Raw genomic sequence first — 72089 nt, forward strand, 5'->3', positions numbered from 1 at the left:
AAATGGTAGTAAAAATCCTCCTCGTAATTTTTTTTCAAAACTGTTTTTTCGTTTGATTCGTTTGATTCGTCTTTTACGTGATATTTTTTTACGCATTAGATAATTAATTGACAAGAGTTTGTACAAGTTTTCGAACAATAAATTTTTGCACAAACAGAGGGAGAGAACCTCCGCGTATTTTCTTTTTAAACTGTCTTTTGTAAAGTTTTCTTTTCCTCATTGTAAAAAAAAAATCAAATGTTAATTTATTATCGAGGCAATATAGACGATAATAAAGTCGGCGCCAACATAGCAGCTAAAATTGGAAGAAATTTACCGCGCATTCTTCTTTTTAAACGTCTTCTACCGGCACCTTTTAGTGGGGGTAAATAAACTCTTCCTCGTCCTCTTCTAACCATTTCTTCGTTTTTGTAGGTAATCTAAAGCGTAACCTCCAATATCAGATTTTAAAAATCGTTTGGCTGAGTTTCTAACTTTTGTTAAAAATCCTTTCCCTCTTGTTCTTTTATGTCTTCGACCTCCTTTTCTCGTTCGACAACGTCTACAAGTCATTTTTATAAAGTAAAAAAAAAATACGAATATTGTTTTTTTATTAATATTATATATACATGAATAATTTAAATACAAGGTCATTTTAATTAAAGTAAAAATGTTTGAATTGAAATTTATGACGATTTAAATTTAGCGGGCGCATAGCTATAATTTTCATTTTGCTGAACTCCAGTTTGAACAATGGCAGATTCGTATTGCAGGTACAAAGTAAGAACTCCTTTAAATGTGTCTATAAATTGAAAATGAATCTGAAACGCGTTGTTTCCTGCGATTGTTGCTGGAGGTTTGTCGTTTGCATATCCAAAATCGCTTGTGCAGTCAATGACTAAAGGCTCTGTTAAATTTGCAGTTCTACTATAATAGTCGCTTGGTAATTTAATAAACGTGTCGTCGTCTTTCGTGTAAAAATCTGCAAAATAATTGAGATTTAAAGTAGAAGCTGAATTTCCTTTGCACCAAGCAACATAGCTTCTATAACAAAATTGTTGATCTTCTAATTTGTTGCCCAAATCAATTTCAACAGTGTCACCTGGTGAATTGACAAAAGTTCTTCTATAATTGTTTAGAGTAATTTTTTTAATATAAGTGCAAGCCATTTCTACAGGTGTAAGGCACGCTTTACTTAAATGATCATTTTCTTTTTTTGACATTAATGAAACAATGATAGCGTGAGGTACCAAGTCAGAAGTTTTTATGTTGCCCAAGTTAATTGTAATTTCAGTCGTTCCTTCTACGTTTGTAATAACTTGTTCAAAATGTGGCATTCTGACAACCGTGTAAGGTGTGTCGGGTTTGCTATTTAAATATAAAGCCTTTTCCAAGGGAATGCTTGGTTTAATTCGATAAGTATTGACCCAAATAACTGGATTTCTTATTGCGACTCCAACTCCTGCTAATGCGGTGGCGTCGGCATCTGTATAGGGTCTTACTAGTTCTAACAATTGATTCATGTCGTTTTCAATAAAAAATTCAAGCTTAAATTCTTTAGCTTTTCCAAAATATTCTTTAATTTGAAAAAAAGGGTCCAAAAGTTGAAGAGGGACTCGAAATCTGTAACCTTTATCACTTGTCATTAAAGCATTATAAGCTTTTAGCTCGGTTTGGTAACCTGCGGCTGCTCCATTATTGGCTCTAATAATGGCGGCTGCGTCAGCAGCTTGACATAATGTTTTTGTTTTGGCCCAAGTTGCAAAACCCTCCATATTTTCTGTTAATAATGTTATCTCTGAAATTTTTCAAATAGTTTTTTTTTACCAACATTGCTTTAAATCTGTCAAACGAACGGTTATAATTGACATTATTAGCAGGCACAGAATTGTTCATTTGCAAATTGGGATACAATCTCATTGTTTTAATCAAGTAGGATATAAAATTTTGCGTTATACAAATTTTGTCGAGTAAAGCTTTTTCTTCGTTGGTTGTTCCAAATTTAGTCAGTGTGCTCAAATTTTTATATAAAAAACAATCAAATTCCAACCAGTAGTCTTGCGGAATAGTCCATTCGTTAAGTTTTAAAATAAATGTTATTAAAGTACTGAAATCAGAAGACATATCAAAAGAAAACTTTTGATATCCGACAGAGATTACTTCGTCTTGAGCTTCTCCTCTTTTAAAACCGGGATATTTTTGACTGAGTTGCTGTTTAAGTTCGGCGCTTATATTGCCATTGGTAGCTTCTTGAAGCAATTTATTTTCATTTTCAGCTTTTGCTAAAACGTCTTCAAGAGTAATTTGTCCGTCCACATTGGGAGTATATCGATTTCCCTCGCCTCCTCTTTGGTATTTTGCTGTTGAAGACATTTTTTTTTTTGAAAAATGAAAGAAGGATATTTTTAATATATTTATTCTTCGTCGGAATCTGTTGCGTCTTTTTTAAATGGCAGTTTTTTATTTTTAACATCCTTCAAAGCGCGAGTATAACCGAGCTCAATTAAACTCTTTTTGTTCAATTTCTTTTTTTTTTTATCGTTGTTGTTTTGCAAAAGTGGACTGGATAGTATAGCTCGTTGTTGGATTATACAATTTTTACACAAACCGTATATTTTGTCAACTGCGGTAACTTCTTGATAACATTGAGAACAAACGTGACTGGGGAAACCAGTTTTATATAAAGTGTTTGTTTTATTTTTTTTGCTATTGTGTTCAGTGTCGCTATCAGACGAATTGCTATTTTCAGAAACTTCTTCAATTTTTCTTTTCCGATAAATTTTTTTGTTTTTTTTTGGTTCAGAAGGTATTGAGTGATCGGATTGCTTTATTTGATCGTTCGATTCTGAATTATTTTGTTTATTTAATATTTTGCATTTTTCATTAAGTTCCAATTTTACATTTTCAACGTCGGTTTTTGTTGGATATTGTAAGAGTTGATTTTGCAAACGCGCGATATGATTTTTCAATTGATTAATTTGATCGTTTGGATTAATCGACAGTTCAATATCGCAGTCGATCAAATTTTTGTTATAACGTGTTCCAAGAGTTTTAAACGGCATGATGTTTGATTAAATTTTAGTTGTAAATTGGTACCATTTGTATTTTTAAAGTCGGATTGAAATAAACTGTGCTACTTATATTGGAAAAGGTAAGCGGTTCCTTTTTGAATTTAAAAAAGACCACTTTGTTTGTTTCCAATCGCCGATATCGACAATGTCAAATGTCGCTATTTGTCCTTGAATTTCGGTTTTGCGATTTTTTGTAAAATCGATATTAACTGTTACTTGTGTAGAGTTGTTATAGTCTGCAAAATTAAAAAAAGAGACAATATTTGAATCAAATTTTCTGTTTAAATACATGCCGCAGTTGGTTGCATGATCACATTTGATAAAAATATAATTATCTGCGCTATTCGGAAAGTTTGAAACAGTGTTATTAAAGTTGCTTATTTGTGTTAATGCGCACCTTAAAAAAGAGAATTTTCTTTTTGGAATTTTAAAATCTTGATTCATAGAGTCGACCATACTTTGATCGACCGACATTGTAAACGGGTTAATCTCGTTGGTGAAGCTATATTGATCTCTTTGTAATAAGAGTGTGTAAGGAATCGCGTTGTTTGCAAGCGGTTGATACATTTTTAAAATGATATTTTTCAACGGTAAACTGTTTGCCCAAGACGATATGATCGCGTTACTCGAATTTTTTTGATAAATAAACTGACCGTTGAGCGATGAGCTATAAAACGTCAATTCTTTTGCGTTTTTAACGTTTAATATGACTTTTGATCCGTTTAACCATGTTTTGTAACTGGGTGTAGTAGTTCTTTCAAAAGAAGCCGTAGTTAAAAGTGGTACTTTGATCGAAGGAGAGTAAATGGGTTTTGTTTGTTCGCAATAGAGTAAAACTTCGATAAAAGTTTCTGCGTTATATTTTGCAATTAAAGATAAATCAGCTGTGACAATATTATACACATCTAAAGGTAAGTTTGATGGTAAAACTTGAAACGGTGTGGCAGACAGATCGGGTGTTCCCAATGGTAAATTATTTTGATTTAAAATATGGTAAGGTGAATACGAATTCGATTTCAATTCAACTGTTCTTTCAGCGTGGGCATTTAAGAGTGACAAACTTATTTTTTTTGGCGATAATAACCGTCTTTCAAATGAAGGTTGACACCAAAAGGAATAAAAGTTGTTAAATTTGTCAGCAGGAATGCAAGAGCGATTTTTTAAAATATCATAACCTCGTAATAAAATTTGATTGCTTTTAGGATCAGTTCCTTCGTAAACAAAATCTTTGAATGCAATATTGTTTAAATTTAAATTGAGTAAATTATTAGGTAAACTATAATTTAGAGCAGCTGTAAAAATATCCATCATTTTTAGTTCCCGTTCAGGCCATATAATTTGTTCAACGTTAAAAAAAGGTATTGGTAAAGAAGAAAGCGGTATATCTTGCAAACTAAATCGATAATATTTTCGCTCGTTTGTTTTGGGAAAAAAAATTTGATAAAAACTTGCTAATAGCTCTGTAGGTTCAAATCCTGTCGCTGAGGAGCTTATGTAAAGATACTTTGTCGATATAGATATAAAAGCTGCTTTAAGGAAAACTGCAAAATCTATTACAGACTGTTTTTCATTTGTATCAGTGTTTACATGATTGTTCCAAATTTTCCACAACGCGTTAATAGAAATAGGTACAGAAGTAAGTTCTGTTTCGATATTGAATACGTTGCCAACAGTTTTAATAGTGTTTGTATTTGTTATTATTTTTAATAAAAAAAATGCAATTTGCCAAGGAACAATGTGTTTCATTTTGGACGATTTAACGCTTTCTGACCTGCCTAATAAATTATTAACATAAACATCCAAGTCTACACTTAAAATATTCGAATCACTCGTGTCGGGTACCATTACATTTAACGCATCTTTAGTAACAGCTCCCCCATATTTAGGCGTAATCATAATATGTATAAAAGGGCGAACAAAAGTTTCTTCTGTTTTTTTCTAAAATGACATCTTTTTCAGGTGAAAGTTTGTTTATATCTCCTGCAGTCACATTGGGATGTTTAACATAGATTAAAAAGTTTTTGCTATTTTGCGTTGATAAAGAAAAATTATACAAATTGTCATATCTTGATTTAGTGACATTGTAATCGTATTGTAACAAATTTGTAAAGTCTTCTATTGCAAATTGAGCATTTGTTGTTCTGTTTGAAAAAAAACCAAAATAACTTAATCCGCGTTCCCAGGATTTGGATGGATCGACGGTCGAACGGATAGGATACAGTCCGGAAGGATTATTTTCATTTATTTTCTTTTTAAAATACCATAAAAAATTATAGTTGGGAACGTTGATGAAAGAGTAACTTTGTAATAACAAATTAACATTGTCTTTATCCAAACTAAATTTTGAAATAATTGTGTTTTCGCTATTATTTACATAACGCAGATGCGTGTTAGAATCAAACAAGTATTTTAAGTTTAAATATTTTGAAATTGCAAGTTTTTCATTTTTGTTGTGATAATTTGAGAAAAAGTCCGATAATGTAAGCCTTCTGTTTAAAGACGTATTGAAAAGTTCAAGTCGTCTTATGAAAAAAGCATCTTGATAAGGACTTACTGTTAACGAACCGTAGAGTTTAATGTCAGGTATGACGGAATTAAGTTCATTAAGATGTTTATAGGTACATCTAATATGTCGTAACAAGGGAAAGTATCGCCAGGCAAAGTCGAATGATTGACATACAAGACAATCTTTTTTGTTAAAAGATAAAACGGAATTTTTCGAGTTGGATTTGAAATCATATCATTTTGCACGTCTATTAACCATTGTTTAATAGTCGAATTGGATTCCATACTTGAACCAAAATTATTTTCTGATATCGACAAATTTTCGTCTATACGAGTTAGATTTGTAGGAACGTCCATTGACATTAAATGAACAACTGTGTTATTTTTAAAATTAGGTTCATCTAAATCGTTAGCTGATAAAGGTAGAGTAAAATCATTCAAAACATTATAATGCGTACTTTGTTCGTTTTTATTTTTAATTTCGTTAAAATAAAAAGTACTACAATTATATTTATTCAAATCCAAAACATCATCAAAAGTCAAGTTGTTCATTTTATTTTGAGTTTTTTATGTAAAGATTTTTTCAACGGTTTGTAAAATGTGTTTATATATTCGTCAAAGTTTTTATAATAAATGTCTTTATCGTTTTCGTCAATCGGAAACAAATCTTCTCTTTTTACTTTACAAGTCGTATTTAAATCGTTTACTCGTCCTACTTTATATATATAAACCGGTAAGTAACCGTCTACTGACGGGTTGGCGCGTTTGGATACTTTTAAAATGATAACTTTTTTAGAGTCCCAATAACTCCAATCGCGAGTTGAAGATTTGCTAAACGTGTCTTGTGGATCTTTTTTATATTTTCTTAAATAACATTCTGTTCCGACCGTCAACGGCTTTAAAATTTTTAATTTTGGTTTTTGTATTCTTTTTCAACTCTGTTTAACATGTTCGATTTAAATGCGTATTGCCGTCTTTTGTCGAAAGCGTATTGATCTATCATGCGTAACGCTTTACCGTTTGCGTCATTAACATCCAATTCCTCAGGGCTAATGCCCGTGGTTACTTTTTCTTGACTGTTTAATTTTTGTTCCATTTGTTCAAGAAATTTACTCCAATTGTGTTTTTTTAGTTGGCCTAATTTTGCCAATTTTTGATACAGCAATTTTAATCTTCCGATAGCTGCTTCGGCCAAATAAGCTTTGCCATAATTTTTAGAATGGAAATGATGTATATTTTCTTTTTCGCACCAATTGTTCATTTTGTTGTTAAAAAACTCTGTTCCTTGGTCAGTTTGCAAATATATAAAATTTTTATTGTCGGGTCTGTCAATATCTTTAAATATAACTTTAAAACTGTTCAACACTTTTTCAGCGCTTTTATTTTTGGTCGCTCTTTAATAAACTTTTCGAGATACTCCGTCTACAACAACCAAACAAAATTCAGGTCGATGGGGACTAAAATTTAAATTAAAACTGTTCATGTCGGCCAAATCAGCTTGAAAATATTCGTGCGCATTTTCGTACGAATAACGGTGAGTTTCATAAACATATGGTTTTCTTGGAGCTTGTATTTTTAAAAACGCGTTTGCTGTTTTTTTAAATAATAATGTTTGATGGGACCATGCGGTAATCATGCCTTCCCATTTTGCAAAAATAGAATTGGCGAGTAATTGATTCAGTTCTTCATATAATTTCAAATCTGTGCCGTTTTTTTTTATAGAGTCGAATTGCGTCAAAACCTTTTTAACTTGACTTGTAATTGTTAATCCAAATAAACGACTTGACAAGTTTGTAATTTGTTTTGTTACTAAATGGTCAATTTTGTCTCGCAAATTTTCGTTCATTTTTTCAGTTTTTTATCTCTCAACTTGTATTTTGGTTCCGATTTAACTTTTTTAATTTGAGTTGCTTTGTGTTTTTCGCTAGAAGTTGATTTTGGTGTGTAAGTCAATTGAGCTGCCAGTTCTTCAAAGGGTTCTCCTTTTTATAATTCTGAAAATAAAAGCGAATCTGATGGAAACGTTTGCGGAAGAACAGACTTGGGATAAATGTACAAGTTTAAATTTTTTGGCAACGCCGTGTCTTGTTTTAACATGGATATAAATATTTCAACACTATCATCGTAAAGTGATATATCAAAGCAATTTTTATAAGCGATTAATAAGGGTTTTAAACGTGCAAGATTAGAATTGTACAATGTACCCATTATTATCATCATTTCTAATAATGATTTTTGTTTCATGTTGGGTTCGACGTCATAAAATTGATTTGAATTTTTGATCATTTCGTTCAAAAACATTTCATAATCTTGCACGTGTTGAAATACATTTTCTTTAAGCAGTACAACTTCGTCAGTTTCTCGAAACGGTAAAGAAGGAACATCGGAAAAGAAAGTTTTAAATGTTAAATATAACATATTTTCTCCAATGGGCGTGATACTAACAGCGTTTTCATTATAGTTGGATATCAAAAGTTCGTATATGTTTTGATTTTGTAACAAATAATGATTTTTACGAATATATTCTTTTAAAATATCATATTCATCGCCTCTAAACATTTCAGCGTATTTTACAAGCCACGAGTTGACCAAAGATTTTGATTTTGACAATATATTAAATGCTTTTTCGGCTGAATAACTTTGAGTGTTTATCGAATCAGATTCTAAAAAAGCTGACGTTAGTACAGTATAAGGTTCACTTTCTAATGAAGCTTTGTATGAAACTTCCAAAGTTAATTTTTTTTCGTTGCGAAATGGCAAGTTGTATTTTTGAATAAAATTCCACAGTTTAGCAAAGGTAAGATGTTTAATTTGATAATAGTCAGCAACAAATCTCAATTTTCCAATAGTATTTGGAGATGTTAACAAGTTTAAAAATTCGTTTGAATAAAACGAATACTGTTTAGGATCGTTTATTTTTTCAAAAGTGGTATTTGTTAGATTTTGTATAATGTTTGCCAACGATTCGTCTACGTCTACAACTTTCGATAAATATATAATGTAAATTTTTAAATTATTCAAAGTAGCTTTTTCTGTTCTAGGTTTGTACACTTTTAAAGTTATTTGATGAGATCCGTATTGATAATTTATTTGATTTTGACACATATCTATCAAGTGATCAATGATATTATACTTTTGGAGTTCTTGCTGTTTCAAATCTTGATTGTTTGCTAATAATGTAACAACTTCAGACTTTTTCGGTATATCGTTTGCAAATAAAAATTTATCCAACGGTGTCAAGACGTAAATTTTTGAGCGAGTTTGTTCAATATTTTTGGTGAGAGCAGAGTGAGGAAGTCGGTTTAAACTGTTTTGAACCAAAGAGTGTTTTTGTTGTGACTCGATCGGGTTGTTGTTATCGGAAAAATTGGAAAATTTTTGCGAATTTCTCATCAACCGTAAAGTCTCGCTTATATTTTTTTGATCGACTTGCGAATTAAATTCGTTTTGTCTATTTTGGGATAAAATTTGACTAAAAGCATAAGGATCTTGTCCAACGTTTATATAGAGTTCCATTTTTCTTGATCTGCTAGTATTCCGCTCGCTACGTCACCATTAAGTAAATTTTCCACAGGTAAAATTTTATTCATATTTTGCTGAAATCGAATTTCGCCATGGAGCCTATTTTCTAAATCTATATTGTCGGCATAATTATAAGATTGAGACAAATCGTAAAAATTCAATGTCGAAGAAATATTCGGATCATTTTCGCCTTGCGGTTCACTTGTTGCGTTATCCGATGTGTTATTTTCTAGATGTTCTTCTAAAGCTCTATTTTTTTTATAAATGTCGGTATGAAAAGCATTTTGAGATAAAATTTTACGGAGAGTAAGTAAAGGAGACGAAAAATCGTAAGGTTTATATCTACTCATAATGTAAAAAATATAAATTATCTTTAGTATAATAAAGTTCTTTATTGTAATCCGAATCAAATTGTTGTCTTAACAAATCGATAACAGTTTTTGTAGGTTGTATGTTATCAAATGATATTAATTTATTAGAGTAATAATTTATGATTTCGTGAAAACGTTTGAAACGAGTAGAGTTGAAATAATCTTTTAATACGTTATAATTATCAGAAACAAAATCAGATATCGCTTGATTTCTTTCCTTCATTTTTTCTTTTTTCACAACCAATTTCCCGTTTTCGTTAAATTTTGGGTACGGATATAACGACTCTTTCACAAAAAGTTTAATTTCAAGACAGACGTTATCTTGAAAAGCGTTTTTGATTTGTAATCTTTCATTGTCAGATAATAACTCGCACTTGAGCATTTTTACGGCGTTAAATCGAGTTAAAATTTCTTTTATCCATATTTTCATTTCGTTTTCATCAATATCTTTTCGACTTGTCATTTTTGGAATAAAAATTTTACCGCGTACAGCTAATTTTTTTCGCATGTCTTGTCGTTTTGTTGTTTTTTTCTTTTTTATGACGTTACATTGTTCGTAATCGCTTTGTAATAGTTTGAAAAATTCATCGCTGTCCCATTCAATTGTCTGAATTTCATTCTGATTCAGAAGAATCTCGTTCTGATTCTGAAGATTCTCGTTCTGAAGATTCGTCTGAAGAGTCGTAAATTCCATAACGTTTTCTTCTTTTAATTTCTTTTAAAATATACGCTGCTTTCTCGCTTTCACTCCATTTCCTTCTTTTTATCAATTGTTCGATATTTATATTTTTTTTCACTTCTTCGTCTGGTTTTTGCACTTCTTCGCGAGGTTTTTCAATTTCTTCTTTGTTTTCTCCACCTTGAAAAGTATTTTGATAAGATTTTAAATAATAATAATTTTTAAAATTTGGAGTTTTTGCATACGTAAACGATTGAAAACTTATAATTTTTTTATTGACACTCATTCCGTTATAGTCAAAATCTAATTGACCCTGAATATCGACCGGAATAAATACTTTTTGTTCTTTAATGTTAGTAATATTAGTTCTCAATCTTGCAAAAGAGCAATTTTTTTTAAATAAAGCCAAATGACCGAGAGGTTTGGATGTTTCTTTATTTAATAAATCACTTATTGCGTGATTCATTTTTCCACACGATGGAAAATCGTTTTTAAATATTTTTTCAATTTCATTGTTGTTATCAAAGGTGATGATGCATTTATAATGCGATAATAAATTATTCCAAGACGAACTTTGTTTAAAAGGAACCGAATGAAAAATTGTTATCGTTCCAACACCGTGATGTGATCCGCTTGTGCACGCGCTTACATATTGTTGACTCTTTAAACAAAAAGTGCTAATATCGTCAAAAAATAATATTGTTTTTAATAAACGGTAGTCACTATTTTGAATTCCAAATTTGTCTTTGGAAAAACCGATAACGCGTTGAACAATTTCGTCTAACTTTTCAGGACCGTCGACTGTTAAAATAACATAGGCTTGTAAATTATTTTTTGGGGAATTTGCAATGTTTTGCCATATTTTGTGCTGTGCTTCGCTCGGTTCTCTCATTTGAATTAGAAATACCATTTCTGCATCAGGATATTTTCCTAAGTGAATTAAATCGCAACCCATGGTCGATTTTCCGCTATTAGTCGGTCCAGTTATAATTGTATTTTCAGGATAAACATCTTTGCATGGTTTAAAAATGTTAAACTTTGGAGCTTCATTTGGACAATTTGGCTCTTTGGATTTTCCTCTAATTTGAAAACTGTCAAAATCTTTTTCTTTCAAAATTTCTGTTAACGTTTTCGAACCTTGATTTAGAGTGTCTTATATTTTAGTTTCTGTCTCCTTGTCTATTTTTTTTGTTAAACAAAAAAAAAAACTTTTTTTTTCAATCATTTTTATTTCAAGTCAATTTATAATATAGTACAAAAAAAGTTAATAGTATCGAGTTAAAATTGAATTTTTTAAATCGTTTCTTCCCATGGCAACCAAAGCTGACATGATCATATCTATATTGCTGTGTTTTCGCATATATCTTTGGAGCATGCCGTAAGCTTTGTCCGTTACTCGATTATGACCATTGTCAATCATTTCAATTTCGTGTTCGCTTACATTTAAATAACTGGCACATCTTTTCCATTCGCTCGCTATACCTCGTGAAATGTCTGTTAACATTTGTTGCATTTTTGCTCGTACTGTTAAGCAGTAAAATGCTGTCGAGTTCATAATATTATTTATTTTTTCTAAAAAAAAAAAAAGTTAAAAAAAATCAAGTATTTATATTCAAACAATATTTATTTTTAAACTTTTTTTTTTTTAACAAAACTCAAAAGAATACTGTAAACACTAAGAATAATTTCCAAATAAAAGTTTTTTTTGTTCTCCAATTTAATATCGTCGTTAACGTCTTTTTTTCTAAAACTGGCATTCACCATTATTTCCAATCCGTTTCTTATTTGTTCGACAGTGCTCGCAATTATACGAATAACGTTGTTTTTGCTGTCAAAGATGTCACTTTCTTGACTTACAATACCATCGTTGACAAGATGTAGTGCAAGTAAACTATTACCGAGAGCATTATTGAGATGCGACAATTCTCTTTTTAAAGGTTGTATTTGCCGTTCAAATTTTATTCGTTTTGCACTATAGTTTGAAATTAAAACAACGGTTTTTGATGTCGACACACACATTTGTGCATGGGTTTCACATAATCTATTTTTATTTACAATTTTCTCGTGAATACTTTTCCAAAAGGTAACAAAAGTCAATAATTTGGAGTCTTCCAATATATTTTCTAATATTTTTTTTAAAATTTTATAATTTGTTTCTCCTTTGCGAGATCTCTATTAATTTGCAGATTTGAAATGTGTGCCAATTTTTCAGTAATATCACAGAGAGCACACTCCATTTTTAATAATAACAAAAAATTTTTAAATGTCCGATTTTAAATTATATAATATTGGAATTAAAATATTTTTATTAAACGTTGTCATTGTACTATAACGCTCGGTTTGTTTAATTATATTTTTTTCAATGTTTAGCAAATGTTGAATATGTTCATCACTACAAAATTTTTCAATGTCGGGTAAAACTTTGAGATTTGCATCAACAATGGGATAGAGGGTATGACAGTCTCGAATTTCGGTAAGTATACCATCATCAAAAACGTAGTTTTTTTGAGTAAATTTTTTTAGAAAACCAATGGTGTGTTGATTTATACTAATGTTTTTAAAATTGACAGACATTCTATTTTGTTGAATAGGTTGAATTTCGTTATCAAGTTGATCTGGTAAATTTCTAAAATATTTTTCTACTCGATATGTATTGTACGCGTTTATATAATTAGATGGCACTAATTTATAATTTGGCACTCCTTTTGCACGGTTTTTATGCTCATTTTCCATATTTTCGTTAACAGAATGAACACTGTAGCATTTTGGCCCTAAAGCAAATGTTTGAACTATAAACTGTGGTGGCGGAATTTCGTTTTGAAAATGATCGCTTTCTTTTGCATATTCTATCGAATAATAGGGGTGGTCTTTTGGATAATTTGAATAGTCCATCCATTTTTGTCCAATTTTCGAGTTGTTTAACCATTCTTCGACTTTGTGTCGAAAAAAAGTTTTTTCTTCTTCGTCTTTTTTTTGAGTAATAAAAAAGCAGCCAGAGTCTGTATCTGTTATAACTAAATGTTTTTCTGCTCCGTGTTTCCGCAAAGCTTCTCCAAGATCCCAGCTAAAACGACCGACATTGAGTTTGGCAAAAGATAAAATTTGTGAAGCGACAATTCTTAATGATTTGTTTTTCATGTTGCATTTATCTGACGATTTTATAATTAGAGATGATTTTATCGAATCATCGTCAGATTTTAATAGATCGAATAAATCTCCCATTTCTCCGTTGTTATTTAACATCAAGATGCTTTTGGTGTTGTAATTTGTGCTTGAAATGATTAACAAATCTCTAAAATAATTGTCATAAGTAAAATCTTCAGTTTCGTATCGGTCAATTATAATTTTTTTTTTTAAAATATCCAGTTTATAACGATTTGATTCTATATTGTTAAAATTTTCCTCATTATATAATAAATTTTGAATATGAAGAGGCATAAACTTTTAATAGCTTGATCTGAAAATCCTTTAACTAATAAAACTTTTCTAATTTCATGTATATTATTTATTAAATCTTGTAAAACTTTTTCTTCGTGAACTAAAAAATCCACATTTAATTTGGTTATTATTTGTTTTGACAAAGTACCATAGTGGCCATTTGTCATTAATTTTGAAATGGCGTCTTTGACTTTATCATTATTTTTAACAGCTTCTTTTCTTTGTTCTATATTTTGCCTTACCATGTCTCGAGCAAGAGGATATCTCCATAGAGGTAAAACTTTATAAATTTCTAAAATTTTGCAACCGCAAGATTTTGTTAACCATATTAAGGTGTCTAAAAATTCGCATGTTTCGTGCGGACCTAATTTCATTAATAATTTAAAAGTTTTGTCTTTTTCGATGCCGTAACACCCGTTTGCTTTCAAGTAACGTTTTGCCATTATTTCTGTCGGAGAATAATTTTCCAACGGAATACAATCTTTTTCAACCATGGGAGAAAAACCTCCTACTTTTTCTTGATATGCAGGGTCCATCGCAATTTTGCAATGTACCAACGCGCCAGTAGAAAAACCGTTCGGGTTTTTACGATAATATTTTTTTATTACATTGCCTAGTGTACGACACTCATAATCGTGCGAATACTTCATCTGAAAAGGTAAAGATTTTAATTGAGCTCCTCCATATTGTCCGTTTTCGTCCATAAATAATAAACAACCTCTTATGTTATTATTTAAATTCAATTCTTTTATTTTCGAATCAAAATAATCAGTGTCTAAAGCGTATCGTTGTGCTCCGTTGTTAGACATTCCTCCTCGAACACTATTTTCAATCATTTGTTGATGTTGAGCCGTTGGAGGGTATTGTATTTGAATTAAACTCTTTGTAGAGTTTAATTTACTTGTAAAACTAAACATGCTTAGATGAGGCAATATACGAAAATCCGTATTTTTAAAAGTTCTTTCATTAAAATCAATCATAACAGAAGCAAGCGCGACAGTATCCAAAACTGTATATATTTGAAATAACGATTTTAAATTTTTTATTTCTAAAAAACTCCATAATTTTGAAACTGTCGTGTATGAATCTTTAATTTTTTTTATTTCCTCTTCCAAATTTTTAGATTTCATTAGATCGTTTTGGGCGAAAAGTTCTATTGGAGGCACACTTTTGTATTCAATGTTTAACAGTTCGTCATTAATTTGTGAATAGGGAAACAGAGTTTTTTTTATAAAACAATTTGTAAATTCATCATCGAAAATTAAATTTTGAATTTATGGATAAAACGGTTCTAAATAACGTGTCATTGTATTTATAATTTCACGCTGAGCTTTTTTGGAAATCATACTACTAGCTTGATCTAACGAACAATTGAGCAATCTTAACGTATCGACAAATTTTATATGTTTTCCTATACATATTATATTCAGTTTGCTTGTGTTTTTTGCAATAACAAATACGTTTTCCATGTTGCTATATTTTAATAATGCGTCGAAAGATTCTGTTTCAGAATCAGCGCAATGATTATATAAAGGAATGTCGAGTATTTTTTTTAACCCTTCCATAATCATTATCCGGTTATCAAAGGAAGCGTTATGGGCAAAAATGGGACAAGCTAAATAATTATCAGTTCTGCCCAAGTTCTTGTTACAAAAATCATGCGCGAGTCCGTAAATTTCACCAGTAAAATGATCGTGATCAATAACGGCGTAGTCTTCAAAAGTAGAAAGTAACAAATTACAACGAGCAAATAGTGTTTCTCGCGACTCTTTTATTCGAACTAAGTTGTCAAATACAATTTCGGTTTCATACTTGTTTTCAATATCGACTATGCATTGAAACCACAATTGTGAATATGAAAAATTTAGTTTTGAAATAAAATATAAAAATGTGACAGGATCAATTTCGTTATTCTGTAAATATATCGATGGGACAGAAAATTCAGACACACATTTTTGAAAGAGATTGTTTAAAAAATAAGGTTGATTATGAATAATATCAACTTCGTCACCTTCAAACCATATTTTTATTTTTTCTTCATCCATTATGAGCGTACATAAAAGTTTAAGATGAGATATAATATCATAAGCTGTTATTCGGACCGACTGACTTAATAATCCGTTTTTTACTCTGTAAGAACGAAAGCAAGTCCACCATTTGCAACATATATAAAAACATAAAGATATTTGATAGAGATCAGTTTTAATTTTTTCAGCTTTGTTCGATATCTAGTAATTTTGAACTTTTTTAGGAGTCATAAACAATTCTAACTTGGATATTTTTTTAAATATAAAATTGACAACTCGAATACGGTGATCAGAAAAAATTTTAATATTGTTATGGTTTTGCATTTCAAATTCTTGAAGAGTCAGCGGTTTGTTATATATATCTATATATGATATTTTATCTATCGGGAGTCGACAGATACTGCACAACTGATTTTCTTTTTCCCATATTAAATTTCTATCTTCCTTTGAAATATTTAAAAATTCAAAGCGAGGTTTCAAAATTTGATATGAAAATCTCACCAAAGTATCTGCTAAAATAATAATATCAAAGACTCGCAACTCTAATTTTAACTGTTCTATATTTTCACAAGTATCTCTTGTGTTATTTAATTTTTCCCACAAATTGTCTCTATGAGTCTTTTGTAAAATCGAGATGGCATTTTCAAAACAAAGAGGCAATTCGTTTAAAGGATTTTTTTGAAGACTGTCTATTGTGTTTTCGTAATAAAACACCCACTGTGTGATAATATTTCCAAAAATATCCAAGCCAAAACATTCTCTTGCTAAACTTTCATTTACACACTGAATAACAACGCTGTGGCAATAATAACTTAATTCTGATAACGGCGTTATTGTATCTGAGGCAATGTTATTACTTTGTAAAATAGCCGTTTCACAATCATAAGTAATGAAAAACGGAAAACAGTTTCGACTTTCTCTAATAAATTGATCTTATGGCTCGTAATAAGTCCTTTTGTCATTATAAATAAACTTGTCAGGAACGTAAAAACCTTTGCAAATTTTTTTATGCGAATTTTTTGCTGTAAATTTTTGTCCGCACTTCTCACAGTGATAAATTCCTTTTTCATGGAAAACGGTATAATTTTCGTTAAGCATACTTAGTGCGTGAAAGTTATCTTGTTTTTGAACTATGCAAATTTTAATGGTGTTGTCAGCATTTTTTCTTTCGTTTGCTTTTTGACGTTCTATTTCTGAAAGAAAGTCTTTGTAGGGATTTTGGTCTTCTCTTGTTATATTTGCACTTTCGTAAATAATTTCAAGTAATAATTCCAATTTTTTTTTGTATTGCGATTTTAATCGAGGATGTAAAAGCCGAACTCTTTTTGTTTGTTTTCTCAAACTAAAAATTTTAAAATTTAATTTGTCAAAAGGAGGTTCGTAAAATATTTCGCAAAATTCTAAAAGATGTTCATATGTCATATTGTAACATTTATTTTTTAAAGATTGCAAGGTCGTATACAAGTGACCATCTTCGGTGTTTTCAAATAAAATTTGATATATTTCGTCTTCAGAACTAAAATCCGACAAGTTGTTTTCCAATAATTTAAGATTCCATTTTTTTAAGGTGTTGGTTTTCCATTTTCGAATTAACAAACCGATCATTAAAGCAGCATAAAAACAAAGACCCGAGTCAAATAAACCGCTGTAATCTAAAAACATTTTTTTTTTCTGATTATAATTTAAAACTGTCCACGTTGTCGGACGACGAACATTGCCGTCATGTGGACGATTCCATTCTCCTTCCCATTCGTCCAATGTTTTGTCTTTATTTTTTTCATGATATTTTTCTGAAATATGGACTTTTATTTTTTCATAGTGTTCAAGTCGTTTTTCTGAAATTTTGTTTTTATTTTTTTCATAATATTCAAGTCTAGCTTTTGCAATTTTGTCTTTATTTTTTTCATTATATTCAAGCTGTTTTTTTGCAATTTTGTCTTTATTTTTTTCATAATATTCAAGCTGTTTTTTTGCAATTTTGTCTTTATCTTTTTTATAATATTTATGGCATACATCTGCAATTTTGTTTTTTCGATATTTGCAAAACTTCTTTTCATCATTGTCTTCTTCATTTATTTTTCTTTTTCCAGATAAGTTAAAATTCCTTAAGTTTGACATTGAAGTTTCGGTCAATCGACTTAGACTTTTGACTTTAAAATTGCATAATCTGATGATGCGCCATTGACTGTCATTCTCTAAAATATTAAATACAGAACGGATATTGTTATCTTTAATATACTGTAAATTTACAAGTCCTGTTAACGGCTTAATGAAATAGACAGGAGAATTGTAACACCTTTTTATTATTTTGCACCAACCGATATCGATAGTTTTGGCACATAATGTCACAATATTAAAAGCGATAAGAAAATTTTGAAATACTTCTAATAAAGATTTGCATTTGTCAAGTTCAATTTCAAAACCGTGTTGGGTTTTTTCGTTGATATGAAAAACAATGTCATCAGGTGATTGAAGTTGATAATTCAATTCTTTTTCTTCAATGACATCTTCGTTTTTATAGTTGTCCATGATGTAATAAAAGTGTTCGCTATAAATGTTTCCATTTTTTAAGGTTTCTTCATTTTTAGTTTCTTTGAAATTCATTGCTTATATCTAAAAAAAAAATTATTTTACAAATTGTTGATAATAATCGTTAACAAGTTGATTATTCTTTATATTTTTAAAAATTTTTTCAAGTTGATCTTTATTTTTATGCAAAATATAAACATCGTTTATATTGCAAACTCTCGACAACGAAACGTAATAAAGAGTAGGGTTAAATGCGTTTTCATTAAAATCCAAAACTATTTTTTTCATGGTGCTTCCTTGCGCTTTGTGTACGGTTAACGAAAAGGCTAATTGCAGCGGAATTCCAACACGAGAAGCAATAGTCGAATGGACATTGTCTAAAATATCTTCATTCACCGCTTCAATTTTAATTTCACGATTGTTCATCAATATCCAAACTCCGTCATTTTCAATTTGAATGACTTTTCCAATTGCACCATTACACAAACCTTCTTCGACATTTATATTTTTAATCAGCATAACAATCGCATTGACTTTAACTGTGAGAACTTGAGGAATTCGAAATAACGCCGTCGCTTTTGGATCTCTTATGACATCTTTGGAATAAAAAGTAAATTCTTTATATTTAATATCTTTCATTTTCTTATGATTATAAAATTGAACAGATAAATTTCTAAAAAACAAACGCGTATATTCGTCGTTGATTGAATCCTCGTCAATAAAATGCCTTTTTGTCAAATATTCTATCGAGTCGGCAGACACTTGGCCTAAACGTAACTCGTTGAGCACATTGAAAAATTGCAAGTCGTCTTTCTGTCTAAAACACGTTGTTAAATTGAGCACTTTTACAATATACTGTTTCCAAATGGAAGACTGAAAAGCATAATTTCCGACAATGGGTTTTAATTGATAAAAATCACCGCACACAATGACTTGGATCCCTCCAAATAACTCGTCTTCACATTTTCTAATTTTACAACCTAATCGGTGCAATAAATCAAAAGTTTCAGCGTTAATCATTGATATTTCGTCAATAATAAGGACATCTGTTTGTAACCATCTTTTGTGTACTTCTGGATGCATGTACCGAATATAATAGTCATCACTTTTGGTGCCAGTTTCAATTCCAGCAAAAGAATGAACGGTACTCCCGTTTAATAAATAGGCGGCTATGCCTGTACTTGCTGTGACTGTCATTTGTTTATAAATTTGCTCACTTTTGGCAATCGCATCTATTAAATAACTTTTTCCACAGCCGGCTCCGCCTGTTATGAAAAAATTTTCTCCGTCATCTAGCCATTTAAAAGCTAACTTTTGTTCACTTGATAGTTTCATTTTTTTTTAGTTGACTAAAAATAATTTATTCTGAAAATGTAATCAAAAATAAAAATTTTACAAACCATAAAAAATTTATGATTTTATCGTTGCAAAAAAAACTTTTATTATTTAAAGAAGACAAATAAGCTGTCAAAAATATTATTTCTTCTGGATTTAGACTTTTTGTATAAGTTTCAAATTCTTCCTTTGTTTGACAATTGATTACATTTTCAATAATTATTTGTTTGTTAATCATCTAAAAAAAATTAAAAATTATTTAAATAATTATAAGCTAAATAACAATATACAAATGAACTTAGTTGTTCATTCCAATTGGCAATATTATCGTTCATCTTGGTTAAAAAATTACATTTTTCAAACATTTCCGAATTATAAAACGTATAAAAATTGTCAAAGTTTTCATTAAAATAATTGCCAAAATTTTCTTTTATCGTTTGAAAAACAATCCTTCTTAAATTTTGCGGATATTCGTTAAAATCAACAACGTGCATGAAAAAACTTTGCCACGTGTCATCATTGTCTTCACACAACAGCATGGAAACTCGAATTTCGTTTAATGTAGCTGGACAAAAACAATTTTGTTCGTATAAGAGTCGCAAAAAGTCGTTCAATTTTTCTTCGGACATGATATGGAGAAGACACATTATTTTTATCACTAAATAAAATAATCAAAAAAATTTAATCATCATACCATTTAATATTTTCAACATCTTTTATTATTTCATTTATTTCAGTCAACCATTTTTCTTTATTTTTATAATTGTTATAATAAAAATAAAAAGCATCAAAACTTTGACAATAATAAAACGGACAACAGTTTTTAAAGTGTTGTAATAATATCAAAATTTCAACATTTGTCAAATTTAAACATTTCATTTCGAGAGTAAATAATTTAACCCAGTCGTCAAAATTTGAAATAGAAACTTGATAAATGTCCGTGCTATAATTTTCTTGTAAACATTTCAAAGCCGCCTGTTGAATAAATTTTAAAGAACAAACTTTATTAAATTTCCAAATCATTTCAACAAAACTGTCCAACTGTTTTAAAACGATCATTTTTCGACACTGACAAAGACATAAACAAACAAACCAATCATGTCATATCAATATCTTTTATGAATTGGCGACCGACAGGTGTATTATTAAAATTGCACTTTGATGGAAAAATAATTATTAGTATAGCCATTTTCTATTAACTTTTCACAATCTTGAAATCCTTTTTCGTTTTCAAAACATATTCTTTCTTTTGTGTTTAGAGAACAATTGATAACTTTTATTTTTACTTGACTAAAAAAAATTTTTTTTTATAGATACATATATTAAAGATTAATAATATCGTTCATAATTTTACAATACATTAAATACAAATCATTTCTAACAAATTTTTCAAACTCGAGTTTACTATTTTCTTCAATCATTTTGCGATATTCTCGACACGAGTTTTTAAACTCGTCAATTTTCTCTTCTGGAATATTATTTTCTTTTAAAAAAGCAAACATTTTTTCGTAAGCATACAAAGAATAGTTTTGGAGTAAATCTTGATTTAATTTAATACTTTGATTATATTCCACAATAACATCATTTAGACTTGTTAAAATAATATTTATTAAAGATATTCCGTCGTGGTCAAAGTGCTTTTGCACTTCAGATTGAATATGACCTTTTACACGGACATATAATTCTCTATTATTGCTTTCTTCTTCACCATTGCCTTTACACTCGAACAAACGGACAAACGATTCATATAGTTCAAAGTTTAACCAAGCAAGATTTCTCCAAGATTTAGATTTGTATACTAAATTTTATTGTGACATTCTAAAAACAATTAAAAAAAAAGTTTTATAATTGATCCAAATACAGATTTTATTATTTTTTTATGAACTAAAAGTTTTTCTTTGCGTGTTACATAATTAAAATCTTGCAAGATTTGTCCTTTAAAGTCGTATTGAAAACATAGTTCTAAATGTTTTGAAATGGCAACATCCCTCTCTTTAATAAATTTATTTTCTTCATTTATTAAAATTTCTAGTTCCAAAATGGCTTTGTGACATTTTTTAATTATTTTGAAAATGCAATCCATGTACAATAAACTTAATAAATTTTTATCAATGCTCTCAATATCGTGTTTTAACTCCATTAAAATTTTTGTTATTGTACCAGAGCTCCATTTTGTTTCCCAGTCGTCTTTGTCATATTTTAAAATTTTTCTAATTGTTTTGAAATGTTCATAATGTTTTGGATTTTCATCGAAAACGCGGTTCCATATATACAAACGTTCACATTTATGTTTTGCCCATTCCGCGTTTTTATTAAAACTGCATTCTTTGCCAGAGTTGTTTCTACTGTTACATTTCATTTTTTTATATCCTGAAAAAAATTTATTCTTTATAAAATTGTAATTGTTTATTTCGTCAGAAATTTGCATATTACAAGTCAATTCCTTTAAATTGTCGCAAAGTTTTGACATTCAGTTACTTTTTTTTATACCTGCCGACTATTTTTTTTTTAAATTTTTTATTTAAAAATTAAAAAACAACTGTCAATTTCAAAAAAAAAAAAGTTAACGAATAAAAAAAATAAACAATGCTTAAAAATTTTGTGTTCTAAAAATCAAAAAAAGTTTTATATGATATTTATTGTCCAGTCGATCCAAATCCTCCAACTCTTTTATTTTCAATAACGGCTGATGCTACATGAAACAAAGATTGACAACCTTCAAATTCAACTTCAACCTTTTGAGCTCGAACAAATGGTACAAATGTGATTTGAGCAATAAAACTTTTTTTTTCGACTTTATAAGGTTCTTTACTGTTATTAAAAAGCATGACTTTTATCTCTCGAGTATAATCAGAATCAATGATGGCAGGCGAGTTGAATACCACTAATCCATATTTTAAAGCAAGACCTGATTTTGCAGTTATAAAACCTTGAATATGGTTATCCATTTTAAATATAGAAACTCCAGTCGAAACAAGTTTTTTTTCAAACGGTTCAAGAATACATTCTTGTGTACTTCTCAAATCAAGACCGGCGCTACCCGAAGTAGCATAAAAAGAATGGTTTTCCAAATCTTCAATCAAAACTGACATCTAAAAAAACATTTAAAAAACAATGTATCTAAAGAATTACATTTAAAAAAACATTTAAACTTTTAGCGCATACATACCTTTCAAGCTAACTTGCACTCTGTTTTTTTTTTAAACTAAACAGTTCCTTTTATACTCTTTTTTAAAGCGAAAAGTGCACAAAAAAAACGTCATCGAGTTCAAAGTTCAACAATCGTACGTTGCTTATTGTTCGAAAAAAACTTGTTTTATTCTTGTTTTTTAATCTTGAATTTTATTTGTTTAAAAAAAAAAAAGAAAAACAATGAAAAAAAAAACGTATAAAAGGAAGTTGTTTAAAATTTTTTTTCATTCAACAAAAAAAAATGGCTAGCGTTGATTTTGAAATTACATATTGCAACGACAAAAGTTATTTGAAATTTGGTGATTTGGCTGCAAATACATTGTGGCTTTGTGACATTCAACGAGAGAAAGATGTCATTGCTGGGCAATATTCAAAATGCCCGGTAAAACCTGTCGCTCAATTCGATTTTACAAAAAACGAAGTGGTTTATTCTAATCATAACGACGAAGAATGGATATTGCTTCCTGAAAAATACAGGCAGCAATGCAAAAATAGAGAAAAAATTCATTTTCTGTATAGAGCAGAAATAAAAACGAGTAAAGATGACAAAAGTTTTTTAAATAAAAAAGGCGGCGAAAACAACTATCAAGCGTTTATACATCATGCGCAAAGTAAAGTGACAAAGAAATTTTTGGAAAATTTAATGAGCGATTTGGAAATTATTCAAAATAAAGCTTATGTGTACGCGTTCAACGTTACGAAAATTTATAAAGAAGTTAAGTTTGCCAATTTTGCAATTCGACTTGCAAAAGACGACGAAATGTTTCATTATTCAGAATACGAAAGATTGGCCGCAATTGAACCTCCCATGATGAACGTCATTTTGAAAGAAAAAGGTTATCGTAATTTTAATCAAAATTTAAAAAGAGCTGCGAAAGAAAATGCCATTCAAGAAACTGGCAATAAAAAATTGAAAAAAGAAACTGAAGAAGAAGAAGCTTAATTTTAAATATTATTTAATTTTTTTTTTTTTGAGATATTTAAATGTATTGTTAATAAAAACTTGAAAAAAACCAGTTTATTACCAGAAACATTGTTTTTTTTATTCCCTTAAAAGGTAATTTCAATGGGTATAAATACTTTGAAAATGTTAAATTACAGTCAGTTTTAAAAGAATGACGAGCAAGCAAGTCGATCAATCTGTAGAGAAAGCCTTACAACTGTTTTATCCAAATAATGAACTACATCCTATACTTCAAGAATTTCATCATTTGGATCACACGTATGAAGATTGGCTTAATATTATAAAAGAATATTTAACAAAATGGAATCTTCAATTAAATTTACCCGAAGAACAATATTCGGTTCTTTATCATGTTTTTATAATGAAAGATTATAATAACAATATAGACTTGTTTGCAAAATCTTTTAGAGAATGCATGTCATTTGAAGAACAAACGCTTAATTGGACTCGGGAAATGTATCAAGTTTGCGCTCTAATAAATGAAACTTTTTTAGAAATTATCAAAAAGGAATCAACACACCCGATATATAAATTGTACAAAGATAAGCTGGATAAATTTATTGCAAATTTTAAATACTTTAATCGAGCTTCGTGGAAAAACACGTGGAAAAACACGTGGAAAAACAAATTAAAACTTTCTCTCAAATATTACTTTTTGTTTCCTTATTTGATTAATAATCATGGCGATTATTTGAATAACCATTACCGCGATTATGAAGAATTGCGAAAAAAGTACATACCTTCAAAGTTTACTCTTCAAGCCAATTATACCCGTTTTAGTTTTAATGACAAACTCTTTCACAATGGTTATTATACTATATACACGCCTATTCGCATTTATGATTATTTTTCAAAAACTGAAAAATACAAAATAGTGCAAGATAAAGTTTTAATTTACAAAGCTATTAATCAATGTAATTTTTACCACAATTCGCCAATTGAATTGTTTCCGCAAGCAAACTGGTTTTATTTTTTCAAAAGAAATTTTACAATATCTGCTATTCTTTACAAGAAAGACGACAAACTTTACGATTACTTGAAGCATAAAGAAAGAAATATTGCAAACAAGGAAGAGTTAAAAATTGTCTTTCACTCATAAAAAGAAACATTTGTTATTTTTTAATTATATTATATTTGGAAAAATTTTCATTTAAAAAAAATACATTTTCAAAACATGTACACGTATTCTTATTTTTACAGTTGTTATCCTTTAAAAAGTTTAAAAATTCTCGAAAATTGTTTGATGAATTTTCATCTATATTAAAATAAAGTAAATCTTGCATGTATAATAACAACATTTTGGTTTCATATTTTGAACAGTGATGTAAACGACAAATTTGAAATGTCAAATGATTATAATGATATTCACATTTTTGTTCTCCATACCAATAACGCATATTTTGCACTTTTGGAAATTTTAAATAATTCAAGTCAAAGAAATATAAATTGAGATTTAAAGATTTTAGAATACTTTTTTCCATGTCTCCTCCTTTAAACAATATTAAATTGTTTGCATAATTTTTAAAAATAAGAGTCAAATATTCGTCAGTATTACAACAAAAGATATGTTCGCCAGAAAAGGAATTATCAGGTTGATAAGTTAATCCGTGAATATTACGATTGCAAAAGTTAAAAGTACTTTGTTCCTTGAAACTTAATTTATCAAAAGGTACACATGGCCAAATTTGAACGTGATAAATTTTGTTTCCATTAAACATTCGCAAACACAACTCTCTTAGACATCTTTTCCCCCATATATGTCGTTCTGTATTTTCAATATATTCGACATCCATAAACCATATCTAAAAAAAAAAAGAGTTGTAAATCATAAATAACCTCTGTTTCTTTGAAAATTACTTTTACAAGTATAAAAATGTAAAATGTGTTTAAATTTTAATTTAAAAAAATGGAAAGAATAGACAGTATAATTAAAAGAATTCACAACAACTGCGTTGTATGCGCTTTAGACGAAGTGAGTAAAAGATACAGCCAGTTTAATAAATCTGGCAACTCCTCTCCACATTCTCCTATATCAGATGATGAACATACAAAAGATGAATACTCTAACGAATTGCTTCAAAAAATATTAAACTCCAAACGAGCAAATCTTGATTCTAGCTCAATTGAAAAATGTTTCAATAATAGCAATTTTAAACACCTTTTAAACGAGCCTCAGCTTTGCTTTGACCATCAGAATCATTTTGAAAAATTAAAAAAAGACTATATGGATCAAAAAGACTGTATAGCAAAATATTATCATTCAAAACTTGTAGTTTTGGTCATGGAATCACAACCTAATAAAAGCCAGTTTGAAGCAGAAGGTGATCAAACAGACGGTTTTATAGATACGTTTAGTACAAAAGTGCTGCCAGCCGCTTCAACTCTAATTAAAAAACTCGAGGCAATTTTGCGAAAACAAACTGTTAAAAGAAGCATTGACGGAATAATAAAAGAAGAACCGACGGATAAAAAAACTTTATTTGTTAATATTTTACATGCTGTTGTAACAATATTTATTTCAAGTTTTTTTAGTATTGAAGAATAATGTGCTCAAATGAGTCTTTAATTTCGTATTTTTCTCAACCTGCGTATAAGAATTATTTTAAAGGTGTGTATGGCTTTGACGAATTAAGTCGATCCACAGCCCATATCGACATTATTAAACGCATGAACAAAAACGGATCTTTTATTATTTATAACAATGAAACAAGTAAAGAAGATGGCCAACACTGGCGAGCGCTGATAAAATTGGATGACGGTCATTTTTTTTGCTTTGACAGTTTAGGTCCAGAAAGCGTTCTTCGTCAAATTCCTTTTCATCTAAGATATAACAGACATTTGTTTGAATCTGTAGACGAAGTTCAAACAAATTTAAAAATTAATACCTTGAATATAAATTATAACGAAATTGAAATTAATTCTTATATAAAAAACACAAAACATTTTCCGTACGAGTGGACACTTCATAATAAAGAATTTTATTGGTTTACACATTTCATCTTGAAATTTAGCGCAGAAACTGGACAACAAAATGTCATGTTATCTTACAACAAAAATTGCTATCAATGGAATAACAGTAGTTTGTGTGGCGCTTTCGCGGCATATTTTTTAACAATTTTATTTAACATACCTGATTACAGATATAGTTCATCATTTTACATACCTTTACTTGACACTTTGTTAAACCGTCATTTTTTTGAAATTTCTGAGCTTCATAATTCTGAACAAATTCTGCTAAAGATGGCTCCATTCTTTAAATTTGTAAAAAAAGAATTCTTTCCTTATCTTGATGCAACAGCCAAACGACTGTTTGAAAAAGACGTCTTGTTACCTTTATATTTCAAAAAACAAGAAAAACTGGAACGAGACTCGCTGTCGGCTAAATCCAAAGACAAAACAGTTAATCGTGATATATATGAAGCACAAATATTGTCTGATAATACTGTACGCAACATTTTAAAAAGTCACGATTTGCTTAGAACAAATAATGAAACACAATGGAACAAAATCTCAATGCAGGATTTATTAGCTATACCTTCTATAATGAATGAAGAAAATATTTATTTAATGCAAAACGAAGAAAAAAAACAAATATACTTGAATAATTTTTCTCGATTACAAACAATAGACAGATTTTTAGACAGACCTTGGGATGACGTCATCACAAAAGAACATTTAAAAAGGCTTTTTGATCTCAACTTGTTATAAAAAAAAATGCAAAGACAAGCTATATGTCCTTTACGCGACACTATCGAAGAACAATTGTGCAATACGTGTGGTGGTTACGGTCAATTATATTGTATTTTGGCAAAAGAAAATCAAAAAGCAATTTTGGAAGAATTTAACAAATGTCTTGGCGTTATCAAGGACGATATATTATATGTTACATACGAGAAAAAGATGTTTAAGTTACCAAAGATTAACATAACTTGTGATTATTGCAACGGCAAAAAAAAAGTCTTTATTAAACGCAACAGAAACCAAAGTTTTCAAAAAATAAAAAAACATTTATTTTTGTATATACATTTTATTTAAATAAAAAATAAAATACAAGTTATAATTTTTTTCTTTATCGTACTTCAAAAGAGTAATCTTGCATATAAGGTTCGACAGCTTTTGTTAAATTTACCGTGTTTGGTTTTTTTCCTTTCCACGCTTTTTTTAAACTATACAAAAGAGAACCGACTTGCAAAGCGTTTGACACGTTTTTCGGAGTTATGTAATCGGCTAATCCGTGTCCCCGAGTTTTCTTCATTTTTCGTCTCAAAAAATGTCTTTTATTTTTAGCGCTTGTTTTTCTCATTCGCTTTCGAGTAGCCATATTTGAAATGTATCTTTTATCACTTCAATAAAGTCATTATATAGCATTTCAAATTTATTTTCTTTTTGCCGAATTATAAATGTAATAATAGCCATATCAGATGAACGTATTATTTTCATTTGATTGCTTGCGTCTACTCGGAAAAACAATTTAAAATTTTTATTTAAAGATTTTAACGTGCTATATGAAGAATCTAACGGTTGTAAATCCGAAACAGGCGAAGGCGAGGAAAAATTATTGTAAAACTCGGTCAAACATGTTTTGAAATCCATGATTAATACTTGTTATTTTTTTTAAAAGTCGCGTTATTTATTAAAAAATTTTAAAAGTTGCGTTATTTATTAAAAAAAAAATTAAAATTCAAACACTGTTTAATTTTAAAAAAATACAATTTTGTTTTCTTATAATAAAGGCAATTTCTTTCCTTCATATAAAACTCTATCATTATATTTTACAATGTACATATTTAATGCTACAACATATTCAAGTTCGAATCCGCCTAAAAAAGAAGTTAAACTCGAATCACCTTCATTTACATTACCACATATCATCTCGACCAAATGACCGTTTAAATATGAAAATAAAACAATATATTCTCCGCGATTCGAAACATCCATTCTGATATTTCTGATGTATCCTTTAACATCACGTTTCATGTCTTTTACCAACAAAGAAAATGTTTTTACGTCATTTTGCACAATAGTAAAAAATGCGTTTAAAAAACAAGTTGAACATTTTTGTTTCTGATGATGAATAGTGCCAATTCGATGACAGCGTTTATACATTTTTTCTTTTAAAATATAGTGTTAAACAGTGGTCCAAGCAATGGTATACTACCAAGTACGCTTCCTAAAATGCCTTGTCCGCGTTTTTTATAGTGTTTTTGAGTGTTTACTCTTCCTCGTTTTTTAAATCTCCTCCTTCCATGATATTGTCGCAATTTTTTCATTTTTTTTTTTTTTAAAACACGTTTTCCGACTAAATTTAATCTTTAACTTTCTTTTGTCTTTTTATACTTGCTTTTTTATTTTTCTATTTCAAATCAAGTCTTTTTGACATATTCAATACTTTATTTTTTATCTTACTTCAAGTTCTTCTTGGAGGATTATTTGGTTTTGTTGATAAAATATTTTGTTAATATAAAATTTATGTAAACATTTATCTAATGTTTTTTTGTCAAGACCCATTTATATATCGGCTGTCCTGCACGTCCATTTTTGATGTTTTGTCTAATTCTTTTATACGTTGCCTTTGTTTTTCGCTTGCAATAAAGAATTTTTTTACAATCCAATTGATCTACAACTACTTGTAGATCTTTCATTCCCATTCCTAAATTTAATAAATTTACTGGTGGAGGACTGGCAGGAAATACTCTAAAATCAATTTCTCGCCTAGATGCTATTGACCTTGTTCTTGACATTTTTTTCATAAATTGTGTACATTTTGTTAAAATATATTTATACGAAATTTATAAAAATATTTAATTTTACGCTGTATTTTTTCTTCTATATACACGTTTAATTAACTTTACTTTTTTACACAATTGTAATAATTATTTAAAATAATATTTTGTGCCTCCCAACACTACCTTACTTTTACACCTTATTTGTCTTACTTGCATATCTTACTTAGTAGACCTACTTTACTTTTCGAGTATTTTTTTCTTCATTTTAACTTGCTTATTTTTCCTGCCTATTGACTTGTTTTGTTTTTTTATAAAAAAGTTTTGTGTCCCCGACACTGCCTTACTTGACCTTACTAATCATCTTACATACTTATTGTCTTACTTAGGAGTAGTATTGTCTTACTTATGAGTATTAACTTGCTTACTTATTTTCCTGCTTACTAACTTATTTTTATTTCTTACTTAATTTTTTTTTTGCATGCTTAATTTTTGCCTGCTTACTTATAACTTCCAAGACAGACATTTTAACTGACTTATTTTTCTTGCTTAGTGACTTGTTTTTATTTTTTGTAAAAAATTTTGTGTCCCCGACACTGTCTTACTTAGCCTTACTTATTCATCTTACTTACTTATTGTCTTACTTATGAGTAGGCCTACTTTTTTTTATTTAACCGCGGTTAACTTGCTTACTTATTTTCCTGCTTACTAACTTAATTTATTTCTTACTTATTTTTATTTTTGCATGCTTATTTTTTGCCTGCTTACTTATAACTTTCTAGACAGACATCACCAAGTCTCGTGTATTCACCAGAACTTTAGTGTTAACATATAACTTTCTAGACGGACATCACTAAGTCTAGTGCACTCACTATGACTATAGTGTTTTGACATATAACTTTCTAGACATTACATCACTAAACCGTACGGTTATAGTGTTTTTTACACATAACTTTCTAGACAATACATCACTAAACCATACGGTTATAGTGTTCACTAAACCATACGGTTATAGTGTTTTTACATTTAATGACATGATAAAGATCGAAGTTTAAGGGTGAAGCTGAGATTTGAACCCACGAACGGTTCATGAATGGCGATTACAACATAGTGCAGAATGCGAACGCACTATGCTACGTATACGTGATGTGTTTATGTACTTTGAAATCTTTTAAATTATTGTTTCGCTCTAAGAAAGAGAACAGTTCTTTGTTTTTCTAAACACTTTTCTCAGAAATCATTACTCTTTGAAGAGAATGAATAGAAAAAGAAAAAGGGTTTATAAAGCTGAACAAACATTAAAGTTTATTAAAGTTTTTTTTAATTATTTTGATCAGAAATAAAAAAAATGTTTGTTATAACATATATTTAATATTTCTTTCAACTACATAATTCTTTTGTAATAATTTATAAAAAAATAAATATAGCTGAGCAAACATTACTTGTTTTTTTCAGATAAATAGCAGGTTGTTTTGAAAAAATATCAATTCGCCACAATGAACACAGCAGAAGTTATCACTAAATTCGATGATAAGGATATGGAATTCTATGAAAGGGTGTTGAAACCGGACGGAGTACCTATTGAGGATTTTATTGCGGCTTATGATTTGGTCATGAGTTCAATGAAAGAAAAAGAAGTTAATGTGATTGATTTAACAGTCGAAGAAAATGATACGCAAGTCAAAGATAACGTTGAAAAAGTTGAAGATGAAGAATCAATCGACTTTAAAGTTACAGAGGTAAATATTTTTTAACCATAAAAATAAGTTTTGCTTTTTTTTTATTTTTTTTTAATTTTCTTTCACTTTTTTTAGAGAAAAAAAAAGAAAAGAAGAAGCAAAAGCTATAAAGCGCGGAACAATAAAAGAAAAATTTTATATATTTTAAAAAAATACAGCGTGTAACATTATAAATATTTTTTTTTTACAATTTTTTTGAGAATATATTTAGTTTTTTGTTTAATTTTCCATGAATATAATTTTCTTCTGTTTGTCGCCAACGTTTTATTTTTTTACCGACTCTTCCCAGTTTTCGATTTGTTTTGTTATCTTTATATTTTTTATTTGTATTACGTTTGCACATAACTATGTTTTTACAGTTGCTAGGAAGATTTTGTTGAAGAGTAATCGGATTATTTGTTTGTGTTAATTTTGAAAACTTTAAGCGTGGCACCGTAGCTTTTGATCGCGCCATATATTCTAAAAATAAATTTTTTATTTTATTTAAAAAATATTCAAACTTTTTTTTTTTTTTTAAAAATAAAAAAAGTTACCGGCTGTTTCTTTAGTTCTAGGCGTATATCTTATTTTTGCCATCAATAAAACTATTTAAAAATTTTTTCTTTTATATATATATATATATATATTTTTGGCAGTAACAATATAACTTGCTTTGTTTAGAATATAAAAATGAGTATAAATTCGAGAAGAGAATTGGAAAAAAGTATTGAAAATGTTGTGGGTGCTCGGTGGAAAGAAATGGCCAAGTATTTTGGATTTGCTGATAATACCATAGAAATCATTGATCACGATTACTTGCGTATTTACGATAAATTTTCAAGAGTATTTCAATTATTATTTCAACGCGAACAACACGAATGGGCAATCATAAACATTGTAAACAGTTTAAAAATATGGCTAAACGATGAAAAAAACCGTCTTGAACGCGACGAACTGTTTATAAGCAATTTAAACGCGTTGATTATTAAAGTTGATAATTAATAATTAATAGATTATTTATAAAATTTTGTAAATTTTCTCGGAAAAAATCTTTCTAAAATTTTTTTTTTTCGAAAAATACCTTTAATATTTTCTCAGAATTTTATCAATGAAAATCATTTTCTCTTTAAATTTGTTTTTACAGTTTACTGTCATTTTTTATTTTAATCCGATCATTTAATTTTGTCGTTTCACACTTGTTTAATAAATATTTACTTTTTTTATATAAGTTTAAAGTTTAGAAAAAAAAATATTTCACACTTGAAATTTTCAATTAAAAAAAATGGAACCGTTTATCAAGTAAGTTTTGTTTTTAAAAAATGTTTTTTTTTTTTTTTTTTTTTTTTGTATTTTCTTTTTCAAAAATGGGCTCATAAATTAATTCTTTAGTCGCAAAAACACTGAAAAAATATGCTGCTGTTATTGTGGAATGTTGCAAAATATCGAGAACCTGCTTGATCATCAACAAAACTGTTTGGAAAAAATTAATTCGACTTCTTGCTTTTGCTGTGGAATCAATGTAAATAATTTAGAAACGCACGAATGCCGATATGAAGAAATTCAACCAAGCACCTTTTTGTGTTTTTTATGCGTCCATCAAATACCAACTGAAATAATGGCAAACCATGTCACAGATTGTTTATCACATTTAGAAGAAAGATTTATAATAAAGGCAACTGAAAATATAAACGAAACCATAAAATCAAACACAAATGTCTTTAACAAAATAATCAATAACTGTATGCTTTCACTTTCCAATTCAAACAAACAAATTGCTCAACTGTCAAGTTTGGTCACTTGCAAAAATAAAGAATTTGAAAATCATGTCAAAAGCTCAACAGAATACTTGACAAATTTGATAAACGAAAAAAATGAAGAAATTGCAAATTTAAAATCTCTTGTTTGCGATATGAAAATATCAAAAGAAAATTTTCCAATCACTGATAATCAAATTATCAAATGTGACCAAATGGATCTCAGATTACTGTCCAATGAACCGTTTTATTCCGACCCTGCTTACACCACAGACGGTTATTTTTATCGAATAAAAATGTATGGGTACGAAATTGCTGAAAAAAAAATGGCCATTTACTTTCAACTTTTGCAATCTCCACATGATCACGTTTTAAAATGGCCGTTTAAAAGAAGAGTTATTGTTACTCTGCGAAATAATGGTCACGAAATGAAAAAGGAAATATCATTTGGTAATTATAACCAAGGTCAACTTGAAAATGCCGGATATTGTCGATACTTTTACCAACCTGTTCATGAATATAATCCGGCTATCGGATATACAGAATTTATAAATCACGAACATTTAAAAAATTTTATTGTAAACAACATGCTGTTTATTAATGTGTCTATTGAAAATCACATTTAAATATTTTTTTTAAATTGTATTAAATAATTGATATTAAAACTTTTTTATTCTTTAGCAAAAAAAATGATTGAAAAATATTTCAGAGAACTTGCAGATCATCTTACGAGCGACAACACACGTAGTTTAAAATTTTGTCTATCTATACTGCTGAGATTAGCCAATTTATGAGATTAGCCAACGCTGAGATTAGCAAATTTAAATCAAAATTGAACAAAGAAAAAAACCAAAAAAGAAAATATGACGGAGAAAGAAAGGAAGACTCTTAAAAGAAAATACAGCAGCAATTTATTTGTTATCAAACACAAACGTTCTCGAATGATAATGGTTAATGGAGAACATAGTTCATTTAATCCAGAGTTGAGACGATACACATACTACACTAAAATGTTTATTAATAAAGCTCAGATATGGCTTGATAAAGATAATCTTTCTCGCACGTTTCAAGAACTTTATACCGACAAACCGATACTTTCTTTATTAGATTTATGTAAACGCAAAATGGTATTTATTCGAATAAAAAAAGAAATGACAAATTTAACTCAAAATGTACTTTGTGTGCTCGAAAAACATTTTGATAAAAAAACTCTTCTTTACTACCTCGAAAAAAGAAAAGAAAATTCGATGAAAAAAAATGTTGCCAAATATATACTAAAAACTGATAAAGTATCAACAAAAAACTTGGACAAGTTTATAAAACCTCATTTAAAATTTTTTATTTTGCAGCATAATGTTTTAATAAATTTAGTTTATTTATTTGCACAAGTATATTATGAAACTGAATATTCAAAAAAAAAATATTATCACTTGAATAAAGATTATCTGCACCATTTTTTTAAAATTATTTTAAAAACTATTGAATGGTTTACCGATCAATATAACTTTGTCATTTATGAAAAATTTATTTGTAATAATAGTATACTCGATTATCTTTAATAACAGTTTTTTTTTTTTTTTTCAGAATGAAAAACATTAAAAAATACACTCAAGAAATTGGTGACACGGAAAATTATGAAGAACCTAATGTTGATTTTTTTTGTGTTTTTCATCGAGATTTAGAAGAAAATATAGTCTGGGAAGAAATAATTAAACGGAAAAAAGCAAAACGAGAAAACAAGTTTATTCCTTATTCTTACTATTTAAAAGAGGTGGCACAAAACACAAGAATTTGGTTTAATATTGACATTTACGATCAAATCATGAAAGAAATAAAATGTTACCCCAATGGAGAAATTGATTTGTCATTAAAACAACTCTGTTTAAGAAAATTATCAATAAAAAGTTAAAAAATAAAATGGAAGCAGTCATGGATGAAATTGAATCTATTTTGGTCAATTTCAAATTTAATTATGACAAAATCTTGCGGAGATTTCATGACGAATATGGTTTTTCTGAATATAGGACACAGAATATTTATAAAAAATTTAAACTATACTCGCGGGCCGTATTGGCTATGGAGAACTTCTACAGATTTGTCTTTTTTTATTATACAAAAAGCTTTAATAAAAGGACTTCAAAGTATTTTTAGTTGTATTTTTGCAGAAATAAATTTTAAACCTTGTTTGGTTAACCAATGCAAAAAATATCTTGACAATATATTTAATATTATTTTAAAAACTATTTATTGGGTAAAAAATCAATACGAATTTATAAATGCAAATTATTTTCTTAACCATAAAATAATTTACGAATATTTTGTATAATTTTTTTAGATGGATAAAAAAATTATGAAAAAAGGAAGAACAGGAAAAAGAAACAGGTATTGCAAAAAAAAAGAAACGGAAAACACAATCTCAACTGAAGGTATGTATACAGTTACATTTATAAACATGTCAAACTTGAGCACAACCTAATCACTTTTTTTTCTTTTTTAGAAATAAATTATGCCTACAAAAAAACAAAAAACGAAAAGGAGAAAGATATGAAAAGAAAAAAAATGAAAGAGCTTGAGAAAATTAAAAAAGACTTTGACAAACCGGAAAAAAGATATTTTTGCTCTGGTTGCTGTTTATGCAGTTGGCCAGAAAAACCATGCTGCTGGAAAGAATGCTCGTTTATATGGGATATAGACGAACAATGTGCGGGATGTCATTTTTGCATCCCACATTTAAAACAAGATGTTTTTTTAAACTGTAAATAGACTTTATTATAATACATTTTTATTTCATATTTTAATACTTTTTCTTTTTACAACAAGTCAATTTTCAAGATTATTTACTTTTTTATTGCAAAATTAGTATTTTTTATAGCTGTATTCTTTTATATCATGTCTGAAGCGGTCGAATAACAAAAAAGTTTTTTGATTTTTTAAAAAACCTTTTTTCCACCATGACTCTCTTTAATTTAATACACAGGGAAACTATAGTGCGTGCTATCGTACGGAATACCATTATGATACTTGATCGTGCTATCGTCTTGAGGGTTGTACGGTTTCACGACTAATACATTTTCGGCTGCTTAAACTGTTGCAACGGTTTATTTTTCTCCATCTAAAAATAATGTCAATGCCGAGTTTTTATCGATTATTTTTATCGTTTTCTTGCGTTTTTTTTTATACCATTTTTTCAACACCTTTTTATTAACAGATTCAAATTTATAAACTTGAAAATTTTTTTCCTTAAAGAATAACCCGTTTAAAAATATTTTTTTTAGATTAGAATAAAAATGCCAAACTATTCGCCATCATTGACACAAAAAGAAAAAGATTTTATTGCAGAAGAAGCGCTCAGTTCTGAATTATCTTACAACTGTGAAGAAATAATATAAAAACATTTTTTTTTTCTTTTTTAACCGCTTCATTTATGGCAAATGACCCTATCGAGATTATAAACCGTTTTTTTTAATAAATTCAATAATATAAACGCAATTTTTTTTATTCTTTTATAAATCGCCATGTCACAACATGCACACTGTGACAAGAATGACCCTGTCACGCATGCGTTATTTTCACTTGTCACTATGTCACCATGTCACCACTTGTCGCCATGTCACCACTTGTCACCATGTCACTTGTCACCATGTCACCATGTCACTTGTCACCATGTCACCACTTGTCGCCATGTCACTTGTCACCATGTCACCATGTCACCATGTCACTTGTCACCATGTCACCATGTCACTTGTCACCACTTGTCACCATGTCACTTGTCACCATGTCACCACTTGTCACCATGTCACTTGTCACCATGTCACCACTTGTCACCACTTGTCACCATGTCACCACTTGTCACCATGTCACTTGTCACCATGTCACCACTTGTCACCATGTCACTTGTCACCATGTCACCACTTGTCACCATGTCACTTGTCACCACTTGTCACCATGTCACCACTTGTCACCATGTCACTTGTCACCATGTCACCATGTCACCATGTCACTTGTGACCATGTCACACCCCTTGACGCCCCATTTAACGCCACTTTTTTAGTCAGTCCACCTTTTCGGTCATGTGAGAACCATTACAACCAATCACGTTCTTAGGGCGCAATTTTCATGATAATAATGATGAAAAAAAAAAAACCCGATTATAACATCTCATCAAACGATTAAGAATATTTCTTTTATTTACAAAAGATGTGCAAAAAATAAAACAATAAAGCAAAAGAGTCTTATGTTTTTACAAAATCTTGTGGATTAAAACATTTAATTTTTTAAAATTTAATCAAGTTTTTGTTTTTTAATTAAAATTTTCTATTCTCATTAGGACGAAATTTTTAGTTTTGATTAGCTTTAATTTTTTTAATAAATAGACTTTTAGCTTAACCAATTCGAAAAAAAGCTTAAACGATTCAAAGATACCAATGAAAATATTTAGTTTATTAACTTATATTTGACAAAAAATATTTATCATTCCAACATTTTGATGTTTTTGAATTTTAAATATAATAGTCATTAATTAATAGAATGTGATAGAATCTCTACGAAATGGAAGCTTTAAGTGAAGTTTTAGTTTGATAAACTTTTTACGTAAGATATTTTTTTATAAGATATTTATAAATATTATGCTAGATATTTATAAATACTAATCGAGAAGTTTGGAATTTTCATTAAAGTGTTTTTATTTTATTACATGGACTTTTATGCAATTCAAAGTAAAAGTTCTAGTCAAGCGAAGTTTTTTGTCAAATGGACCCTAAAAAACTATATGAGTTAACGAATGGTTTGACTTTTGAGTGTATAATATGATAAAGCTCAACTGAAATTAAAAATAGAAACATGCTGGATTTTGAAGAAATAATTAATTTTTGATTTGAATTTATACTGCATAAATTAAATTTAAAGTATGTCACGCATAAATTATGCATGACATACTTTATTATGAATATAACTTCATTATTTAACAATATGCAAACTCTAATGTTTAAACATATTTTGACTTCAACAAAAAAATTTTACTAAAAATAATTTTTATAAAATGAACTTATAATTTTTTCCCTTGCAAGTTCTTTGCAATTTTTTACTCTCGTAACAAAACTAATGAGCACTATTTGTTGCACCAGGAAGGTCGTTTATGTGCGCGGATCGATCGTTCCTGCTTCATCACAAAGCTTATATATATATATATATTTATATATATATATATATATATATATATATATATATATATATATATATATATATATATATATATATATATATAAGCGTGCCCATTATAGTATTTGTAGAAATGAGAAAGAGAAGCAACATTACGACGATGTGATAATGGTTGGAGGTTGGCTGCAAGAGCAGGTCCAACTATGTTTACAATGCGTTTTTGCACCTTGTCTAAAAGAGAAAGGGCATCATTAGAACATCCGCCCCAGATATGACAACAGTATTCCATACAAGGCCGGATTTGAGATTTATAGAGATAGAGAATAGAATCCGAAGTAAGAAAGTGACATGCTCAATAAAGAGAAGCAACCTTAACAGATGCTAATTTTGCAACTGGTTTGATATATGGTTTCCAAGAAAGATCAGAAGTAAGAGTTAATCCTAGAAGATGAAGATTAGATGACTCATCAAGTACATCACCGTTCATAAATATAGAAAGATCTAAATTATTGCGATAACGATTGGCTGAAAAAAATTGAGTTTTATCTGTATTGAAGTTCACCAGCCACTGTGAGCCCCATGCTGTAGCAGAACTGAGATCCTTTTCGAGCTCAAATGCCCCCTCCAAGCAATCAAAGAGTGTTCGTTTCATATCAAGAATAAATGGTAGTTTCATCAGCAAACAATGCCACCTTAGATATAAGAATATCTGGAAGATTGTTGATGTAAATAAAAAAGAGTATAGGGCCAAGGATTGAACCTTGAGGAACCCTTGAAGTTACAGAATAAGAAGAAGAGTGCTGTCCATTGAGGATAACGTTTATACTATGATTGGAAAAGAAGGATTCAATATCTTAAAGATGTTGCCAGATACACCATAAGAAGAAAGCTTATGGGGAAGACCAGCATGCCAAACTTTATCAAAAGCTGGAGTGATACGAATGTCAAGCAATGGATCAACCTGTCTGTTTGCAATATTAGGTAGAACTCAACTAGTGGAATCAAGTAATTCTATTGACGAAAAGTTTTTAGCAAACAATTCAGCTTGCTCTTTAGGTGAGGTGACAAAGTGTGAACCATACAATAGAGGTGGAATTAAAGATTTGCCCTTATTATTGATATTATTAAAGATTCTCCAGAAGTCACGAGAGCCTAATTTTTGAAATGAGATATGAGATTTCATGACCTGAGAATAGCGGGCTTTGGCGTTAGACAAAACCTTTTTACAATAGTTTCTAGCAGTAATAAATAGACGTCTGTTTTCTGGAGAATTGTTTAGCTGATAGATATGGAAGTAACGTTTCAATTGGCAATCGCAGCAGCACAATGTGAGAAAAACCATGGAGGAGAGTGAGGCTTGACCTGGTATCGTCGAGAGGGAACAAAATATTCCATGCCAGCCTGAATCCACAAGGTTTTGTAAGAAGCACATTTGTCGACAGGAAGACGAAAGATTTCTACCCAAGGGCCATCACGAAGAAAATCACGGAAAGAGTCCCATTCAGCTTTAAGGTAGTTGTAAGAGGTACGATAATAGGGGGATTAAGGTGATGAAGAAGAATGAGATATTAGTTTTAGAGAGATCAAACTGTGATCAGAAGCATCTAAGGATGAATGTGGAGAAACTGAGCACTGACTAGGAAGTTAAGTAGAGAAGGTAAATGATTAAGGTTGTCCGGAAAGTGAGTTGGAAAGTTGACTATTTGAGTAAGGGATTGAGAAGGCAAAAATTGTGGGCTGTATTGCTTGCAGAATCACTGACACTAGAGCCAAGCCATTCAGAATGGTGAGAATTATAGTCACCGACAACAACTATATTAGCTGATGGATAAAGAGAGAGGGCTTGGTCAATATAGTCAGAAATAACATCAGAAAGAGTGCAGTCTTGAGATGAAGGAGAGCGATATAGAACAAAGAGAAAAGCGATAGAGTGAAGTGGTGCTAAACGAAAGCACATAAAAGAATAGTCTGTGGATTCAAGCCTAGTTTCATTACAAATGGGTGAATTCTTACAAATGTAAATGCCCAGGCCAAGCATGTGACTATTGGAGTCTTTACAAATTAAAGGAAGATAACCATCAACACTTAGATCACAGGATGAGACAGCCAAACTCAATTTAGTCTCACAAAAAACAAATAGGTCTGGTGAACTTTGCAAAAGATAAGACTCAACAGAAGTAAAGTTACTTTGAAGACCACGAATATTAGTAAATGATAGGTTTATGATCATTCCATGCCAAATCGACCAAAATTTTGGGATTTCAACATGGACCCCTTAGATTTTGCTGAAACTTAGTGGGTTTCTTATTTTTAATGAGAAAAGCAATTCCTGAAAATTTCAGCATAAAATCTTTTGTGGTTCATGAGAAATGGTCATTTGAAATTTCTGATTTTTTCAAAAATAAAAACTTCAGTAGCAAAAACGTGTTTTGTTCATACTTTGAAGCTTTATATTTTAAAAACAAAATTTCAGAAAACCTTCTAATTTTTTTTATTGTGTACAACTCTACTCTTACTTTAAAAAAACTTTGACATTGAATTCTCCAATGTCACATTTTTTCCATAATGGCTACCTAAAAAACCTAAAAGTATGTTTGCAAATATAAAAAGTTGATTTTTGATAAGTCAATATACAAAGCCTGCAGTTTAAGAAGTGAAAAGACACATTATTTTAGTTTCTATATATGGTAGGCTTTCAAATTTTCAGAAATTTACTGATAAAATACAATTCAGTAAAAAATTATAGACTTCTAAAAATGGCTGCGGCTAAAACTTAGGAAAATGTGCCTCCACTTCAAACCACCGGTAACCTAGGATCAACACTGGTTTTAATAAGATTTTTTTTTCTTCTAATTTATTAGACTTTATTACAGTGATTTAAGAAAAAAAAATAGTGGGTACTCATGGGGAAGTTACAAAATCAAACAATCAAAATTGCTCAAAATGCATTAAAAACATTAAAAATAAAGTTATTGTTGTAATTTAGTTTGTATTATATATTGTAATACAAAGTATGTATGAATTTAAAACTATGAATTTAAAAGTAATCAGTACTAGAAATAAGTCTTTAATTAAGCCTGAATCAAACCCAGTTTTTAAATACCCTAGCTCTTTCCTGCCCCCTCCTCCTCCCCCGTCCATTTACTTTTTAACATTCACATTTTTCCCCAGAACTTAGAAAAACACTAAAGAACTTGAACGCTTCTCCTTGCATGATGTGTCTGGTTTTATGTCTGATGTATGAAATGCCTTTATGCCCAAACACACCACTAAACATAAACACATAAAAACTGAAATTTAGTTTTTAATGTTTTCGTATAAAACTTATAAGTAACCTATTAGGTAAAATTGAAAAGAAAGATTTTTAGTATTATTTTTCCAATACATTCACTATTCCACCCCTCCCCATGAATTTGACTTATTTGATTATCATTTTCAAATTGAGATTACAACTTATAAAAAGTTATAAGAGTTGACTTGTCAACACAATGCTCAAGTTGATTATGTAATAAAGAATATTTATATGTAATAAACAATCAATATAAAGATTGAATCTTTTAAATAAATTTTTGCCATAAAACTAGGTTTAAATCAAATAAATCAAATTTATAACAATTTTGAGACGTTGCTATTTTATTATGTTACTTATGCTATTGTACAATGTAATGTGCAGTCTTTTCTTGAGCTTACAGTTCATACCATTTACCAGTTGTTGGTTGAACTTTTAAAGATGAAATTTTGCACAAAATGTGCGTTTTTGGAACCCAGAAAATATCTTCTTTATGTGGCCAGGTAAGAGTTTTTAAGGAAATAGACTGCGTTATGAACTTGATAAGAACATCTTGATTTTCTTCAGATATTTCCACAATATTGCCTAAAAACCATTTTACATCATAAACACATGCTATACTAATTCCTGTTAAAAGAGAAACAATAGAGCTATATGCTTCATTTTAGGAACATTTACATTAGTATACTCATAGTATAATCATGGTGACATAAGTTAGTTATGTTTTTATAATTTTTGTATTGTGAACATGCCCCATCAATAAAATAAATGTAATCGTTAAAGTAAGGCAACAACTCTTTTGTTTTATTACTTCATAAATGAAACAATGAACTGAGTTTGTATTGTATTGCAATTGATCTGAAATGATACTAACACTTTTTACATTTTATCATATTTTCTTCGATATAGTAAATAACAAAAAGATGCAATGTTGCTTGACTGTTGTTCTAATGGAAACCTTGTACTGCATCTTAAATTAAAAAACTATAATTTTTAGCAAAGTCTAGTAATGCTAAAATATGATTACTTGGTAATGTTATTTTTTAGATGCTGCAAATATGCTGCTTGATTTTTGGCTATATAATGGTGGTCTCTTAATTGGTCTATTTGGTGACAAGCTTTTTCAATAAAATCATACACTGGAAGGGTATGATTTTATTGAAACTGCTTTTTGCCACTGGTTAAAGCTGGTTAAAGGTGATATCTTCCATGCTATGCATAGGCGCTGGAAGTGTTTAAAGACTGAGGGGGGAGGGCAAAAAATGGGGGGGGGGGGGCTTGGGGAAGGGTACCCCTCCCTGAATGGGGTGTTTGGGGGGCGTTATCCCACTGAAATTTTTTTAGGCATAATTAACCCTGCTAAATGTATATTTGCAATCCTTTTTAAATCATTTTATTTAAATATTTGGTACAAAACAAAATTTACCAAAAACAATTACAGTTACTGTAAAAAATGCCCAAATACGTATGAACGTTCACGGGTTTAGCCACAAACTCCTCCATGAGTGCTGTAATGTCAACCTTGTCTAGGTAATCTTTGTTAATGTGCATTAAAATTGCGAGGTGAGTGAGGCAAATCTGTGACATTGTTGACCGCAGCCAAGTATTAAGCAGTCTCAATGCACTGAAGGACCTTTCAGAACCAGCTATTGATATTGGAACAGATAAACACAACACAACTACCTGTTCCACCATGTCAAATAACCTGCTTGGTACTTGGTTCAAGGACTTTTAAAGTTGCTGCTACCTGGTGTAAATCCTTAGGCAGTGACTTGTCCTTAAACAACTTTGGAAGCAGTTGCAGCTGTAACAGCAACATAGAAACATCGACATTATTTGGCAAACTTTGCAGTGTGCATGCTGGCTAGTATGGTTGCATTACTTGTGGATGTGCATAAACCTATCAAAATAGCTTCTGTATTTGCAATTTTATGCAATCCTTCTTGGTTGAAATGACGCTGCAATTCTGCAACTGAGTGGTCAATGGCTTCGAAGAGACTTTTCTTCCAGATAACATCTGTAGTTAATTATTCTACATTACAGCTTTGAGTTCCATGCGAGAAACGAGCAGAAGCATTAACTGTGGAACTACGCTGTGCCTTGGGCAGCTCGAGATTCAGTGTGGTAGCTTTCTCGATGGCCTTCCTGTGTAATTCTGAAGCAAATTCATTACTATGCAAGTCTTGAAGTTGAGCCAGAAGGAGTTGAACACATTTTTCAGTGGCTGATGCACTCAGTGATGGGCTCTGTAAAGCTTTGGCTACCAATTCAAATTTGGAAAACAGAGCATCGCATAATAGGACTCCATAAAAGGTTTGTGCCTTAGAAACTTGTTTGGCTAAGCCTGAGATTTTAGCCCTTGCATCAACACGAACTGACCTGTCGCCTGCTAGCTGAGACAATGTTTCATAAACTTCTCCATAAGTTGTCATAATTCTACTAATGGCTTTTGCCCTAATACACCATCAAGTTGGACATAATTTGACCAAGTTCATACAATGCCTTTCTCTTTGAAGACTCTCTTATGATTGTTCCAACATCACGCACAAATTGAATTGTGTCAACAACCATTTTTACTTCAAAGCACACCTCTTGTAAAACAAGGTCCAACGAATGATTTGCACAGTGAACATACACTGCCTGTGGGTAAGTTTCTCTGAGACGAACTCTTACTCCAGATAAGTGTCTGCTCATGTTACTGGCTCCATCAAATGCATAGCCAACCAGTTTATTCATGGGTATTGTGCAGCAGGTAAACACATCATTTATGGCATTAAACAATGTTTCAGCAGTGCTGTTCTGGCAATTGTAGAAACCCATAAAGCATTCCTGTACTTTTAAATTAGGGCCTACATACCGTATGCTGTTTTGAATCTACATACTGTTTCGCTGTTTTGAATCGCAGATAGTGACATTTTGGATGGAGGTGGGGGGGGCAGAAGATATCCTCTGCCCCCCGGTGCAGAAATGTTGCAAGGCAACAGGACATGAAGCAGATTGTACTGGATTACATCTTACCAGTAGCAGGATAACCTGACCTGACAGTTATGATAAATAAGCATATGGTCATGATCTAAATAATAACTATGATCTGTTTTTTAGTTATTGTTATTTATATTAAAGTTATCAAGTTAAATTAAAGTTTTATAGTTAAAATTTGAATGCAAAAGTTCATGTCAATAAAAATTTTATCAGTATTGTAAACATAAGTTAAGTATTATAAGTATTTACAGGTTTAAGTATTGTAAGTAAAGGGTTAGGTTAATTATTTTTTTATTGCTAATATTTTTAATACCTTTTAATATACAGTGAACGATATTTATATTTTATTTATAAATTTTTATACAAATACCAATATATTATATTATTGCGATATTATAATATATTGGTATTTGAATTTATATTTAATTGAATTAGATACCTTAATTAACATATAAAAAAGTTTCCACATTGTTAGCAATGAGAACATTGAAGCATTAATGATAACTTAGAGGTGTAACATCTGGTTTTTTCCTGATTGCCCTGCGAATGACTGAAATATTGTATATGTCTTACTTGAGTCATCCCCTATTATAATCTATGTCTTGATTGAATTGATAAAACATAAATTGATTGATTGCTTGAAAATATTACTTGGGTATTTCACGAGTTTAAAGATTTTATCACCACAACAATGTGATTTCATGTTATCTCAAATAGTAATGAAGTCAAAACCAAAAAGCAAGAATATTTTTATTTTATTCATTCAAAGAATCATCTTGATGATTTTATATTCAACATGTTTGTTTCACCAATTATATCATTTTGGCATTTTTCATTAGATTAATTTTAAAACCTAATCCTGGTCAGGCAGCTGTTGATCAAAGATTTAGCATAAGCAACTCTTCTGTTAAAGCAAGCATGACTAATTTAAGTATTATCTCCCAGATATTTTTAAAGGATTATCTAGATTTAAAACCACACCCAATTAAATCACAGCATCATTTATTAAAACCTTTCAATCAGTTTGTCAAAAATACATGATTGTGTCATATGACACTAAAAAAGAAAATGAGAAAACAAAGCAGGAACAAAAAGCAATACATATCACAGCTGACATCGAAAAGTTAAATTAAAAAGTCAAGGTTGCAAAATTGCGAAATATTTTAATTCTATTAAACAAAGTTATTGAGTGTATGAAAGTTAAATAGAAAAAAAAGTCACGTGAGTCAAGAAAGGGAATGGATTAAACAGAAAAAGTATTGAAACTAAACAAGAGGTTAATTTCATAGAAAACTAAATTAAAGATCTTTAAAAAATGAAAAAAAAGTTTTTGAGTTGATTTTTTATCAACATTATTGTTATTATTATATTAAGTTGTTTCTCCTTTAAAGTTTTCTGATTTTGTGATTATTGAGAAATTTTGCAATTTATTAATTTTAACTAGAATGAAAAATACTCTGCATGGATTGTGCGTTTCATAAGAGTTTTATTGTGTCTTCATTTCAGAATATATAGTTCTCAATGAATATATAGTTCTCAATGGTGTTGAGTATGGTACTCATAGTGTTAATGCTTTATTTATTTGTTAAATTTTAGTTGGATTAAGTTGTATATAGTACAGGGTGTCTACCAGATCAGGGAAATCAGGGAAAACAGGAAAAAATCAGCAAATTTAGATATCTGTTAACTAATCAGGGGATTACCAGGAAAATTAGGTTAAATTTTGGCAAAATCAGGGAGAAATCAAGGAAAATGGCTCTTCATCAAACTTACATAATTTAAGTAAATTGCATAAGTTATAAAACACGTAGTAAAAAGTTTTATTTGACAGATTAATGAACTTCTCTTGATACGTTTAATGTGGGCGGTATAATTATTTATATTTTTGCAGTTGAAGAGCATTTTTCTAAACAAATCTAGGTCTAATTTTTGTGAATTTGAGTTTGGGTAACTTTAAATTAAATCATGGAAAACAGGGAGAAGATCAGGGAAAAGTCAGGGAAATCCACCTTTAAATATTTGCAGACACCCTGTAGTATCTAGATATATAGTATTAAGTTTTCGATTACATATTTTTATTTTTATAAGTACAGTGGTTGTTTTTAAGACAATTTTTGTATGACTTTTGAAATATCATTGATGCTGGAGCTTAAGTGTTTTTTCAATACTGATCCCGGAAAAAGGTATGGGTTATAGTATTACGATCCTGGCAAAAATGTCTAAATAAAGTAATAAGTGCTGAAATTTTTTAAGTCTTGAGTGGGTATAAACACCTTTTATTTTTTACTAAATACCCTAAGTTATGGATTTCTTATTTATTACTTTCTAAAATATTTTAGGTCTTCTATATGAAGCCTTTAAATATTTTAGGAAGTAAGTTTTTTATTTTCTTGTTATTTTCAAACTACAAAACATCGACTATATAGGCATTGTCTTGTAAAATTTATTATAGTACTTTTCTCTTTTACTATTATTTAGAAAAAATATTAAAAGAAAAAAAAATTATTTGAAACTTGCTAATTTAAGGTGTTTTACAAAAAAATCTCAAAAACTGAATATCTTGCGAAGAAATATTATCAACAACATATTATCTTAATAATATATTGTTAGAGTAAGAGAATTTAAATTTTTTCTTATTGATTATTATATATTTGTTAAACACTATTTAGTAAGGTAAATTATAGTACAGTTAAATTTATTATTTGAATTCAAAATAATGTCAACGATATTATATTGTTTCCCAAATAATTGATGATGTTGTATCATCTTGGAATTTTTTCTTCAATATTATCCTTAAAGTTTTTTTTTGTTCCAGTACTCATTTGCACATTTTAAAATTTAAAAGTCTTTCAGGAGTTATATTTTCAAGAATTTTTATCTTTGTTTTGTTTTCTTTTTAGATTTATATCATGGTTATTGCGTTATGGAGTTTGGAGCTGTTTGGTTTCTGAAATAAAAATCAACACAATGTGAGGACAATTTAATGTTCAAAATATAAATAAGTTTAGCTTGTTTCCTTAATGATTGTTGTCATGGATACAAAACAATCCTGGATAGAAAATAAGGATATTTATTAATTTTAACTGCATTTTTTATATGTATGTTTTGTTAGAAAATATTTTTCTTGAATAAAAAACTATTTTAACTAGTTTGCTTTTACTTTACAAGTCATTACCCACGGTCATAACGAGAAAAGCGTTTTACTTGACTTTTTTGCAGCACTTTTAGAGTTACATTCAATCTTCTTACTCTTAACACTTTTATAAGTAATGCAGTTAATTGAACCCATTGATCAAAAATCGTAAAGGGGAAGGTTGCGTATGTTGAGCGTGTTTACAGTGTTTTTTTGCAGTCAAAATATTACAATATTTATATTTATTTTTGCAGATTATCATGACTTAATCTTTCCTCTTAAAGAATATAAATAAATAGTTTATTTAAAAAAAATCTTTATACCAAAAATTGCGTTATTTCCAACACACCCAATCGTCTCATCTTAGGAAACCAGTTTTCTAAGATTAGCTTTTTTAATTTAACTCAAAAAAACTCAAAATAATCGCAAAAAAAAGTTTAATAAAATTGTATCTTCAAGGACTATACTTGAGTAAAAAGTAACTATCTCAACCATAAAAAAAAACAATAAGTCTTTCCTATCTCTAAAAAAGTGAACGATACTAATTTTTTGAAAAAACTTTCGCTCTTGAAATACCAAAATAGAGCTCTGCAGAGAATAAAACTTTTAAAAAAACGCGCTTTTCTTAAATGTCGCATCTCAACTTGAGCGTCTAAAAATGTATAATCTTAAGCAACTTCACCCAGTACAATCATAATTTATATAGCGTGACAACAGCTTATGTATTATCTTATGTAACCCATGGAATTTGCAATTGAGCATAAAATATTAAGGATATAATGAATTTTTGATCTTGTTTTGTTCTGACGTAATTACGAAATATTCGATAATGAAAAATAATAATGAGGATGATAAATATTTTTAACAATCAAAGAATATTTACTATACAACCAAGAAATTAAAATAAATAACGCCGTCGAACTTATATAAATATCCTTAACCAAAAAAGTTTGCGAAAGACTCATTAGTCTACCCGTAAAAAAGTTATACCATCTTAGTAACCTGTTCATCATCGCAACCTCATCCTACCAAAATCCTGTAAACCAGTGGTTCGCGGGATTTACGGAGCATTTTGCAAAGATTATAACTAACTTAATCAGTTTGACTCGGGGTGTAAAGCAGTTTTTAAGTCAACATTTGAATTTTCTGAAAATAATTCTGAAAAAAATAAAAATGCGAGTTCTAAATTTGACATCAAAACCCATGCTTAATTAAAAAATTTACCGGCAGCAAAAACCGTTCCTTTATCGTATGTCAACGTAGCATGAATTATTATTAGAACCAATATTTAAATTGTAGCAATTGGCGAGTTACGATAAAAAAGTTTGACATCAGTTTTATGTTTCCTTGTTTAATAAAGCGCTTTTGCAATATGGAGTTACAAACGAATGACAAATTGAGATTTAATAAGTTAACGCAAATTATTCAAATTCCAATGTTCGGTCAAGACCTATTTGCAATTTCTATATATAGTTTTCTGTGATAACATTAAGAAAGTTGCTCCGATTTGATTCGACGCTTTAAAATTATTTGCACGTTTAGTTCAATTCGAAATAGCATTTAGGTTTATGATCAGCAGAATTACTTCTCATATATAACAAAATTTTTTTAAATTTATTGTAAACATTTCTATCAGAACAATGCATAATATTTAATTAAAATCTTTTAATTAAACATTTTGCATCTTCCAACCCAAAGCAACATTTTGGTCTTCATTTCATGGTCAGATCATTTTCTAATCTGATCTAACATTTCTTTACGTAACCCAAAATTTGATTTTAGGGTTACATTAATTTTTTTTTTACTTTTTACACATTTTAGTATCATAAACAATATTACTTTACTTCACGTATCATAAGTCACAATCTTGCTGTTGCCATTTATAAAGTATAAGTCTTTGGTAAAAAAACGGCAGTTAAAAGTAGCCAATAATAAGTGTTTTACTTATAGAATAGCACCGTAGGTCATTTTGTAAAGATATAAATTACAATTATCAAATAGGAGATCATAAATAAGACCGATAATGATAAGATAATGATAAGAGACTTTCACAATTTTTTTTTAAAAATGTAAGTATTAATTCAATTATAATATATTCTTTGTTTATTTGTGCATATTCAATGGTAAATATCTTTTCTAAACCATTTGTTTCGTAAGTTTAGTTAAGTGGTCCGACGACGTCATTGTACACCAACAGCAAGAGATATTATTTAAATCTTACTCATATATACAAAATATTCTCGGATGTTAAGCAAAGATGATTTCAAATGCTATAAATTAAAGCAAAAGTTGAAAAACGATGTGGAAAACGTAAGACTACCGCACAATAAGACCGAAGAATTGTTAGTTATGTTAAAAGCAAACCATTATAATCGGCCAAGCAAGTCAAAGATGATCGTTAATTGGCACAACTGTTTGTATGCGCTTAAGAGAGAACATTTCATATGCATACAGTCTACGAAAGTTTCCTTTATTGACAAAAAAATATACCGCTAAACATTTTCAGTTCGCAAACCAACATCTGAAGTGGCCCATCAAAAAGTGGCGTAACACATTATGGATCAATGAATCAAAAATTGTTTTTATAGAGGTACAGGTTCAAGACAATATCTAAGACGTCCAGCTAATACAGAATTCCAGAAAAATTGTACCATTCAAATCTGTGAAACATGGTGATTCAAGTCTATGAAATATGGTGGAGCCGAATTTAAGTCTGTGAAACATGGTGGAGCCAAAGTCATAATATGGGGCTGCTTCTCGTTTAATGGTGTCGGCCCTATTTATAAGATTAATGGTATCAAGAACCAACATATATATGTCAATATCCTCAATAATGTCATGTTGCCTTATGCTGATAAAGATATGCCGCTAAAATGGATCTTCCAAAAAGACAACGACCCGAAACACACTATTCGCTCAATGGGATTGAGGTTATGGATTTGCCAGCAAGTCACCCGAACTAACCCCATTGAAAACTTATGGGAAACGCTAAAAAATTGGCTATGGATAAAAAACAGTTATGGATAGCTATTCAGCAAGCATGGTACGCAATATCCCGCAGAAAAGTATAAACGCCTTGTTGACTCAATGCATCGGCGTTGCAAAGCTGTTATCCAAAACAAAGGTTTTGCAACAAAATACTTAGGTTAAATATTATTACATCATACTTATTTTTAACTTTTTAATGTTAAAAAATTAACTTTTTTAATTTTTATTTCTAGAAAAATTATTTTTCCTCAGTTTCAGATACCACTGCTCTTTCAATGACTGCAACCATTTTTAATATTATTGTTTTGTTTCTGAAATAAAATGTAAAATTACTATTAATGTGATTTTTTTTATTCTATTAGATTTAAGTGTCAAAATGAATATAATAAACTTTTTTAGTAATTAGTGAAAAAAATTGCTCAATAGTATTCAAAAACTTCCAGGTACTGCTATTTTCATGCTCTCAGCTGTATGTGATTGTAGGACACGTTTGTCAGAGTCCTTCATAATTTAAGGACCTGCATGTTCTTTAGAACATGTATGACTGTTCTAATAAATTTTTATCTATCTAATCTATCTATTATTATTTGAATTCCAATCAAATAAACAATGGGATTTATATTTAAATTTTGATGAAACTAAATCCTTTACCCCAAAAAACTAGTTTTTATGAATGTTTGACTCTTACTGATTCTTAGATAAAAAAAGTTTTCTATTTTGTTACTTTAATTGTTATTAGAACTAACTTATTTATTTATTTTATAATTTTTATTTATTATTATACAACTTATTTGTTAAGATTTTTTTCTCAAAAAAGTTGCTTTTCAAAATGAATTAATAACAAAAATAAAAACTAAGCGACTATATCTTCCTGAAGAATTAAAGGTAACCTAAATGTATCACCTGTTAAAATCAATAATGTGAATGATAAATTGTCATATGCTTTTTTTTATTTAAATTTGACCCTACTGTAAGTATAAGTAAAAACATAGCTAAGTATGTGTTTAGGTTTTTAGTAGTTTACAAATATGGAAAAAATAGAAATGTATGGTAAAAACTTTAACAAATAAGGGTTCAAATTTTGAAAAAGACCTCTCTTTTTAGAAAAAAAACCCGTTGCTATTATATTGTCTAGTAAGCTTATTTATTCTGATGAATGAAAGAACATATAAAAAACTTAAAAAATTTAATCGAAATTTTTTTTTTAATATCCTGCTTGAAAAAGCAATACATTTTTTAAAAGTTTATTTTTTACTACTTTTTTCGATAGAAAATAGAAAAGCCACCAAGGGTTAAAACAGTTTTATACTTAATCGATCAAAAAACGAGGCACAACTCGAGACATGCGCATTTAAGTTACTATAAAAAAGATAATTTCTTATATAAAACGGAACTCAAATTTACTATTATTGTAAACTGCAAACTTCTATAAAAATAATGTAAAATATAATAGTTTTAATAATAATAAAGAATTAACATTTGACCAGAAAAGAGGATTAAGGGTTCTAGTTTAAAGAAATAAAAATTATAGTTATACTCGCAATCAAACGAGTAAAGTTCTCAGAATGCACGAGCGGTTAAATATTTCAGAAAGGATAACTTCTTATTAAAAGATTTTTTCATTGCGTTAAGCATGAGAAAATTTTTTAAGAAACTAATATTTAAAATTATATATTATTAGATAATTTAGACATCCGTTTGCATAAAAGCAACGGCGGGCTTCTTCTAAAAACGTTTGTGTTCGCATTATTTGAAGCAATTTGAATGCTATTCATGCATTTCTTAGTTTCCAACTTAAATAAAAAGAAGTTTTTTATAATTATACTCTACTCTACCTAATCGTTTAGGGAGGAGGGAAGGGGGGGGGGGGGTAAATTTCAAATTTTGGGAAAAATTTCCTCGATTTTAATTAATTACAACCCCTAAGCAAAAATTTTTTCTCCAAACATCAACCCTCTGTAACAATTAACTCTCTTCCTCCCCCTCCCCCCCTCCCCCGACATCGCCCGGAAAAATAAATGTCTCGAAATTAAATAATTTTTCGATTTCTTTAGACATTCTGTTCATTTTTAATTAAAACGTCAGTTCTTATTAAATCAGCATATTTTGCTTATGCTAGTTTGGGTTTATGCAAAAACTTACATATCAAAAACGAGACTTCGAATTGCTGCTTTCTGTATAAAAAAAAATTTCAGTTTCTAAAAAATTAAAATCGGAGTTCTTAAGCACTATGAAAAATAAATACCCATGCTTTTCTAAAGGATAATTAAACGTGCGGAACTCTCTCCCTCCACTTACACACTTGACACCTACACGCGCCGGCCTTGGTCCGTCGCTAACTATTTGAATCCCCCTACAATTAGGTAGGGGAGAGTAATAACATTACATATTAGTGTTTTCTGTAATTTTTTTTGGTGATATGTATTAAAAACGGAAACTGTGTAGTGCAGAAAGGAAACGGCTAATGGAAAGATTGAAAAAGGAAAATAAAAATTACACTTCGTTCTATTGCAAGAACTGTTGTCTTATCAACCTCTTTTAGCACTGCTTCTACTGTTAAGAAACATCTCTTGCAAGCCATGCAACTACCTCTCATATTGCATTTATTAGATACTACTTCAACTTTAAGTGGTTTTGAATGTGCCTTTTTTTTTTTTTTTAAGTTTACATTTGTTGTCGTAGTAAATAAATTACTTTCACAAACACAAACAAGGTTTCCGAAAAAAGATCTTAATGATCTTATCATCAGAACCTTTTACAAGCATGTGTATATAAACTACATCAAAACATAATCAACAAAATAAAACGTAATTAGTAATAAAAGTCATAAAGAAAATATAAAATTACAATTAAAAAAACCTGACATCCATTAATCCATCATCCATTAAGATAATTAAACTTTTTTGTTTATATTTGAAAATGGGAAAAGTAAAATGCATGTCGAAATTGGACAAAACAATTTTATTCCAAAGATAGGGTACACGATATGCAATACAAAAGTGTATATTTATTTATTGGTTTCAAACAAAAAAGATCTTTAAAAACGAGTAAAGATATGTTATTTTTCCACATATACGTAAAGCATTAAGCTAAAAACATTAAGCTCATAAATATTGAGAACTTATATTTCAATAAAAAGTGGTTTGGAATGAGTGTATTGATCCGCAAAGTTTATTAAACGGATCGCATGTTTTTGACAGCGATAAAGACATTTTAACTTACTTTTTTTAAGTGCTTCCCCATGCAACATTAGCACAATTTAAATAAATATGAATTATAGAGTAGTAAAGTTGAGTTGAACTTTTTTTACATAAATGTGTTCTGGTTTTATATAAAATTCCAATATTTTTAAAAATTTTTGTACTAATATAGTCGATATGCGTTTTCCATATGATGTTTTCATCAAGAAAAACACCTAAGAACTTTGTTACATTATGTCTTTTTATTTCAACATCATCAATAAAAATTCTAGGCAAACTTTGGGGTGAATAAGCTTTTTTAGAGACTGGGTGGAAAAAAACGCAATTTGTTTTTTTTATTGTTAAGAGTTAGTTTGTTGCTTTTAAACCATTTAGATATACTTTTAAGTTCATCATAGTATAGAAGAGTTTGTAAATGTTATTATCGGAAAAGAATAAGTCATCAAACGTGAATAAGTTAGTGTCAGCAAACATGATACTCATTTAATTCGAAGCTTTTTTAGATTGTTTATATAAATCAAGAACAATAGTGGTCCCAAAATGGAACCTTGTGGAACGCCTCATGAAATATTTAGAAATTTATTCGGATGATCATTATTGCTGAAAACAAATTGTTTACGGTTGGATAAATAACTTTTGAACCATTTTATAACTTTGCAATTTATTCTATAATATTTTAACTTTTGTAGTAAAATTTCATGATCAACAGTATCGAATGCTTTCGAATGGTCAATGAAACATCTAATATATATTTAGACTTTTCAAAAGAATTAGAGATTTCACTTACAAATTAGATAACTGCATGTTCTGTGGAATTATTTCTTTTAAAGCCGAACTGATAGTTGATTACTGATAAAAAATTATTAAAATGAAGATAATTGTATAATCTATTGTACATAATACGTTCTAGTATTTTTGAAAATGTGCAGAGGACAGAGAAGGGCGATAATTACTGATATTTGTTTGATCACCTTCTTTTAAAATTGGAGTAACCTTAGCAATTTTTAGTTGTTCAGGAAAAACTCCTTGGCGTATAGATGCTCCATTGACCCTAAATAGAATATCTTTTATTTATTCAAAACATTCTATGACTATATTTTTTTTTAAGAGCTTTGAAAGCTTTTTTAAACTCTCGAAAAGATAGTTCAGAAGATAATTCGTTGGAACTAGTGCAATTATCCACTTGTACTAAAAAATCTCTAAATGTATCATTTGTATAAGGAATTTTGTTTGCTAGTTTGGGACCGATGTCAACAAAGAATTTATTAAATTCATGAGCTATAGCTCTTGATTCGCATATATGTTTGTTATCAACTATAATTGTTTGGCGGAGGGAACCTGAGCATCTTTTTTGTCTACCACTAATTTTCATTCATTATTTGCCAAGTGCGGTTTGAGTTATTTTTAAATTTATCTACGAGTTTTGAGTAGTAATTTTTTTTCAAGTTTTTACGAACTTTTTCAAATAGTTATTTGTACTCTTTATAATTTTTTTATTTGCAGATGATTTTGTTTTAAGTTATTTTATATAAAGCTTTTGTTTTATTTATGACGATTTTTTAAATCCCCTGGTCACTCATGGGTTATTTATGTTTTTTGGATTTAATGTTTTTACAATAATAGGAAAATTAGCGTCATACACGGAATAAAATGTTGTCGTAAATTTTGTCTGCATTAAAGTAAAATGCACTATTTGGTTACTAAATTTTCTTTTGCAATCAGAGGTCCTAAATTATAGAGCACTTTATTAAATAACCAGCTGAAAAATTGTTCTTCACTTTCTTTATTTAAACAAAAACTCGAACAAAATCTTCTTATGTTAATGAATTAAATTCTTTTTTTCTTTTAATTTTTTTTTTTTAATTTTTTATTTTTTTTTCTATTTTAACAACTATCTTAATAACTAGTCTTTAATTTAAATTTTCCTTAAATTATCCAATTAACTTATTTTTAGTTTTTAGGTGTAATTATTATTATCATTTTTTTAAATCCTTTTTTACGATTTTCTTTTGATTATAGATTATTAACTGATTTTAACATACTAGTAAAATTTCTATTTATTTTTTATATGGTACAATGAAAGGGTCTGCGTCTCGTAAAAAATTTATTTCAATACCAATACCAAGACAATTCCATTATAGTCTTGAAATGTTCAAGACATATCAATACTTTTTCAAAGTGGTCTTGTTACATAAAAATAATTTCAAGAAAATCAAGACTTGACAAGACTTTTCAAGACCAAAAATTAAGTCTTGAAATTGTTTTTTAAATGACAAGACTTCAAGTGCATTTTCCTTTTAAAAATTTGAAAAGAAATTATTTTTTTTCTCAAAATATTTATTTATCATATTTTTTCACAAAAAAATCATAGAACTGTTTTCAGTATTTAAATGTTTTTTATTTTTTATTATTTTTTTTATTATTTTAGTTTACAAAGTAAGTCGTTATACAATAGAATAAACTATTAAAATACATTTACAAGTATATAAGTATAGCAGACTAACAATATAAACTAGGTTTCCGAAAGAAGATCACAAGGATCTTGTCATCGGAACCTTATAAAATATAATAAAATATATAGTTTTTTACATCTTTTTTAATATTTTTTTTTATTTACAATAATTGTGAAGTGCAAGGTATTATGAAGAATACATATATATTAATCTTTTACACAAGTTAAACTGTAAATAATATAAACTAGCAAAATATTGTAAACAATATAAAATACAAAACATGAGAAAAAAATAAGAAAAAAAAGTTTACAAGTTAAGTTAAAATAACAAGAAATTCAATTTTTTCAAGTGATGAGTAATATTGTAAAATGTTATCTTGAGAAAGAATAAAATTTGTTGCTTTGTTTTTTAAAAGATGAAGAGAATTAGTTAGATCAAAATCAAAATTTGGCAAAACAAGTTTATTCCACAGGTGTGGCGCACGATAGGCAAGACAGAATTGATTAAAATTTGTGTGACAAAAAGGATTTGTTGGTTGGCTTTAAATTGAAGAGATCTTTAAAGACTGGAGGAGATAGATTGTTTTTCCACATATAAACAAAACATGAAATTTTCAAGACATTGAGTTCATATATATTTGAAATTCTCATTTCAATAAAGTAAGGTTTACAATGAGAAAAAAGATGACAGCGATAAAGACGTTGTAGTTTACTTTTTTCAGTACTCCCCAGGCAATATTTGCATAGTTTAAGTAGCAATGAATAAATGATAGAGTTGTCTTAAATTTATCTTATTGAGATAATTTTGAGCTTTGTATAAAACTCCAATGTTTTTAGAGACTTTAGAGCATATATAATTAATGTGTTGATTCCAAGTAATGTTCTCATCGAGATAAACACCTAGAAATTTGGAGACGGGATCTCTTTTAATTTCAATATTGTCAATAAAGATTTGAGGCAAGTTTGAGGGTAAGGAGTTTTTTTTCTTAAGCGAATGAAAAAGTGTCCATTTATTTTTTTTGGTGTTTAGTGTTAGTTTATTAGATTTGAACCAGTGGGATAAATGTTCAAGTTCTTTATTTGCTGTAGCAAAAAGTTCGTTAATATCACTCTTAGAGACAAATAAATTAGTATCATCTGCGAACATGATGCTCATCAGATTACTTGCTTTATTTAGATCGTTTATATAGATTAAAAAAAGGAGTGGCCCAAGGGTTGAACCTTGTGGAACCCCGCATGTTATATTTAGACAACTGTTTTGATAGCTGTCATTACCAATAAAAAATTGTTTTCTATTCCATAAGTAACTTTTGAATCACCTTAACACTTGTTTATTTATTCCATAGTATTTCAGCTTTTCAAGTATAATGTGATGGTTGACCGTATCGAAGGCTTTCGATAGGTCAATAAAAATATCTAAAGTATATTTTGATTGTTCAAAAGATTTTGAGATTTCATTTACAAATTGGATGATGGCATGCTCCGTTGAGTTATCCTTTTTAAAACCAAACTGATTAGCGTATAGTAAGTTATTTTTGTCAAGATCTTTGTATACTCTGTTACACATAATTCTTTCTAAAACTTACAAAAATATAGAAAGCACAGGGATCGGCGATAGTTTGTTATTTTAGATTGATCGCCTCTTTATAAATAGGAGTCACTTTAGCATGCTTAGTTTTAACTTGAACTGATTAACATTCTAAGACATACTGAGACAATTCAATTTTTGCGTTTAAATTTGGCAAGCTACAGAACGGAAATAGATGCAAAGTTATTAAAAAAAGCATGAGCAAATCTTTTTAACTTAGTTATTATATATTTATTTAGTTATTTAGATTATTATATATTCTTGCTTAAATGTGCACGGAACTAAAACTCTAATGTTTAAAAATATAAGAATCACAAAAATAAATAATATAAAAGATAATTAACTTACATGTTATTATGTTATTTATTATAATTTTTTAAAAATGTTTTATTTACTTATTAAAACCATGAATTTAAAATTCTAAACTTAATTTTACGCTTTTAATTTAATGCATCGCTGCGCTTTAATGTCTTCAAAAACGTGATGGCAGTTTTTGCGAACTTAAAACTATTTAAAATACGGCAATACGCATAAAAATAAGGAGTGTTAAAATTTTTATTTTTAGCGGTTACATTTTAAAAATTAAATTTTGTCGCGGTTAGAAAAGAAGATTAGGGTTAGGGCTGCTACGTATTTGAACGTTAGTTACATTAAATTTTTTAGTTTACACAAATTTGGTTGTTATGGTTGCTATAAAAGTGGCTTCTATTGATATCTTCGTATTGTCCATGATGGAGAAAAATAAAAAATGATTCAATATCACTTGTATTATATATTTTATTATATAAAAACTACATGCCTTGTGGCTAACATAAAACATTAAGAATATCGGGACATAAATACGGTGCCGATAAAACGTGTAAACAAAAATGGTGTCAATAAACTTAACACACCAACTTGACAACATATCACTCTAAGTTCCGAATAAAAGTTCCTTAAACTTTTGTATTAAGTTCTTCTTCGCTGGTTTAGTAAAAATATCAGCATAGTTATCGTTTGATGATATATATTCTAATAGTATTCGGTCTTGCTGATAAAATTCTCGTACGAAATGGTAACGAATGTCAATATGTTTCGATTTCATGTGCTTTATAGGGTTTTTAACCAAAGCGATGGCTGCTTGGTTATCATTTCTAAGATTCACTGGTTCGAAATTTATTTGTAATAGTTCTTTTAGCAATTTAGATAGATAACTCATTTCCTGGCAAGCTGCAGATATTGCCATGTATTCAGCTTCACATGTAGACAGTGCAATACTAGCTTGTTTCCTTGATTTCCAACTAATAACAGGTCCATTTTTACTCAAAGAAAAACAATAACCTGATATACTATGTCTATCTTCAAAGGATGACGCCCAGTCAGCATTACAGTATGCATAAAGCTTCAATTCATCATCTTTCCGGAAGGTTAAGCAATAGTCTAAAGTATATTTAATATATCGAAAAACATGATTTATCATAGTCCAATCAGCACTATTTGGTTTTGATAAGTGCTGGGATAAAATGGTAACAACATTAAATCTGGTCTAGTACATGTCATTGCATAAAGAAGACTTCCAACCATTTGTCGATAGAGTTTTATATCTGAGTCACTAGATTCAGTTGATTCTTGATCTTGATATGAATTAGGAACTTGCTCGCATGGGGTTGACCTTGGTTTGCAATCGAAGAAATCAAATTTATGTAAAACATTTTGCAAGTAATCTGATTGGTTCATAGTTACACAATTGTTAGTCGAGTTGAATTGGATACCAAGAAATGATGTCAATGGTCCTAAATCTTTCATTTTAAATCGCCTACTTAATTTCTTCTTCACTTCGAATAATAATTGGTTTGAGTTGGCAGCAATAATTATATCATCAACCCATACTAGAATCATTGCTATATCATTATTGTCTCTTTTGATAAAAACACAAGCATCAGCATTTGATTGGACAAATCGAATTTCTTTAAGAAAGTCACTTAAAACATTTTGCCAATTTCTACCACTTTGTTTCAAGCCATAAAGTGATTTATTTAATTTCCATACTAATTGCTTGTTGTTCTCTGATTGTTCGTAACCAGGAGGCTGGCTGACATAAATTTTATTTTCAATAGGTGCATGGAGATAAGCACTTTTAACGTCCATTTGATGTAAAATAAGGTCATATTGGATAGAGATTTGCATTAAAATTCTCACTGATTCCATTCTTGCTGTCGGTGAAAAAGTTTCCAAATAGTCAATTCCTCGGATTTGTTTATAACCTTTTGCAACGTATCTTGCTTTGTACATTACTCCATTACTGTTACTTTTAATCATGTAAACCCATCTCCCCCCAACTAATTTTTTATTAGTAGGGAGCTCTGTCAAAACAAAAGTGTCATTAGTTATTAGTGATTGCATCTCTTCTTCCATGGCGCTTTTCCATTTTTCAGAATCATCAGTATTGATAGCATTATTGTATGATGTAGGTATATTCATTAAATAGCAATAATCTATATAGTTAATTTCATCTTTATTACCATTATCAACTATGTAATCGTCCAAATATTTTGGGGACTGTCTTTGTCTTGAAGGATAACGCGAAGGATTAATTTCTTGTGACTTATTCTCTTCATTATTAGGAGTGGATGGTTTAAGTGTAGGCTCTGTATTGATTGGCTCCTCGATTATAAAACCATCTGTATTTTTAGTGTCAATTTGACTAATAAATTCGTATTTTTCTGTAAATTTTACAAGTCTGTGTTTTAGTACTGAATTCGACTCTGGATAGTAAACTAAATATGATGGACTGTCTTTATCATAACCAACAAAATAACCTTTATTGCTTCGAGATTGTAACTTCTTGTTATTATGCACATAAGGATAACACACTGATCCAAATAAATGTAACCTTGCAATGTTTGGTTTTAAACCAGTTACTAGTCCACATGGTGTACATTTAATTCGTTGTACATAACATCGATTCCTTATATATGTTGCAGTGCTTACAGCATATGTCCATAAATGTTTGGGAAGTTTCGATTCAATAATCATGGCTCTTGCCATGTCAAATAGCGAACGCCAATTTCTTTCAGCGGTTCCATTTTGGTGTGGAGAATAAGGTGATGTAAATTCATGCTTAATGGTATGCTTTAAAAGTAGTTCTTTGAATTCTTTTGATAAATATTCACCACCATTATCACTTCGAATACATTTTACACTTCCAGATGGAGAAATGTCATTGTAAAAACTAAAAGTTTTAACCTTTCCATATGGAGCAATATCTGCTAGAAACTTCTCAGCAGCTTTTACAGCATCACTCTTTTGTTGAAGAAAATATGTAAACAAACAACTCGAGTAATCATCAACAAAATTTATAACGTATTTAAATCCGTCTAAAGCTACCGGTTCTAAAGGTCCTGCTAAGTCGGTGTGTACTAGTTGGAATGGGTAAGTTGCCCTAGAGTCAGGTTGTCTGTTGTAAGTGTTTATATTTTTAGATAAGATACATGTTTCGCAATTGAATTTAGTAGTATTGTTAATTTTCATTCCTTGTGCTACACATTCTAATTTCATATTGTCATTGCTGTTACAGTGACCCAATATTTTGTGCCACATTTCCAAACTTTCAGCACGTGTTTTATTTAATGAGCTTTTGCAGAGATAGTATAGTCGACCATATTGATGGATAGGAAACACTGTTCCTTCTTTAGAAATTAGTTCTGCACTATATTTATTAAAATTAACTCTGGCACCTTTAGCAGCAGCTGCTTGTACAGAAAAAATGCATTGTGGATAAGTTGGAATATATAAAGTGTTTTCTAGAGTTACAGTTACAAGTTCATTATTGTTTGTACGCAAAAGTGTTTCAACTGTACCTCTCTTTTTAGCTGTGTTATTTGATTTTGTACCATCAGCTAGTTCTATATAGTGTTCCTCAGGGTTAAAAGACTCATCAATATACGTAAAATGATCGTCATTATTTACTATGTAGGTTGTTGCACCACAGTCTACAAGAAATGTTTTGTTTTGAGTATCCTTAAATTGTTCTTCATTTATTTTAAAAGCATAGGTATGCTTTTGCTTATTTTTAACAGTTTTAGCTTTGTCTTTGCTTTGTTTTCTGCAGGATTTATCATTGTGAGTATTTGATTTGCAATAATTACACCACATCTTGGTTTTAGTTTTTGTTTGACATTCAGTTGATTTGTGACCTATCATTCCACAAGTATAGCAAGTCAAAACTTTCTTTATATTACCCCCACTAGTTTTGAATTTCATTATCTTGTTGTCTGAATGTTCATTTTGATTTGTACGTGTGCTTTCTGTCTCTTCAAAATTTCGTAGAGCTTGTTTAAATTTTTGAAAGTTATCACTAGTTTCTGATTGAGTTACGATAGCGACAAAAGCCCTATATTCATCAGGTAATCCTTTTAGTACCATAGCAATAAGTAAAGCATCACTTACATTTTCACCAGCGGTATTTAACGTCGTAGCTGATTTTTCTGCTCTAATAATGTAATCTGTTATAGACTCGTTGATAAGTTTCTTCAAACTTGTTAATTGATTATATAAAGTTATAATTCGAGGTTTACTTGTACCAGCGTAGTGATCTTTTAGAATTTTAAAAGCTTCTCTATCTTTATCGCGAGCGTCTCTTATTACTAAAGCTATGGATCTTTCATCCAAAAATTGAATAAGTTCAGCAAACGCCACTTCATTTTCGTCCTCGTCAATTTCGTTACTTCCAATTAAAATATCTTTCAAGTTTTTTAGCTTCATATATCCTAAGAATTTTGTTTCCCAAATTTCAAAGTGTCTCGCATCTCCATCGAAAATGAGGTTTTGCCATTGGTTGCTGGGCCCATAACCTGTTGATATCTTCGTATTGTCCATGATGGAGGAAAATAAAAAATGATTCAATATCACTTGTATTATATATTTTATTATATAAAAACTACATGCCTTGTGGCTAACATAAAACATTAAGAATATCGGCACATAAATACGGTGCCGATAAAACGTGTAAATAAAAATGGTGTCAATAAACTTAACAGCTTCAAAGTTTAGTTTTATAATAGAATATTCGCAATCAATACAAAAACGACTAAAAAATTCTGAACGCACGTTTAAGTTCTTTAGAACGGATACCTTTTCATATAAGTCAAAGTTCATAATTACAGGTAATGTAAATTTGCAACTTCCCATTTAAAAAAAAAATGCGTAATAAAATTGTTCTGTTGAAAAATAATATTTTTCGGGGTTAAAAAAATGGATTAGGGTTACCATATGAATGAGCAAAAGTTAATAAGGTTATCTGGTTTTGATACTAAGTTTTGTTCAGAAAAAAAAAGTGTTTAACTGCGAAACTTTTTAATTTTAATCGTTACTTTTAATAGACCCTAAAACAAGTAATATAGATTTTTCGTATATGGAAGCATCTGTAAAGAATTTATAAACCAATTGTCATTTTTACTCTAACTGTAAACTTTTCGAATTCTATCAAAGTTAAGCATTGCATAAAAGTTTTTCTAAAGTAAAAATTAACTATTGTCGTTGTTAGAAACAAAAACTTGGATTGAGATACTTGGTGAACATTATTTAAAACAAGTCTTCTGGTTTAAATACAAATTTCTTTTTTAAAATAGAATAATTCATTACATAACATTTAAACGTTAAAACATAACAATACTCATAATTGATTCACAAACTTGTAAAAACTTAATACGCTGGCGCATATAAGTAGGGGAGACCGGGGCTAGTTAGCTGCAGGGGTAACTTGACGAACTGCTTTAGTCTTCAAAGCCTTCATCAGAAAGTGACAAAAATTAAACAGAACCTTACTAATTGATCATTTCATCAATCACTATAGTATTGTCAGGATTCACGCATGCACATGGGAGATATTTAATTTTTATGTTTTTTGGACAAAAACGTAACTTTTGGAATATCGCTTCCATTTTACTTTACAAAGAAAATGGTTAGTTGCATGAAAAAAAAATTATTGTAAAAGTTCCAGTCACAATTGGTTTACTATATATAGTATGGATATATATATCCAGTCAGACTTTTTTTCAAAGTTGTCGTTTTTCAGGATATATAGACTGTTTATTAAAAAAAGGCTTTCGGGGTAAGTTGACAATTTTTCACGAGGTAAGTTGGCTCATAGTATTTACTATGGAAAAATATATATTTTTATAAAATTAATTTTTTATTTTTTCAAGTTTTTAACAATATTGAAAAAAACTAACTCTTACAAAAAAATTAAAAAAAATTATTTTTTAGGTTTTTTTTCACAGATAAAAAGTGGGGTACTGTTTTGGCTGTTATACGTACTAATATTTGGTACCATCTAAAAGCTCATAGAGTAAAAACCGAGCCAACTAGCCCCGGTCTCCCCTACTTTAAAAACGATAACTTCTCATATCAACCAAAATTTACTTTGTTACCGTTATTGCAAATCAACAAATTTTCATTAGAATTATGCACAAGGTCTTCCATAAATAACACAGGTCAACAAAAAACTTTTTTTTTGTTACCAAGCAAACAATACCTTTTTCCTGCATTTCCAATTTTGATTTCGAATCTGCAATTCTTTTTTCACAATCACGTCAAGTATTTTCATAGAGATTTGAGAAAACATGTCAATAAACTTTAAGTAAATATTTTTACTTAAAATTTATTGACAAAAAATTGTGAAAAAAAGTCTCTTAAACAATTTCAACAAAATATTTCTCAGCAAAAATAAAAAATAAAAAATTTTATTACGGACGAACATTGTTCTTAAAATCTCTCTAAAAATATGCTTTTTTCAAAACCCAGGTTGATATACTTTTGAACAATTTTTACCTAAAATGCTAAAGATTTGAACTCAAATATATTTCCACTTTGACCTGATAGTGAAAAATGAGCTGCATGTTTGTAATCAAAATGAGAAACGCTATAGGAAAAAGATTTTGTTTGTTCGGCAATAGAATTTTCTTATTGCCCTGTATCACGCACAGACGTATAGGAAGTGTTGGGGGAAGACTAAAAAACGTACAAACGCGTGCAAGGGTTAGTGGTAAAGAAGGCGGTACGAGCACGATTTGACTCTCTCGAATATCTATGTCTTCTAAAACTTAATTTTTTTAACAAAATTATTTTTTAACAAAATTAATTTTTGAACTTCTTGAGTTTAAAAAATCTATATTATGTTATGTAACAAAAAAATGTCAAAATAATTAAAGGTTGTTTTTCTTTTTAAAACTTAGTAAAAATTATGCGTTGAGAAAGAAAGGGGGTGATTGGTTTTGTAATAAATAATGAGTACGTATGCATAGAGAAAGTGGCATTTGAATCGGCACAAATATGAGTACGATAAATCAAAATTTATTTTTACTGCTTTTATTCTATAATTTTTTTTTTATCGTTTATTTTCAAAGACATCCAACCCACCCTCCCCCCCCTCCCCCGCCCTATCCATCCCAAGTTGCAATACTAAAACTTTATAGAATAAGTATAATAGTTCAATATTATAGTTAATACAATATCAATTTCAAAATAAATAACGTTTTTCATGTTTAGAAAAGAGGATTAGGGTTAGGGTTATCCGTAAGTAAACAATGGTTAATGTAAATTTTCTGCTATAAATACCAAGTTTTGTTTTTTAAACAATTCGTTATGCTAGTTTTAAGAATTAAAACATAACTATACTCGGAATCAATCAAAAAAAGAGTGAAAATGTCAGAACGCATTTGCGTTTAAGTTATTCAGAAAAAAAAAGCCTCTTTTATATGAACCAAAACTAATTTTTAGAGTTACTGTAATTTTAAAAATGATTAAAATGAAAAATTTTATAAATTTTATAATAAAAATCAAATTATTCTTGTTCAAAAAGAATATTAAGATTATCACCCAGTGGATTCCAGATTTAAAATTTCGATACGACATATGTCACAAGTAGTGAGGACATTCGTTAGAAGTCGAGCTAACGTGCTTTGCTCACTGGAATACAAATTAAGGATGGGCAATTAATGTGTCCCGATTTTGATTATTCTCATAAAAAAATACGTGATCAATTTTTAACTGTAAAAATTTTTATTTGGGGGAGGAGCATCAATGTTTGGCTTGCTCGATAAGTAAACATTCATGTAAGTTTTCTTGTTTAATTATAAATTTTAGCTTTATTAAAAGTTGTTCATACTAATTTTTAGAGCGAAGGGATCGTCCATATATTACGCAACGCTAAAATTCAACTAACAGAAAATTCAACTAACAGTAAATTCAACTAACAGAAAAATCAACTAACAGAAAATTTAACTAACAAAAAAAACAAAAAAGATTAGAAGATTTCTTTAGCAGAATCTTTGATTAAAACCAAAAATAAAAATAACTCTATTAGTCCATTTAAAACCGCCACGCAAAGGAGCAAATAATTTTCCCCTTCTTTTTTTAAATAAGTTTAGCGCTTAACCAAAAGCAATATTTACTTGTATTATAAGTTTACAAATGTCTATTAAAAAAAGAACAAATATAATAACTAGGGTTAGGGTTAGACTTCTAAAAAATTATTTTATATTTATTATTTTATATTTATATTTGACAATATTTTTTTATGCTTTTTTACTTCAAACATGAAATACATTTGAAAAAATGTTATTTTTAATATTTTTTTCCCACCATAAACTTTGGGCAAAAACAGGTGATTTTAGGCCAAAAACATGAAAAATACCTTGGCAAAAAATATCTCAAAAAGTGTAATCTATTAAGTTCTAACTTTTTGCAATTATATTCTTTTTATGTCCTGAGATAAAGAAGTTTTGTTGAAAATTTCTTTATTTTAAAGCATCGTTAGATTTTTCAATGCACCCAATTGAAAATCAAATTTTTAATATTAGGGACCAAAAATTTGTTTTTTATAAGTTTGTATTTTCATTTCTTTTCATCTCGGTACATAAAGCTCATTATAATGAATTTTTACACAAAACTTGAAGTCGATTGAACAATTATAGCTCTTGCAATCTTTGCCAGAAAATTAGAAGAAGTCGTTTGATTGACCGTTGCGCAGTGGTAGCGCACATTTTTTTTTTTTTTTTGATTTTTTCGTTCTTTAATCTTTACAAATTCGTAATATATAACTTATAATATGTATATAATGGAATTTTTACTGAGTAAGTAAAATTAAAAAAAAAATAAAAAAGTAAATAAAACTGTAAAGTTTTAGAAATTACTTCAAAGAACGCGGAACTTTTGCAGAAGTCCGATGGTCTTGTCATCACCGCCATGCTTTACTAATATTTTTGGATGCTTCAATTTAGAATGTTATTAGTTTTCGGTAGAATGAAAATAAAAATCCAAAATGCAAAAAACAAAGAATGCAGACAAAAAGAAGTTTTTAATTTTTTAAATTTTATTTCAATACATATAAATTTAAGTAGGTACACGATTTGCTAAGTAGGTAATATATAGTCGTTCAAGTGATGATAAATAAGCCTATTATTTGTTTTTGTATTTTTGTTATAGCAGTTGTTTTTGAGTTATTTAGAGTTTTTTGAGTTATTAGAGTTTACATTGTTTTTGCAACAAGGTTAGTTTTATACATAGTTTTAAATGTTTTGAGGTTAATAAAAATTCATAAAGTTGTTAGTGTTTAAAATGGGATCTTTTAAAAACATTTTCAGAGTATTTAAGTTATTCGATCTTTCCAGTTAATTATTTTTGGATATTAATTTCTTACATAAACAAGGACCACGGTGCGAAATGGAAAAGCGCGAGAGACTAGTTTTTTTAAAAGGTACGTTGAAGTTTCCCGTTCCTCCCGTATGGTGTCTATTTTTGCCGTTTTTGACAAAATTCTTTGAAAAGTATGAAGGAACAAGTCCATGTTAATATTTAAGCATAAATAAAAAATTTTGTAATACATTGATTTGATATACATTTAATGCTTTCAAATTTTTTAAAAGTGGCTCAGCATGCGAGAGTCTCATGCCTCAGAAACAATGGATCCGTTGTTCAAACCCCACCTATTGGTAAGTTTTGCGACCTCGGTTAGGAAAGAGGCGTGAGCTTCCAATTATATGCTTATCCGCGATGCTCTGCGATAAGACCGCGATGCTCTGTGATAAGACCGTAAGGACTTTTTGGGGAAACCTAAATAAAAAAATTGAAAAAAAAAGAAAAAAGAAGAAGGAAACAGAGGAAGATGGATATAAGATTTAAAATATTGAATACACAAACTTATAAAACAGGTTAAAATTTTTAATATACTGACCCTCCTAATTATTGTATTTATTATCAAACCCTTTCCAAAAATTTTAAAGTTGCTTTAAAATTTTTACTTTATTTTTTATTTCTTTTTATTAATTACCCGTTGCTATGAGCGTTGCTTGGGGAAACAAAATTTTCTTGTTAAAATAAATCACTTTTATCAGTTTTAATTTGTTTTTCTCATATAAAGATCTATATATTTTTAGACTCTACAAAAAACTACTGTTAAAAATAATGCTACTTTTGAAAATTTCGTTTTTCTAACTTTTTTAGCAGTCTATTTTCTTTTTAGCATGTAATTAAAAACTTTCCAAAGTTTTATTAAAAATATAAATTAACTTTTGTTGCCGTTAGAAAAGAGGATTAGAGTAACTGTTACTAAGCAGGTAAGCATTCGTTAAAACGAGTTTCCTAATTTAAAAATAAATTTCAATTTGAAAAAAAAAAAAAATGCTGTGGTTTTAAACGTTAAAACATAATAATTATTCATAACCAGTTCACAAACTATTACCTTACAAATACGCGTGCGCATTTGAGTATTTTAAAAAGAAATAGTTCTCTGTAATTTATTTTTTTGTGTTATTATAAACCAACGAATTTCTATCGAAATTATACATAATAAAGGTATTACATTAAAAAAAAAAATTCTTGCATTATTTAGAAATAGAAAAAAAATTAGGGTTAGGGTCGCCATAAAGTTATGAATTAGAGCAAACGTGTCCTATATAAATAATGGTAAATGTTAAATGGTTAATTCCAATTTAAATACAAAGTTTAATTTGAAAAAAATCATTCTAGTTTTAAAAGTTAAAGCACAGCTATATTTAAAATAAATGCTAGAATAAGCAAAAATCTCAAAAAGAACGCTTGTTTAAGTACCTTACAATGATTTTTTAAATTAGTTATTAAAGTGCTCCAAAAAGTCCGAACGGTTTCATCTTATTTTTTTAAGAAGTTTACGCTTCTATCTTTATCAATGATGTATATATAGCCTGAGCCGGCTTTGAACCACCAGTTCTGAAGCCAGACCTCTAACTACTACCATACTAGGATAACTTTATAAGATTGCACCATACTAAGATAAATCGTATGGTGTAGTGCTATAATCCAAGTTTACTTTTACTGTTTTTTAAACTTTTTGTAAATGTTGTCAAAAAAACAGTTTTATCAAAAATAAAAACTACTATTTGCCATTGTTAGAAAAGAAAGAAAAGAGGATTACTAAGTATAAAGAAGTTTACTAAGGATAAAGTGTTACTATCAGAGTGAAAAATAGTTAATGTAGGTTTTCAGGTTTAAATACAAAGTTTAGTTTTATAAAATATTATTTATTGTGTTTTTAAGAGTTAAAACGTAGCTATGCTTGCAAACTTTTTTATATAATAAAACATAAGGTAAAATAAACATTCTTTTGACGTTCAACGAACGTTAAATCCCAGAGGATACCTACTGTACCATCTAGGATTTAACGAATAACAACCTTTTCTGATTTTGTTACAAAGTCTTGACTAAAAAATATATATTTATATATATTTATATGTATATACGCATATATAATTTTTAACTTGGAATGGTTTATTTAATAAAAAGATCTAAGTACGAGTAATTCAGATTAGTTGGGTGTGAAATTTTCTTAAAGAGTTTTTAAACTAATTTTTACTTCATTCATTCACACTGTATTTGTAAACTTTCAAATTTTAATCAGAATAAATTTTAACAAAGTTGAATCAAAAATAAAAAACGTTTTTAAGTGTTAGAAAAGAAGGTTAGGGTTAGGGTTGCTATGAAAATGAACAATAATTAATGTAGGTTTTAAGGTTTTAAATACAAAGATAATTTAAAAAAAAAATAATTTATAATAATTTCAAGAGTTAAAACATAGTTTTATTGGCAATCAATCTAAAAAAAGATAAAATCTTACAACGCATTTGCGCAAAACTCTGATTTACTGTTATTGTAAGTTTACCAATGTCTATTTTATAAATGTGTATGTATTGGGTAATATATAAGTCACATTAAAAATCAAATTATATTTTCCTTTCGAAAAGATTATTAGGGTTATTATGTAAAAGAAGGTTGATACATTGTTTTATAAAGTCTTAAAGTCATAGGATTGTAATTTTAATAAAATACTATCGCGCTCAATAGAGCGGACAGCGACTTCTTGTTTGCAAGTATAGTATATTGTCAGCAAATAAGCCCGTGTTTTTTTCATCACTAACGGTTTGCAATTAAAAGCACATTTTGTAATTTAAAAGTACAATAACAAAAAATTCAAGTTTTTAGAGTTAGGGCTGCTCCGTAAGTAAACATCGGTTAATCTAGGTATTCTGGTTTAAATAAACGTTTTGTTTTTTCTTTATACTAGTTTTAAGAGTTTAAGCAGCCATATTCGCACTCAATCCAAAATTTATTAAAAATTTCCGAATCAATAGACGTTTAAGTTGCTTAGTTACCACCTGGCGTGGTAACATTTACAATCTTTTACCACCATCCGTAAGCAGCCTATACAACGTCTAAATGATGTCACAAGTTAGTATAATGTTTAACGAGCGTATTATGCCCACCGCAATATTAATAAATGATGGTAAATAAAAATTTTCAAGTTTTGATAAAAAGTCAAATCAATCGCGTTTATGATATATAAATTTTAAATTACAAATTAGTTTAAATTAAGTAAATTAAATTTAAATTAAAAATTAAGTTAAAAAGTTTTATTAACTTGTTTTTATTTTTACTGTAATTGTAAACTTTTAAATTTACATCAGAATAAAATTGTTGCATTATAAATAAAAACTTTATTTTAGGGTTAGAAAAAAAGATCATTCCCCAATGACAATCAAGTCCCCAGTGGGCACGGGTCCTAAAAAAACGCTCAAAAGACGATAAAAAGATGTTTGAAACGTTCAAAAAACGTTTTAAAGACGTCTTCTTTACGTCTTTTGTTTACTGGTTTCACTTTTATCTTAATATTAATATTAATCTTAATATTAATACTACAGAAACGTTTAAATGTTTAATGTCGTTTTATTAGTTATACTTTGAAAGAACGCATTCTAAAAATGCACGCGGTCATTTGAGAGAGATCTCTTAAGCGAGTTGAAACTTTTTTCCTTATGAAATTTAATTATTAGTTTAGATATATTACATAAAGAATCATACTAATATAAATAATCATCGTTAAGATCATATTATAATTGAAATAAGTATATAAAATAGTTTTATATACATTTTTATTAGATGAAGTAGAAAGGATTTAAATTTTTATTAGATGAATTAGCAAGGATTTTAAGTAGAAAGGATTTTAATTTTTTAAACCGTTTATATTTTGTTTGTTTAAGCTTTTGTTTCAGCAGTTTTATTATTTTATTTTTTAGAAGGAAAATAGGGATGTTATTTAAAGTTATACTAATGCTTTTTCCATAAAATGGTTATTACTTTGAAATTTCTCTGATGCTATTAAATATTTTTATTCTTTTTAAGAAGTTAAAATTTTGTGCCAACACTGACATGGCATGTCACATGTTATTATATGTAAAGGTTAAATTTTGTTATGAAGATTACAGTTCTTATGAAAAAAAAAAAGGTAAGGAGTATTGTTTGTAAATATATATTTTGTTTACTTTGAATCTTTTTAAATTTTCTCGCGTCATTTTTAAAATTTTTGTTTGTACACGTTTATTGCTTGCATTTATGCTTTTCTGATATGTATGTGTATGTGGCAATAAGTGCTTTCAAGTTGTTTTATCAGTGTGTTTTTATAATAATGTAAAGTGTTTTTTATTGTTTGTGTATGTGTTAATATGTGTTAAATAATTGTTTTTAAAAATGTGTTTAAATATGTATATAAGGTATATATTTAACCTTATATACATATTTAAACACATTTATTGTGTTTAATGTTCGTACTTATGTTTATATTATGTTGTTTAAAAGTGCTGTGACTTTGTAAACGTGTAGAGTAAGATATGTTAACTTTGCCAGCCAAGTGTTGTACTTATAGCAGAGGGTTACACGATAATGTTTAGTGTCAAAAAATACATACTAATGTATTTTAATAACACTTTGCTTAATGTTGTTACTTATGTTCTGTTAAATATGAATGTTATCTTACTTAAGGTATGTTATATACATTTTATATTAACTTATGGTGTGTGCTATTGTTGTGTATTGTTGTTGTGATGTTTTTTTGTTATCTTTTGAGTTGATAGACATTTGGCTTATCTTCATGTTGGTGTCTATTGTTAAAAATGGTAAATAGGTAATTTTATTAAAAATCACTGC

The 72089-nt window shown here is 29.0% G+C and overlaps 3 protein-coding genes and 1 long non-coding RNA gene across 4 annotated transcripts; 1 reads left to right on the top strand and 3 right to left on the bottom strand.

The window, feature by feature from the left end:
* Positions 1–18217: 18217 nt before the first annotated feature.
* On the bottom strand, positions 18218–19456 carry LOC136075844 (ATP-dependent DNA helicase PIF1-like). Its single transcript, XM_065789280.1, has one exon. It carries the CDS (start codon positions 19454–19456, stop codon positions 18218–18220), a length of 1239 nt encoding a protein of 412 aa, XP_065645352.1.
* Positions 19457–22092: 2636 nt separating this feature from the next.
* LOC136075845 (deoxyuridine 5'-triphosphate nucleotidohydrolase-like) lies at positions 22093–22548 on the bottom strand. Its single transcript, XM_065789281.1, has one exon. The coding sequence runs from the start codon at positions 22546–22548 to the stop codon at positions 22093–22095; it is 456 nt and encodes a 151-aa protein (XP_065645353.1).
* An 8788-nt stretch (positions 22549–31336) lies between these two features.
* Positions 31337–32085, bottom strand: LOC136076392 (uncharacterized). The gene is made up of 2 exons (XR_010636230.1): positions 31608–32085; positions 31337–31533 (listed from the first exon to the last, which is right to left on the bottom strand). It is a non-coding gene; the product is annotated as an uncharacterized LOC136076392 (long non-coding RNA).
* Positions 32086–32227: 142 nt separating this feature from the next.
* Positions 32228–33505, top strand: LOC136076393 (TNF receptor-associated factor 4-like). The gene is made up of 2 exons (XM_065789820.1): positions 32228–32352; positions 32443–33505. Exons 1-2 carry the CDS (start codon positions 32336–32338, stop codon positions 33431–33433), a joined length of 1008 nt encoding a protein of 335 aa, XP_065645892.1. The 5' UTR covers positions 32228–32335; the 3' UTR covers positions 33434–33505.
* The last annotated feature ends 38584 nt before the right edge of the window (positions 33506–72089 follow it).

Source organism: Hydra vulgaris, chromosome 02 (genome assembly GCF_038396675.1).
Source record: "Hydra vulgaris chromosome 02, alternate assembly HydraT2T_AEP".
NCBI lineage: Eukaryota > Metazoa > Cnidaria > Hydrozoa > Anthoathecata > Hydridae > Hydra > Hydra vulgaris.

Bases quoted from the DNA above. Each gene is read 5' to 3' on its own strand.
- LOC136075844 (XM_065789280.1), bottom strand. From the start codon at position 19,456: ATGAAACTATCAAGTGAACAAAAGTTAGCTTTTAAATGGCTAGATGAC.
- LOC136075845 (XM_065789281.1), bottom strand. From the start codon at position 22,548: ATGTCAGTTTTGATTGAAGATTTGGAAAACCATTCTTTTTATGCTACT.